The sequence below is a fragment of the Streptopelia decaocto genome, assembly GCF_964273445.1.
Source record: "Streptopelia decaocto genome assembly, chromosome: 2".
Lineage (NCBI taxonomy): Eukaryota > Metazoa > Chordata > Aves > Columbiformes > Columbidae > Streptopelia > Streptopelia decaocto.
The window spans coordinates 74,347,812-74,408,759 of NC_138655.1; the positions used below are offsets into that span (position 1 = coordinate 74,347,812).

General features: G+C 39.9%; 2 protein-coding genes across 3 annotated transcripts; one reads left to right on the forward strand and one right to left on the reverse strand.

The window, feature by feature from the left end:
• Positions 1 to 24,643: 24,643 nt before the first annotated feature.
• Positions 24,644 to 43,935, reverse strand: NSUN2 (NOP2/Sun RNA methyltransferase 2). Of its 2 annotated transcripts, XM_082046413.1 has the most exons (19): positions 43,738 to 43,935; positions 43,508 to 43,665; positions 43,251 to 43,355; positions 43,035 to 43,140; positions 42,331 to 42,402; positions 39,629 to 39,713; positions 38,610 to 38,802; positions 38,144 to 38,218; positions 36,929 to 37,059; positions 34,248 to 34,321; positions 31,356 to 31,486; positions 30,650 to 30,746; positions 29,389 to 29,564; positions 28,938 to 29,030; positions 28,409 to 28,544; positions 27,064 to 27,144; positions 26,699 to 26,837; positions 25,827 to 25,866; positions 24,644 to 25,199 (listed from the first exon to the last, which is right to left on the reverse strand). In XM_082046413.1, the coding sequence occupies exons 1-19, from the start codon at positions 43,813 to 43,815 to the stop codon at positions 24,797 to 24,799; spliced, it is 2,373 nt and encodes a 790-aa protein (XP_081902539.1). In that variant the 5' UTR covers positions 43,816 to 43,935; the 3' UTR covers positions 24,644 to 24,796. The 2 variants fall into 2 exon arrangements, with proteins under 2 accessions (XP_081902539.1, XP_081902538.1); XM_082046412.1 differs by having other exon boundaries at positions 43,508 to 43,935.
• A 199-nt stretch (positions 43,936 to 44,134) lies between these two features.
• Positions 44,135 to 60,742, forward strand: SRD5A1 (steroid 5 alpha-reductase 1). Its single transcript, XM_082045257.1, has 5 exons — positions 44,135 to 44,522; positions 46,652 to 46,818; positions 51,652 to 51,753; positions 53,890 to 54,040; positions 56,973 to 60,742. Exons 1-5 carry the CDS (start codon positions 44,146 to 44,148, stop codon positions 57,037 to 57,039), a joined length of 864 nt encoding a protein of 287 aa, XP_081901383.1. The 5' UTR covers positions 44,135 to 44,145; the 3' UTR covers positions 57,040 to 60,742.
• The last annotated feature ends 206 nt before the right edge of the window (positions 60,743 to 60,948 follow it).

A 60,948-nucleotide genomic window follows, 5' to 3' on the forward strand; every position in this document is an offset into this window, starting at 1 on the left:
GAGGATTTTTTGTTGTTGTTGTTCTGACAGTAAGCATTAATATTCCCCCTTTATCCAGTCAAAAATCTCCTTAGTCCTTCTTGTAAAATTAATAGTCAGCACAGGTCCTCTGGCTCTCATTAGACCAATTTTTTCAGGAATATTGTTTTCCATCTGCTGTCCCCAGAACAGATGATTAATTTGAAACTAGCATCTGAAGGGGTGTGAAGTTTTATGAGGAAGTTACTTCCTGGCTTTTTTAGAATATGTCCTTTAGGAGGAGCTTCTTTCAGTCTGAAAATGCTACTTTACTGAGTACAGGCATTGAATGAAGAAAGCTTATGACAAAGGAAGAATGCTGTCTTTGAATACATAAACACTGAAATATGTCTACAAAGAACATAGCTGATGATTTATATGGGAATATATTTATGTATAATTAGAAATAGGCCCTGAAAGTTCAACAATCAAAAACTTAGCAGCCAAAGACTTCTTGACCTTGCCTTGTTTTCTCTCCCGAAGGCAGCATGTCTCCTTCATTCCAGCCTAAAATTCAGTCCCAAGTACAAAAAAAGATAATTGGTATGGTCAGTTTATTTGGTGCTATGACACTGTATTATATAAAAAAAAGACTCAGTTCATTCTCCTTCTGCAAAGCAGTACATAAAATCCTAAAATGGAGCTTGTTGCATAAATAGCAGGGCTGGGACAAAGCCTTTCTAGTATAGCAAATACACGTGATATGGCTGTGTAATATATATACTTTTAGAAAACTCGTTTAGAAAGACATTCAGAGTCACAGCTGCCAAGCAGCGATCGCTGTGATGGGCAGTGCTCTGACGTGTATGTACTTTCCATTCCACAGGAACGTGCAATTGAGAGAAATCTATTCTTGATAGGCTGACTGTACAGAGAAAATACTGTAGAACTAACTGACATTTGGAATTTAAATCTCAGAGTTTTCTTCTCCACATTTCACTCTTTGTTTTTTTCCAGGATTTTCAGGCCCAGACAGGGAGTCATAGCATCTTCATTTTACGCTAACGTTATGGCCAGTGTGGTTATTTATTACTCCAACAAGGTGGTTGATTATGAGCACGCTTCTTGTTGATGAAGTTTTCAGAGGATAACTGTCTTCCAGCTGCTTGCCTTGGTGTGGAGCTCGGCTGATGTACTTTTTCATGTTACATGGGCAGGCATGATGCATGCTTAGGCATCTGAGACATTAGCTGAAATTACATGGGTAAGCACTGTATAACCTCATCTAGGTGTTCCTGCTCTGGCAGGGGGATTGGACTGGATGATCTTTTGAGGTCCCTTCCAATCCCTAACATTCTATGATTCTGTGGTTTGCACAGAGTCAGTGTGAAAGGTTTGTCTCTTTCATGCAGTAGGTAACTTCTGGTGAAGAAGTTCCTCTCAAACTGTATGATGAACTGTACAAACAGAATTAAGCAGGCCAACCTGCTGGTACAAGATAATTTTCCAGTTACATATCCCCTCCCTGACAAGCACCAGCCTATGTTAAATAGTCTGCTACAGTCACATTTCAGAAGATGACAGTCAGTAGAGATGTTGAAGAAAAACTCTTGGGTGCGTATCTCCTCCAGCCTTCCCAGTGCATTCCTGGGAAGAAGATGCTGCCCTGATCCAAGTGAAGGAGAGAGGCTGAGAGCTGAGCACGTGCACTAAGAGCGAAGTGCTGGCTGTGGGAAGCTGGGGACAACAAGCCTCAGACCTTACTTGAGCAAATACTTTACTAACGTGTATATTACTCAGATTGAGTCAAAGAGTCCAGTACATCTTTGACCTGAATTCAGATTTGCGGAGCAGATGGGTTACTAAATATGCACTGGGGGTTTTCGTGTAAGTTAGTGACACATTTAAAGTTTTGCTTTGCTCGCACTGAAGAATAAAGTGGTTATCAAACTAGGTCTGAGGACAAACAGGTTGAAAGTGAGTCACCTGCTATTATCAGCACAGTTGCACTGGAGACGTGGTTTCTTTTGTACATGAAAGGGTAGAGGTGAGGTACTGCAGCAAGAGCAACCAGTAGGACATTACAAAAAGTTACAAAGACAGAGCTTGCGTCTTTGCTCCCCCCTGCCCCCTCATATTATTGGCTGCTTTATTGCCTCCTCTTAAATGTACATTGCTCTGCTTTGTAAATTTGAGCCCACTTCCCCCCCCGCTTTATATCACATCAGAGTCTTACTAGTATGCTAAGGAAACCTTAAAACAAGTCACGTAAATTTACATTTAAAGCCCGCATTTCAATCCAGAAGCCTGCAAATGCCATGCTGACACCTGTCAAATTTCACCAACAGCTTCCTCACACTAGTAAGTCTTGGACAGATCAGTGATGACGGTAGTTAACACAAAAATAGAAACTGTGTGACTTGAATGTTTGACTTAGTCTTTTCCCTGATTGCTTTGTCTTTCAGTTTGATTGACTTCAGAAGAGAACGTCAAGCTAACAGCAGTGAAACTGTCATTGTGTTGTTTATTTAGAACAGTTCCGTTTGTTCATGCTACTAAATAAGGTGGCAATAAACATTCATTGCAGTTGTGTTTCACCAAATGGAAATTCAGAGAGAACTTCTCACCCTCTGAAAACTTCGCATTTTATACTTAGTGTTTGCCACCACACTTAGCATTCATTATCTTTTGCTGTTGTGTTTTCTTATTCAGTGACCTCGTGTTCTAAATTATTTGTGGTTCACTAAAAGAAGTAGTTCAAGTGTGCTGCAGGTCCTCTTGGCAAAATCAGTGAAATGTAACTGAACCAAATCTAATTGTCTATGTGATTTACAGGAGGAGTTCACTTGCCACTTGCAAGATTTGTAGACTTTTACTAAAGATTCCTTTTCTGAAGCTCCTCAACAAAACCAAGACTTCAAACTCTGCCCTGCTGAGGCCACATCTGGAGTACTGTGTCCTGTTCTGGGCTCCCCAGTTTAAGAAGGACAAGGAATTACTGGAGGGAGTCCAGTGGTGGGCTAGGAAAATGATTAGGGGCCTGGAGCATCTTTCTTACAAGGAAAGAATGAGAGAGCTGGGTCTGTTCAGCCTGGAGAAGGCTGAGAGGGGATCTTATCAATACTTACCAATATCTGAAGGCTGAGTGTCAAGAGGATGGGACCAGACTCCTTTCAGTGGTGCCCAATGATAGAATGAGGGACAACAGGCACAGACTGAAGCACAGGAGGTTCCATCTGAATATGAGGAGAAACTTCTTTACTTTGAGGGTGCCAGAGCCCTGAACAGGCTGCCCAGAGAGGTTGTGGAGTCTCCTTCTCTGGAGACATTCAAGACCCACCTGAACACATTCCTGTGCAGTCTACTCTAGCTGAACCTGCTTTAGCTGGTGGGTTTTATCACTATTTATCACTAGTGAGTTGACATCTAGAGTACTATGTCCAGTTTTGGCCCCCCAGAAAATAATACTTTTTGACAAACAAGGGAATCCAGCGGAGGGGCACCAAGATTGTCAGGAGTGTTTAGCCTGTGATGTGCACAAAGTGGCTGAGAGAGCAGGGTCTGCTCAGTCTGGAATGAGAAGGCTGAGAGGGAGCTAATTGCAGTCTTCCACTATCTACAAAGGCATTACAGAGACGATGGAGCCATACTGTTCTCCAAGATGAAGAGCCAAAGGGCAAGAGGCAGCAGCCACAGGTTGCAACAAGCCAGGGCCCAGCTTTATGGAGGGAAGAACCTCTTCACTGCATGACCAGGCAAGCACTAGAGTAAGTTTCCCAGAGGTAATGAATCTCCATCGCAGGAGATTTTGGGGACTCAGCTTGATAATGCCTTGAGTAATCTGATGCAGTTTTGAAGCTAGGCCTGCTCGAAGTAAGCATTTGTCCTGGAGATCTCCATAGGTCTCTTCTAAACTATGATTCTATTATATTATTTATATTATAAATTTTGCTATTCAGAGGTATTGGGAAAACAAATTTCGTGCCCAAAAATATGCCTGTGAAGCTCTACCTGATTCATAAAGCTGCTAACCTCCAGAAGGGCCAGCTGAGCATTACTCCTTACTTGAAGTATCCTCTCCTAAGCACTCTATGCTCCAGTTAACTGTATGGATGTAGATGTATAAAGTGCAAACACCTGTTGAAGGTGTCACTGATTAGCATATCCACACTAAAATTTTTGCATACATACACCAGTCCACCGTTATAAATATTTTCCATGTAAAAAGGTGTTTTTAGAGAACTTTTAATTCTGTTTTTCCTGAAGAACTTTACCTGTTTTTTCCTGTTGTCAGTTTCCCTGCAATGCACATTTGAAAATACTTCCCTCAGTAGAGAGAACAGGAAGGAAACCAAGTAAAGCAAGCCTGGAGCTTACAGATAGGATCTTCTGCACGAAAAGTCTCTACATTCTGGAAAGCAAGTTACTGTGATTAAAGTTGTCTCGCAAGGCTTTCATGCTTGCTAAGGAGAACTATTCTTGAATTTCTAGGGCCAAATCCCCTGTTCTCAATCTTGCCCTGGTTTTACCTGCACCCTCTAAACACTCTGCAAATAAAAGTCTGAGGCAAAAAGGATTTTGGTGGCGTTTCTGACAGGGACTTTCATCTGGAACGTGTCACAGCACAGTTCATTTGCTTGCTTTTGATGTCCCCATTCTGCTGCTGAACAGATCCCAATCTGGTTAATACACGTATTTCCCCTGTCTTAGGACAGCCAGTGTAAGGACCTGGGTTTGTCTTTCCTTCCCTGCTCCCTGGTATGCTTTGCATCAGCGTTCTGGGATAGAAAAGCCTTCTCTGATTGCACTTATTTTGACCCCATTTCTGAGATAAAGTTGTGTTGTCAAGTATCCCTCCCTCACAAGCTCAGTCAGAGCACTTGGAAAAACAAAGGGATGGAACAAAGGACTAATGTATTCAAAGTGACTCGCCCTAGAGCACAGCTGTTAATATTGCCACAGTGAGTAGTGTTGTGATGCAGCTCCTTTATCCTCTGCACCGCGCAAAATGGAGTAATACTGGATGTGCAGTCGGTTTGAATGTTAAGCATTGCAAGAGCAGTTTTACTGCTTTTCTTGGGTACAAGTGGAGCCCATCCTTTACAGGGTCTCTTGCAAACCAGGCGGATCTATGTTGAGTTGCCTGATTCTTGGCCCGACAGTTACTCTACAGCAGGGGTGTCAAACTCATTTTCAACGGGGACCACGTCAGCCTCCCGGTTGCCTTCAAACGGCTGAATGTAATTTTAGGACTGTTTAAATGTAGGAGTAGTTACATTCATACAGTCCTAAAATTACATTCGGCCTTTTGAAGGCAACCACGAGTCTGAAGTGGCCCCCCCGTGAAAATGAGTTTGACACCCCTGGTCTACAGGGACTCAGTTATCCCTGATGTATTTTAAAATTTTTATATGTATTTTTATTTTATATTTACATATAAATATATAATATAGGGTGTGTGTGCACATATATATATATATATATAAATATATAAAATATATACATATATATATATATCCAGGGGAAACTTGGACCAAAATCAAGACCAAAGCTGAAACAGACTGTTCTGTTATTCTTTCCACCATAACACCCATAGGGCTTTCAAACCTGGAGCATAACTACCTACACATCTTCTGCAGCACTTGGAGTATAAATGACAACTTCATTTCAAGGCCATTTCTGTTCTTCCTTCTGTACTGGCAGTAATAGATTCAGAGGTTCCTGGCCATTGGAAATGACCTGAATAGAGAACGTCTTTCTTGACATGAATTTCAGACAGATGACAGGATCCACTGGCTAGTTGGAGCTATCTACTCTACAATTCATGCAGTAGCTCTCAGAAAGACACAGCTGGACGCTGCCCATAATACCCACGATAATTTTTTAATGGAAGAAGCATAAATATAGCTGGGGGAACCAGGCTGTGATTGGTGAGGATCCACTCTAGTGAAGTTGGCAAAGGAGGAGTCAGAAACAGTCTCCATCAGTACACTTGGTGACCACAAATTATTTTAGGTAACCATGTTCCTGGAAGAACTTAAGCATTCTTTGGAAGGAAAAGAAGCAGAAGTTACTGCAGCCTCCTGAAGGAGAAGCTTCTGTTTATGCTATTGATTTCTCCTGAAGTCTTCTTTTGACAAAGAAGAACATAAATTCCTGTCGGTAAAGCAAGCCAAACTGGGAAGGATAAGAAGTCGTGGGGTGCCTATAAGTTCAAAAGAATACCAGAAAATTCTTATTTATGCCTTTTTCTCCTACATTACTTCACATTCTCAGAGCAACCATTCAGTTAAATACACCTTTCCACCTTCCCAGTATTTTCCCAAGAGATTTGGAGTACCTGTGGATCGTACCCAAGGCGCCTTGTCACTGACACCATTATAGCCCAGTGTGTTCTTATTTTAAATGAAAAGGTGCAAGTGGTAGCAGGGGGGAAAGCTCTCACAAGTGTTTGTGTATTTCCTCCATCCTCAGCTAGCAGATGTCTGTAACTTGCATTACTCATATCTACTTTGCAGAGCTATACCTGATTTGATATGTTTTAGGTAAGTTTTGTGCAACGTAACAGCTGGAAAGAAAGTGGGACATTTCCAGTGTAACAAGTAAATTGAAGTGTGTGCAGCACAAATAAACATTCCTGCTGCCTTTGTGTGGTTTTAAGTTATGTTCTGCTGGATCAGGGCAACAGTGACGGCTATCTCCTGTTAAAGCTAATGTATGAATCCAAAAGTAGACAGCCCTGGTTTATAGCATGGTCATGCCATCTCTGTCATTGAAATTAATTTCAATAAATATATTGTCTCTTCAGGAATGACCTGAAGGCCATTTAGTCCAACCCCCTGCAATGAGCAGGGACATCTTCAACTAGATCAGTTTGCTCAGAGCCCCATCCAGCCTGGCCTTGAATGTTTCCAGGGATGTGGCATCTACCACCTCTATGGGCAACCTGGGTCAGTGTTTCACCACCCTCATAATGAAATATTTCTTCCTTATACCTAGTCTAAATCTACCCTGTTTTGGTTTAACACTATTAGCCCTTGTCCTATCACAGCAGGCCATTCTAAAAAGTCAGTCCCCATCTTTCTTATAAGCCCATTTTAAGTACTGAAAGGCTGCAGTAAGGTCTCCCCAGAGCCTTCTTCTGGATGAACACCTGACCTCTCAGCCTGTCCTCACAGCAGAGCTGTTGCAGCCCTCTGATCATTTTCATGACCCCCCTCTGGCCCCTCTCCAACAGCTCCATGTCTCTCCTGTACTGAGGGCTCCACAGCTGGACACAGGACTCCAGGTGGGGTCTCACCAGAGCAGACCAGAGGGGCAGAATCACCTCCCTCGATCTGCTGGCCACGCTCCTTTTGATGCAGCCCAAGACACAACTGGCTTTCTAGGCTGTGAGTGCACATTGCTAGCTCATGTTGTTTTTCATCCACTAAATCTTCATGGTTTGCAGTGAGCTCTAATTTTATCTATTATTTCACCTGACCCCACTGGGAACTTCAACGTGCCTAAAGCTGGTGAAAAAGGAATCTTAGTTTTTGTATTGTTATGTGTGAGACAGCTTTGGCCAGTTGGTAACTTTATTGCCAGGGCATTTGAAGGTTGTGAACATGCTTTACAAACATACAAGCTTTTCTCAAAGAATGCCTTACAATATTTATATATAATATCTCATAATCTTTCAATATTACTTGCAAATTCCAGTCTGTGTCCGTGATGTGCAATAAAAACAACTAGTTTATCTCGTGGGTAGACAAGATTTGAAACAGGCATCTGGTTTGTATTTTTGATGTAATACAGAAATGCTGAAATGAGTACAAATGAATTGTCCAGCTGGATGAGACAGTCATCTAATTCTGTATCCTGATGGCTCAGAGGGCAGTGGCAGACTCTTGTCCTGAGGATCAGAATTATTCAAGTTGGAATGGAGATGACCTCATTCAGCCCTTTGCTTCAAAAAAGGCCAACCTCAAGGTTAGATCAGGTTGCTTAGCACATTGTCCACTTGAGTCCTGGATATCTCACAAGGTGGACATCCCACCACCTCTCTGGGCAGCCTGTTCCACTGCTTAGTCACCCTCTGGGAGATTTACCTTTTCCTCCTGTCCCACTAGTATTGTCTTTCATGAGCACCTCTGAGAGAAGCCTGCATTTGGGAGAAACTAATAAAACCAGTTCAAAAAGAAATAATTGTTACATTTTCCCAGTTTCGGTGTTTAACCCGCCTGGAGTCACCCATCAAGCAGGTCTCCCCTGAGCTGCGTACAGCGGCCCAGGTCTCACCACCATGTTGGTGTTCTCCATCTAAAATTCAAAAAAAGTGTTTGAAGAGTTTTGTCTCTTCCCTCCAGTGTTCTTTTGTATTCCTGGAGGGCTGTTTGTCATAGTATCCTCCACTTACTTGTCTTTCATTACATTCTGCTTCATTTGACTTGCCTTGTAATATTCTCAGGTTTTAACTAAAACAAATAGCCATGTGGCCTCCACAGGTTTTGCTAATTCACTGTTCACACCCTCCTTCCAAATTTCCAAGTATTTAATATGTTATGCAGATCTACTGCTGAAGCTTAATATTTTTAAACATTTTGATGTTTCTAATTTTTTGCCATCCTGAAAACTGATTTCTCAGTCCTACTCTGTTTTTTGTATCATGGCCAGACTTGTAGCCATAAGAAGATTCTGCATTTTCAGAGCTGCTACAAAAGGACTTCCTCAAAGGTTTTTGAATTATTAATTACATTATGTCATATATATATATATATATATGTATTTTAATTTCAAATCATCAATGAAACCTATTTGCCAGCTATAGGCATAAGGTTTACTGGCATTTGATTCTGTGGATCATCAAGAAGTTTTTTTCTAAATATAACAGAAAAAAAAACATAAAAAAACCCCAAACCCAAACGAACAAATCGGACAGTCAGTGTTTTTGTTTTGCACATCTTCAGCCCTCTAGCACAAAATCAGGCTTCAGTGAGAAATTATTTTGTTATATGTACTGTATTATTTTATACATTATGTAATACATACTTATATAGATAGAATGTGTAATGCAATATATGTAAATGTGTCTAGGAAAACTATTTACATTATATAATATATAAACCATAAAAGTAAATAATAGGTGATATGTTATAATGCAATTTAATAGTGATAATCTATGAATATATAATTATATGAACAAATGCATATATTATATGCTAAAAGTTATCCAAATATATAACAATATGCATATAGAGTATATAGGGTATGTAATATAATTTATAATATGTAGTGCATATAATTTATACATAATAATATAAGTATAAATATAATAGATTTAAATTAGAAATTAAACATTAGCATTTAACACAAATTTAAATCAATAACATTAATTTTAGTATATTTATTTAATAAATATTGCATATAGAGTATGCATTAGTATTTATGATGTGTTAGATACTATAATATAAACTCACTTGCAGCTCTTTAGTGTAAGTCTTACACGCTTTCAAAGCTCTCAAACACACATCAGCTGGGCCTGTTGGAACAGGCAACTCTTTTATGTGCCATTTGGGTTTGGTACCTACTGTTTTGCCCACCAGTTTGTTCTGGTACTTCCCGTCCTCACAAGGCTTCGTCGTTACTCCCAGGCACAGAACTGGCTGATCTTCAACACTGTCTGCAGAGGCAGTTGCCATTAAGAAATCATGCAGCTTGTTAGCAATGCCCTTAATTGCTCCCTTTAAGCACTCTAGAGATCCCTTCTGCAGGGACACATTTCCATCAGGAGTTGGAACCCGTAAGTGCCTCAGTGCTTAAATGTGCTGCTCCCTCCTGGAAAGCCACTGTTTCAGCACTATGCAATATACACAATGCCGCAGGTGTGTCTTTTCCTTCTAACATTAGATATTTGATCTTCAAAAGATCTTCTAACACGCCTCTCATCCACAGCCAGCTGCAATTTCTTCATTTGCATATTATTCCAAATGTTGCAGGTTTCCTGCTTCTCCCCACAACCTTTCCCAGCTTCCCAAGTTTCTCCTGGTGCTTCTCCTTTTCCCTCCCACCTTCCCTCCACTTCATCACTTCTCCCCAAAGCTTTCACAGAATCACAGAATGTCAGGGATTGGAAGGGATCTCGAAAGATCATCTAGTCCAATCCCCCTGCCAGAGCAGGAACCCCTAGATGAGGTTACACGGGAATGTGTGCAGGTGGGTTTTGAATGTCTCCAGAGAAGGAGACTCAACAACCCCCCTGGGTAGCCTGTTCCAGTGCTCTGGCACCCTCACCATGAAGAAGTTTCTTCTCATATTTAAGTGGAACCTCTTGTGTTCCGGTTTGTACCCATTGTTCCTTGTCCTATCATTGGTTGTCACCGAGAAGAGCCTGGCTCCATCCTCATGACATTCACCCTTTATATATTTGTAACCATTAATGAGGTCACCCCTCAGTCTTCTCTCCGCCAAGCTAAAGAAACCCAGCTCCCTCAGCCTTTCCTCATAAGGGAGATGCTCCACTCCCTTAATCATCTTTGTTGCCCTGCGCTGGACTCTCTCCAGCAGTTCCCTGTCCTTCTTGAACTGAGGGGCCCAGAACTGGACACAATATTCCAGATGTGGTCTCACCAGGGTGGAGTAGAGGGGAAGGAGAACCTCTCTCGACCTACTAACCACCCCCCTTCTAATACACCCCAGGATGCCATTGGCCTTCCTGGCCACAAGGGCACAGTGCTGGCTCATGGTCGTCCTGCTGTCCACCAGGACCTCCAGGTCCCTTTCCCCTACACTGCTCTCTGACAGGTCCTTCCCCAGTTTACACTGGAACCCGCGGTTGTTCCTGCCCAGATGCAAGACTATACGCTTGCTCTTGTTATATTTCATTAAATTTTTCCCTGCCCAACTCTCCAACCTGTCCAGGTCTTCCTTGCAGCCTCCCAGGTGACTCAGGTCATTCCGCTTTCCTCTGAGGATGCACAGAGTGGTTTGTGAACAGACACATCTGCAGGAGAAGAAGCAGGCACAGCATTTAAGACTGTATTCATAGTCAGGCCAAATGAGCTTTTCCTCTAAGGCAGGAAAGCACTGCAAGGGTTCCTGTTGGAGGAAGGGGCTTTTACTTGGTGTTTGCAAAGGTTCTGCCCACCCCCCTCCAAGGAGGGATCATTCACCCACACTGCTCCACTCCGCAGTGCTCCTTCAGCATCCTGGGCTCCTGCAGACCCAGCCTACATCCTTCAGGGGTGCAAGGAAACCGTATTTTTGAGCATTTGTCAGATAAGGTCACACCCCTCTAAAGAGCATTTATATAATGAGGGCTTGTGGAGCTGTTACCACGGCTTCAGCTTCTTTTGACAGGTTGTTTCTGGGCTGTCTCTTATATGTGCTGTGAGAGCAATTTGTTGCCGCTGCCACCCATCTTCCACGTGTAAGGGGGCGAGCAGCTCTAGAGCAGCCAGAGCCAGTCCTTCTGCCTGTGACCTTCAAGCTCAGCTGGGGGGTCTGGAGGCAAGTACAGTGGATTTCCAGTAATCATGATGCATTTGTTAGGCTCCTGTCCCCAGACCTTGCTTGGAAACAACAGCTGGCATCTTTGCTTGGTGCTACCAGCCACAAATTCAAGTAGTTGTCCTTACCAGCTGTTTGAAACTCTTAACTTTTTTTTATGATCAGCATCTGCTGTTAATTTTTGCAGAATAACGCCCCTCCATTGGCAATTATAGCAGTTACCCTGACAAGAGGCTTAATTTGTATAAATCTGTACATTCTCTCTGTAAAGCAATGGTTGTTTGTTGGTAATCACTCATTTCCTACTGAGACTTCTCTGTTCTCCCATGTACAGTCCTTTTTTTTTTGTGTGTTAGACATATATACTGCATTTCAGAAAAAAAAAATACATCATTTCAGTACAGCTGCGTAAAGGGCCAGCTGACTTTTGTTTAGCTACGTTTTCCCGAATACCAGTTCCCCGCAGGGGTGGGTGAGCACTGGAGCAGTTTCCCAGAGAGGACCATCCGGCCCTGGGTCATTCCAGAGCCCCACCTGGACCCTGAGCAACCAGCTCCAGCCTTGAAGCTGCCCCTTCACGGTCTGCACCGCGCAGCCCCACCACGTCCCTTCCAACACAACTTGTCCTGCTGTTTCCACAATCCTGCGTCCTCGTGGGCAGGGTCGATTTGAAACACAGCCTCATTTGCCTCAGAGCACAGCCCAGAGGATAATCTAGAGAGATGGAGAATTACATCAGCTTTTCGTAGCTGGTTGGCATGCTACAAAGTACATATCAGGGAAAAAGCCTTGTTTCATGGTGTTTACCGTTTCAGATCAAATCTAATTCTATGTGCTTTTCTATGAACTTCAGGAAAGAATTGGGTTGAGTTCGGCTCTTGTTTCAATGCAGTTCACAGAGGTTAACAGCATTACCCTGTTATCACAGCGCCGTGCCAAGACAGACTGGAGTACAAAATGTTAATGTTCTGCCCTGTGCTCAGACTCCTCAGAAAAAAAATATATTTTTCACCATTAGCGTTACATTATCCCTCCTATTTCTTCTCAGAGGGAACAGCACAGTCTTTGTAATAGCATGATCAGAGAATTCACATTATTTTAACCCTCCAAACCCTTTTGTATGACATCTGTTCTTAATAAAGCATGTCACTTATATGGCCTGTTAACATTTGTCAAAGGAAATCTTAGAGTTAGTTCTTATTTGAGGAGTTACAGTGAGGTTTTCCTATGTGAGTTTTCCTGAACACTGGATGTGGATTCAAATCCTATGTGAAATCCTATTGGATGTGAAATCCTATTGGATGTGAAAAGCAGAAAAACTGCATTCTCCATAGGAACCAAATAAATTATTTGGCAGTTCTGATGACTGCTTTTGTTGTTTGACACACTTTTTCTAGGTTTTTCTTTAGCTCACCTTTTCTTTCCACTGCAAGGCATACCAGTGTTGCTCGAAAAGATTTTGCTAAAAAAAAAAAAGAAAAACAAACCCACCAAATTACTTTATTTTTTGAAAGAAAACACAGGTTAACTGAATTGCTTTTGATATTAGCCAAACACTGAAGTCCCACCTACAGAGAAGTAAGATTCAGTTGCCTTAACAACATCTCTGACTGTCTTTAATATGTTCTAGAGCATCAGAACCACCTCCACGGGGCTGGCTGACATCAGATGGGACCTCCTGGAGGCCCATCAGCACTCACATGTGTTTACTTTTCCCCACAGACCATTCATTTTTGAGATGGTCTCATGAGCCACCTAGAACAAAGCAAACATTTACTATCAACACCTTCCACCAGTATTTCTGTCTTGGAGAGGAACTCCTTGAAACACACTGTAGTCCCACCAGGATTAGTGCCTCACCAGCTGTTGCCCCTTTAGTGCTGAGGCTTCCTTTCTAAAATGAGGTACCTGAGAAACTGAACCTCCTGCACCCCCTGATTTTACCAAATGCCAATTGGCAATGTCTTATATCACCTCTGGTCAAAACTTGGGCCTGGGCACAGCGCTGGGGTGGTGCTTGTTTGGGTGGGTGGCCACCTCTTGGCCAAAGTCAAAGGGAACATGGGCTTTCCTGTGCTGGCTAGTGACCAGATAATCCTGCACTCATTTCATTTTTTTTTTGCAGGAAATTAAAATGTCCTAAAATTGCTCAGATCTGCCCTTTCTATCTGGAATTCGTAGTCATTATGTACGACTCATCCTTTGCCTCTAGAGACAATGTAACATTTACAGCTGAACATATGACTTAATGAAAACAGGAACAATTCAGATCTGTAGATGCCTCGCATTACTCATGTACAACAGCCTCCTTCAGCTAGGAATGCAGCATTTTGAAACATAGGTCACAATTCACCAGCCTTCTACCTTCTGTAGTGTTATTGAAGTAACAGTATGGCACGGTGACGTACGAAAAAACAAGTTGGAGGCTCATTTCTACCATAGCAGTCTAACATTAACAGTTTATAAACAGTTTCAACTCAGTCCTCATTTTGACAAATTCCCCTGAATTATCTTGAATTACAGCAAATGAAAAGCACTAGCAATACTAAACATAGTACATGGTCAGCTGGGGACCCAGTGACTGTGGTGTTAAACCATCGCACTCTGGTTTAACTTGAGTTTGCTCAAGTTTCCCTAATTGCTAAATAAAATACTTGGATGTCTGAACAGCCAGAGGGTGCCTGACGGTGTAGTGAGCAGCAGCGTCTCAGCAGGCTGTGGCTGGCTGTGCATCGCTGAAGGCATTTGTTTGCCTGGGGAGCGATCCTAGAATCAGAAAAAGACCCAAGGTTTGCATCAGCTTTGGAGGTTAGCTGGTCCAACCCCCTGCTCAAAGCAGGGCTAGCTTCCCAGCTAGATCAGATTGCTCAGGGCCTCACTCAGCTGAGTTTTGAAGATCTCCAAGGATGGAGATCCACCACCTCCCTGGGCAACCTGCCTCAGTGCTCAGCTCCTCTTGCAGGGAGTTACCTGATGTCCAACTGGAGTCTCCCTTCCTGCATCTTGTGCCACAGAATCACAGAATGTCAGGGATTGGAAGGGACCTCGAAAGATCATCCAGTCCAATCCCCCTGCCGGAGCAGGAACACCTAGATGAGGCTACACGGGAAGGCATCCAGGCGGGTTTTGAATGTCTCCAGAGAAGGAGACCCCACAACCCCCCTGGGCAGCCTGTTCCAGTGCTCTGTCACCCTCACTGAGAAGAAGTTTCTTCTCATATTTAAGTGGAACCTCCTGTGTTCCAGTTTGCACCCATTGCCCCTTGTCATTGGTTGTCACTGAGAAGAGCCTGGCTCCGTCCTGATTTGCTGTGAGTCCTGTCACTTCACCTTAAGAAGTGGCTTTGTCTTTTCTGTAACCACCTGTTATTTACAGGAAAATAACAATTCTATCTCACCTACCATTTCTTCTCTAGGCTGAGCAGATACATTTCTGCCAGCCTCTCCTCACAGAGCATGGGCTCCAGCCTCCTAACCATGTTGGTGGTCCTTCACTAGCGGACTTTGAGGCAGAAAAAGGACTCATAAAAAGAGTGGAAACTTTTTCAGTTTGTTAAGGTGAATGTAAAAGAATACATGCATATAAGGAAGAAATATGCGCAAAATGAGATTCAATTTAGCAAGAGATTACAGGATAATAAGAAATCATTCTCTGCTGTTTATTTTTACCTTGTTGAATGGCCCAAAGAAAACACTGATAAGTATATTCAAGGGAAAGGAATCAGCAGATGATTTCAAACTGCATTGCCTATTACTTCTTTTGAATTTGTCCTCTCTAAACAGTAATTAATGTATCTAAAAAAGATGAACTAGCCCTTTAAAAATATGAGGGACATAATATTGATGAAAAGGTTTTGGGGACCAGAGCAAGAACAAGGCAGAGAATAATGAAATAAGGTAGACCTAATGAAATAAAATAGACATCTTCAAATTAGACAAGCCTGATAAACTTCTTCTAAGGATACCGAGAGAAATGGCTCTCACTGTCTCAGAAGCCTTAGCAGTCATCTGAAAAACTGAGTTATGGGACATAAGAAAAGAGCAGATATCTTTGAAAGGCTGAAAGAGAGGAGCTGGGAAATAATGGAACAATCAGTTTAACTCCAAGGTTGTCAATCTAGCACCTTTCACAAGCTCTAAATTATTTTTACCATAACAATAAAAAATATAAAAGCAGATAACCTAAGCTGATTTTGCAGCAATCAATTTAAACTTCCAGCCTCCCATGAAAATACATTACTAAGATGTAAAGGAACACGTATTTCTAAGGTGTAAACCACTTCACACCAGCCGAATGCACTTAATCCTTTACAGTTAAAAAAAACCTCCTCAAATTCAAAGCTAGGAAATGATAGGATATAGAGACATATATAAAAAATAAGTTGATTATGAACACCATAAGGCCTGTGCCTATGCAAGTGACAGATTTAAAAACAGAGAACAGACTGACTGAGACAGTGAAACTCAAGGTGGTGTTAAAATGTCCATGGGAGCAATTAAATTTGCGTAAGAGAAGTAGTGATGTTCAACCACTTTAAAAGTGGGAGATTGCTTTCTTTTTTGTCCTTGTAAATGGCCATTCAGGAAGAAGGTGCTGACTCATCATTTCTGTGGAAATTTCATGCTTAAGATCCTATAGGAACTAATAAATTACATTACAGAATATAGAGGGAGGTTTCTTCCAAAAAGATAGATATCTGATTATGGGCTACTAATACCCAGCTCCACCTGTGATCTGTGGAAAAAGATGAAAGTTCAAAGAAGTAGATCTCCAATTTCTCCGCAGTTTAGATTTCTTTCGTCAATGTGATAGGTAACCTGTTGCAAACAGAGAGACCTGTAGCATTGTAAGAGCCTTACATCAAGTGGTGCACATATTCTGCCACCCTGGCTATCTAGAGGCCTCTTTGCAAGAGACTGAACCTAAGAAAACACATTATATTCCTTCCATTCATCCATCCATCCATCCATCCATCCATCCATCCATCCATCCATCCTTCTATCATAGTTACCCTTTCAGTTGTTTTTTTTTCTAGGAGAGGGAAGAAGTTAGTTGGATTCAACTCTCCCTGGGATCAGAAATTCCATTATTTAAATTCCTAACCTGCAAGTGTAAGAGGATTTCAAGCTAAGGCGGAGAGCCCCCCTCAGAAATCCAGCCAGGACCTCAGATGAGTGGATGAGAAGCAGCTTGCATTGCGGTTTCACGAGTGCTTTGAGATTGTCCCCAAAAGCACATTGACCCAGACAGCAAGGCTCAAAGCACTCACACACTCTTTACCTGTAGGACATATCTGCGTAGGCAGTCAACAAATCTGGGATCTTCTGGCTGCTCCTTTTTTTTACCATGATGTACTCATGCCCTTTGGCTTCATTTTCTGCCTCCATAGCCCAGCTTTCCAGGATAATTTATTGGTCCACTGAGTGGAGATCGTGAGGTGCTCTCACAAGCTCCAGCCCCTTTCTGCCTTGAGATACATATTTAAGTCAAAAAAGAAGCTGTATATCTTCGCATTAAAGACGATCCACAGATGAAATATTATTTTTTTTTAATCCTCAATCAAAATAATTTACGTTCTTTATCATCATGAGTCTGTCACCACATAAAAAGCCGTTGGGCAATGATTACTGAAAAATCTTTGCTTTGTTTTTTCTTTTTGTTTTCAAGAGAACTTTGCACAAAGCTAGTAATGTCATCTTCTTGTCACCCAGCACATTTTGCACAGCTGCACAGATTTTTTTTCAGTCATCAAGATAAAAGCAATTTGAAAAATTACAATGTGAAAATGAAGTTACAAGGCACGAAAACCCCCCAAGAATATTCTAAAATAAATGCAGCAGCATAAACCTCTTGAAATTTAAAACAGTCATGAAGTAGCCAGTGTTTGAGGGTGGTGATTATTCCCGTCTAGTCGTTGCTTGTGAGGCTGTATCTGCAGTACTGTGTCCAGTGTAGGTCCATTCATAGAATCATAGAATTATTTCAGTTGGAAGAGACCCTCACGATCATCGAGCCCAACCATAACCTAACCTAACTCTAGCACTAAACCATGGCCCTAAGAACATGTCTCTAAACACCTTTTAAACAACTCCAGGGATGGTGACTCCACCACTTCCCTGGGCAGCCTGTTCCAATGCCTGACAACTCTTTCCAGGAAGAATTTTTTCCTAATATCCAATCTGAACCTCCCCTGGTGCAACTTAGAAGATTTGCCAACAAACTGGAAAGGCCCACCAGTGAAGGCTCACCAAAATATTTAGGAGGCTACAGTATATGACAAATGAGGAGGGGAGAGCTGGGTTTTTGTATCCTAGAGAAAAGATTGTTAAGAGGGTTTCAGCTGGTCTCTTCAACACCCCAACAGGTGGTTGCAGAGAAGATGGAGCCAAACTTCTCAGGAGTGTATAGTGACAGGACAAGAGGCAACAGGCAGAAGTTGCAGCAGGGAAAACTCCAACTGGACACATGGAAAAACTTCTTCCCCAGGAGAATGGTTAAGAATTAGAAGAGCTTGTCTGGAGAGGTGGTGCAAGTGCCATCTGAAAAATTTTCAAGAGTGATCTAGACAAGGCTTGGACCAACCTGGCCCAACCTCAAAGTTAGCCCTGCTTAGAGCAGGGCTTTGGACTAGGTGACCTCCAGAGCCTCCTTTCAACCTAAATCCTTCTGTGTTTCTATGATTTTATAATTGACTGGCTCCTGATGCTCTGTTCTCAGCTGCTGTCTGTAGCAGGTCTTCATCTGCAAGCTCAGGCTGCCTTACCTCTCCATGGCGAATATGTGGAACCTACAAGGCTGCCTAATTGAACATAAAATTTCTGTAGCATTTCAAAAACAGCTGCTGGGAACCATCCTTCAGCTAGCTCACCCTGAATCATCTAAGTTGCCCACCCCCTGGCTTGACATCCTACGCATCTGCATCCAGTGTCATGGGTGTTACCGAACAGTTTATGTTCTGTCCTCCCTCTGGGTGAAGAAACTAATCAAATGCTGGTATGTTTGCAAGTAGGTTTCAAAAAGCTTTTAAGAAGTTTGATTATCCTGGTTGTCATTACATTTATATTTCTTATTGGGAGATGCTACCATATTTAATCCAATGTTATAACGTAGTGTTAGGTTCATGAGTCTGTTTGCTACCATGTAGGACCTGGAATCTCATTCCCCAGGAGATTTTGCATTTGTATCAATTCAGATGATGGAGAATGAAGACTTGAAAATGCCAAGTATCCTAGAGGGTAAAATAGCTTTAAAAATCCATTTGGGACACCTGAAACAGACTTTTTTTTAGTATTTCAGACTGCTTCCTCAATTGCCTCTTCACTGCCCTAGAGTGTCAGCTGAAGATATGGGCAGACAGCTGGACAGCGTACCAGACTGACAGCTGGCCAGGGAGACATCCGGAACAACAAGGGCAAGAAATCCTGGAAACAAAATGTTCAGGTTATCACCTTGCTGCACAAGTTAGTGAATTGGAAGCCTGAGAAGCCACAGGAAATCAGAGTTTTAGGGGTGGTTCCTGAGAGTCTCCCAGAGAGGCTTCTAGGTTGAGGAGCCCTGGAAAAGATTCAGGGGAAGCTGCGAGAACTATTAATTTGTGGACAGATTTTTAAAAATTATTATTTTAGAAAGAAAATACTATGCACTCTTTGGTGCTTGGTCATCCTGCCCATCAACATTTTTTATATGAAATTCCTCTCCTTTGACCTTGTAATGGAACAACTATCTCAGGATCCCTTCAGAGCTGCCAAGGACATGCAGACTTCCAGAAAACTATTCTGTGTGGGACAATATTCAACCATTAGCTATTTGTTTAGGTCCAGCTACAAAGAATTGCAGAAGGACCTTATAAGACTGAGCAGCTGGGTGATAACACACCAAATGAAACTTAATACAGATAAAAGTGATTAATTGGGGAAAAACTATGCTAATATTACATGTAAAACAATAGGTTCTCAACTGCCGCTCATACCATGACAATGAGGTTATGATAGACAATTCCACTGAAACATCAGCTTGATGCTTAGTAGCATTAAAAAATGATAACTAGATGACTGGAGAACAGGACAGAAAGCACACACACAAATGCCACATCCTAAGCATCATGTGCAGCTCTGATTTCCCAACCTGGAATAGGATATAAAAACCCAGAGAAGTTCAGAAACATTTGATAAAGGTCATGAAGGTTTAGGAGTAGTCTCCGTACACAGGGAACAAACAAGTAAGCTAGAGCTCTTCAGCTTGGAAAAAAGACAATTGATAAGGGATATGACAAGAAGACAAGAAGCGCCCTGGAGAAACTAGTCAGCGATCAGTTGCTTATTGTCTCTTCCAACACAAGAAGTGGTGTTCATCAAACAAAACTATTAGGATCCAAAATAAACAAAAGGAGGTAACACTTCACACAACAGGTAGGATCTTGGGACTCCTTGACACAGGATGTTATGAGCGCTAGAAGTTCACATGGTCTCAGGGAGCAACTGGCAAACTAATGGAGGAAAAAATATACAAAGGACTGTTAAATCCAAAGACAACATCTCTAGTCCAAGACACCCCTGCAGTTTGGGAGAATATTCTAGGCAAGGATCACTGTATATTTTCTTCTTCTTATATACACTTTAAGAACTGCTTTGACCATTCTTCATACCGGTTTTCCCATTAGGAGCATGCAAAATCCATTGCTAACACACCTGACAGCCTTTGAGCTACACAAAGAGAAAACTGCAGAGGAGTCAATAATTTCAAATGGAAAATGGGTGGAAGACACAAGGCATCAGAAATACAAAGAGATATACAGGTGAGGCAGGAACGTACAGGCACATTCCCAAGGGATGGTTCAGTGAGTGAGTGCCTGGAGTTACCCATCCTGCCAAAGCCATGCATGGGTAACTCATTTAATGAGAAAAGCAGGATTATAGGCAAATACCTATGTATCCAATGGCCTGCTTAAATGCAACTGAATAAGAATACCAAGTGCGGAAGAGACAATTTAAATTTGTAACACAAGCAGCCACACTGTAAGAAGTAAACCAAATTTTAGTTAAAAATAAATACTCTGGTTTCTTTAAGAAACACGGAGCAACAAATTAAATAACTAAATACAACCATTTGTTTGCTACAAGGATCAGCAGTAGGTGTGGAAAACCCACCTGGAATGACAGAGGCGCGGACACCTTGCGAGCAACACGGCACCTTGAGGGTACATACAGCACTATGCTGCCCTTGGTCCCCCCAAAAACAGGCCCTCGCAGTGCTGGGTGCGGGCAGCAAGGTGCCTCGCACCCCTGTGGGGGCTGCGGGTCCCCCCACGCTGCGCCCCGACCGACTGTCCGGAACGCCAGCTGCAATGTGGAGAGGCAAAAACACGCGGTGCTACGAGCACGCCGGCCGACTTTCTTGGGACGTTTGTTGGGAAGAACAAAACTGCTGTTGTGTCCGTGAGGCTTCGCTGGGGTTGTTTACGAGGTTTGTCCTGGAGAGACGGCGGGGCAAGACGGGGTGCAGAGCTCAGCTGGGGCAGCAATGCCGCACAAGCACATCAGCACTTGTTTTCTGGGCTGGAGTTTCCCCGCTGGAAGAAAGACAAATACCGATTTCCCTTTGCTGCAGCCTCAGGTAGGGGTTGTTACTGGAGCTAAATTGCTTTCTTTTACTGTTAAGACTAAATTTGAAGTTTGTAAGCATGAATTTTTCAAGGGGTCTATATACTTTGAGAAGTTCCATTAACTTTTAATACGATTGATACATTTAAGAAAAAAAAAAGTCACCGCGGTGGCACTAGATTATGGTATCTTAATTTTTTGGCAAACTAAAATATCAAAATTCTTATGAACTTCCACAGCAATGACTAATGTTAGGTAAATATTGAAGAAAAAACTACAAACAAGTATCCCATGTGGTGTTTTTGCTCATTTTCTTTCTAGGTTTTTCAGGTAACAGATTATTTTCTGAAGGCTTCAGCAGCTTCTCCCAAGAACATCTCGAAGCAGAACATAATCAGATTATTCATTTAGATGTGGGAGTTGTTTTTGTTGTTTCCCCTCTATTGCACCTAAAACCCCCTGTCATCAGCGCAAACATCTACAGTCCCATGCTTCCCAAAAACAGCAATGTTAACTAAACTCACAATATTTACTAGGAATTATTTACAAGAATGAACTTAATAAATTGTGAACTTCAAACCTAGTAATTTTTAAGACTTCTACATTTTCAAACTTAACATGATTGTGTATCACTTGTCTTTCCTCTTCCTTTTAAATTATTTGCAGCAACCCACTTCAAAATCACACAAGTAGAGGTTCAGCCATCTGCCCATCAGAGCTGCAGCAGCACATAACTCAGAGACAAACCACACCCCATTTCATCAGGTCCCCACTCTAGGAAGCTGGGACAGTGTTTTCAGCCACTACCTCGTGTTTTGGGCATCTTCCTTTCTGGTAATCACAGCAAGAATAACTGGGACAGAGTAACTGGTATAAGCAAACTCACAGTATTAAAAAATATGGAGATATCGAGTAACTCTGCTGATCAGCACAAGAAAATTAGGGTCCTAGTTTCTTGGCTGGAATCTCCCATTTGCACTTGACAGGGGAAAAAAAACCAAACTAAACAACAAAACTTCCAAAAAGCAAAGCAAAATTTCATAGATAATGCAGGAAAATGGGATTACTCAAAGGAATTAAAAATATGATGCAGGCATGAAATCTTATTCTATTCCAAGTCTAAGTTATAACTTATTTCAGTCCATTTATGGGCCAAGAACCTACTTTTCTTTAGCTCACAGATAAAATCCTTCTACTCTCATTTTAGTCTGGGGTAAACTCTGTAAAAAAAAAAACAAAAAACAAAAAAACAAAAATCAGGAATATTCATTTTCCAGTTAGCTTTTTGCTGATTTGTCTGGATTGTTTGTATCAACAAGTATTCTTATCAGCTTATCATAAAATTGTATCCTTAGGAGAGTCACTGACCAAAAGGAAGCTTAAACTGCTGCTCAGGGACATCAGCAGATACAGTAACAGCAGGTATAATTAAAAATAAATTCTGGTTTCTTCACATAAGTTTTAACATTTGACCTTCCGATAATTTATGGAGATCGTTAGAGCATAAAAAGATTAGATGGATTAAAATTAGTCATCCTCAGGGCTAAGTGCTGCAGACTGTGACAGTGATGAGGACTTTAAAATGACACTGGTCTTCCACCCTTCTTCTATTTCAAATACCAAATATGTCAGAATAAATGCAAAGACATGAAAACCAATGTTAATTTTCATGCTTGAAGTTTCAGGTTGCTATAATTTTTTTCCTTGTGTACTTTAAGAATTAAAAATTGTACTTTGCATACACCTCCATTCAAAAGAAAATTCTGCTGTGCTGCTCTTCAGCCTGAAGAGCTGCTAAAAAATAACCCGTGCAATCGCAGCTCCTGATCCAAAGAACACACTCAAACCTTAGCAAAATACAAGGGCAAGAACTGATTTTTTTTATTAACCTATTTTACAGACTCTCAAGAGGAAAATGAGTCCTGTCAATGGTTCTTCACTGCATGAGACTTGCATCTTATCAGAGGACATGGCATTATTTCACTTTTACATCTCTCCCTCAAGAATACTCCCTTCGATGAAGTAGTTCAAGGGCAGGCATCAGAAAGACTGTTGTAGCAAGTACAGCAAATGGATCCAAGCCACATTAGGAATTCATCAGTAAAGTACACATGGTAAAGTTTGACATGCAACAGAAATATTTGCATCACCATGGTTCCTAGTGAAGGACGATACCTTGTACCACCAGTCACTTTCATAGAATTATAGAATGGTTTGGGTTGGAAGGGACCTTCAAAGGCCATATAGTCCAACCCCCTGCAATGAGCAGGGACATCTGCAACTAGATCAGGTTGCTCAGAGCCCCATCCAGCCTGGCCTGGAATATCTCCAGGGATGGGGCATCTACCACCTCTCTGGGCAACCTGTGACAGTGTTTTACCACCCTCATTGTAAAAAATTTCTTCCTCATGTCTAGCCTGAATCTCCCCTCCTTTAGTTTAAAACCATTACCCATTGTCTGGTCATAACAGGCCCTGCTAAAAAGTCTGTCCCCATCTTTCTTACAGGCCCTTTTTAAGCACTGAAAGGCAGCAATAAGGTCTCCCTGGAGACCTTCTCTTCTCCAGGCTGAACCTGCCCTTCCCCTGCTCCTCACTCCCATGAGCAGCAGGACATGTGAACCAGAAACCAGCACCCACCTTGCAGGCATCACCTCACCCCGCAGGCCCAAGACTGAGGGGCCCAGGTGAGGCAAGGGAAGAGAACCACCACGGTCCCTGGGCCCCGGTACCAGCCCAGCCCCCCTCCAGGGAACAGCAGGGCAGCTGGGAGCAGGCCCAGGGCCCGGGTGGGGGTTACACATCGCTGTCAGCTCAACTACATACAAATACATACAGTAATGCTGAAACCAAGTCACAAAGGATGGAATTTATAAGTTTCTGAGGTAGCTAACTGGTTTTTTTTTTCCCTTTTTGAAGTTAGATTAAGGAAATTACCCTTTTGGAACTCAATAACCTCTTTTAAACATCTACTATACAACAATATATACCACCACACTTTCTTTTTAACTGTTATTTCAGCTATGAACAAGTATCTTGCAAAAATCAGAGATGACTCCCACTTGAAAGAATGTCAGAGAAACAGATGACCACAGCAGGTTAACAGGCACATTTCAAGATAGGAGTTTGAGGCACGCTCAGCTTACCTGAAGATCTAGTTAATGACGTTTACTAGCTATGCCTGTCGAGCAATTAACTACCCTGAAGAAGACCCTCAGACAGTCTCTGGCAAAATGCATTCTGCATTTTTGTTTCCAGGATGCTATGCATGGTTTCATTTTAAACAAATGTTAACCATGTTGTTAGTTAGATATCCTAGAGGTGCATTTGTACGCATACTCACACCGATTGGGTGGTAGGTGGGTAAGCAATATTAAGAGAAAAAATACTTTCCTAAAACTTCTGTGCTTGGAATGATAACCTGTATTTTTTTTCTTCTGAAGGAATTCTTGACTAGCTACACAGGCAGTTCATTTGTATATACCATTACTCCCTTTCAAATATGGGCTTTACTGGTGCATGGTCCATTGCCAGCAACAGACACACAAACCCACCAGTAATACAGAGCTTAAAAAGGTAAAAAAGAAGACACACTTGAAATCTCTTTATAGTTTTCATTTTAAAAATAAAATAGGTGAAACTTTAGAAAAGAAACATCTCATTCACTCCAAACAAAATTTTAGAATATACTTGCATGCTAAAAGCAGAAGTCTGGATGTCAGCCTCGGGGAAGCTGACAAGTAATAAAGAAACTTAATCTTTCACATTATTCGCATCCGTGTCTTTGCTTTCCTGGCTTACATGACTGTTGGCATTTTTACTAGATTGATCTAAGTCCTCAGTTTTATTTTCTACTTCCATAGCACTGCTTTCCACAGGACTGTGGGAAGATTCTTCACCTATTTCTGCTTCCATTTTTGTGACTAAATCATGTTCTTTATCTTCCACATCCATTCCTTCCTCTGTTTGTGACAGCCTATGTTGAACTTCCGTCATTTTACTTTCCAATTCCTCCTCTTTCCTCTTCGCTTTAAACACTTCAACTCCCATCATCCTCAGGTAATGAAGTCTCTCATTCTTGGGCACAAAGGCACGGAGTGATGTCTTTCCTTGCCAACCACACAGCACTATAGGACACTGAAGATCATCAGGTTTTCTACAAACAAACAGTTATATTCAGTCAACGTTGAGAAAGTTAATCTTCAAAACTTAATTTTATAGCCGAACCCCGATAAATAAGTGCACAATCTGTAATAGTGAAAGCATTTTATAACTACTTGTAGAAGTGGTGTGTACACTGGTCTTAACTTCAAAATCTAAACAGGTACCTGCTTGTCTACAAGCAAACAAAAAAAAAATAAAGCTCAATGCAACAGCCAAAATAATTTTCTGGTTCTGGTTTCAAAACTAATATAAGCAACAGCAAGATGAAATTTTACATTTAAAAAGTTCTCAAGAGCTTCTGATACTGCTTTGTCAACAAAAATGAACAATGAAAAGGTTTAACTTTTTGTATTCCAAATGCTGGACTTCACAAACAAATCAATGGCATGCAGGGATACTGTGGACCTCTGGCAGAACTACTAGCTTTCCTTTACAAAGCTAAATCCAATTTTTTAAAGCATACACAGGCAATATAGCTTCTTTCTCTGTTATACTCCTGGTATCCTGTCAGGCTTCACTGTTGACCTCACTGCACCTCTATGCCTCCACTTCTGTTTTTGCTGACTGAAAATAAATTCTTGTCCAAGTTTTAAAAATGCAAAAATGCATAAATACTTACTCAGGATCTGGGTCGTACTTCAGAACTATACTTCCCATCGCTACAAGAAAGGGGGGCGGGGGGAACAAAACCAAAACAGATGTGTTACTTGGTACGTTAAAATTACTGTAATTTGAAAACTTTCAAGAAAATTGGTTTTTAGACAGCCACACAGCATGAGCTGGTTAACAGTTGCTAATATCAGTACAGTAAACTATAGACAATACCAGGGTGTTTTTTTTTTCCCCTCAAAGTATTTATATACCTACCAAGCAAATGCCAACCCTGCCCCCTCTCAAACTCCAAACAAACAAATTAAAATTAAAATCCATTAAATGGATTAATTTATTCAGTGAATCTAGCAAAGAACTTTTACTTAAGTAAAATGAACAAAGAGTATCTTGCCATTTTGTCTCATCAAACACTGAAGTACAAGGACTAGCAATAACTTGAAAATAAAACAACATAAACCAAAACACTGAAAATGAGTTTTCCATTTCTTCAAGCATGCAACATAGAGGAAATAAAAATTTAATATGAGTGGACATTGTTGCCCATATTTAAGAAAATCAAATCCGAATCACTATATTTGATACAGATGACAAACAGTTCCCGCTGGAACATTAAGAGGTGTGAAGATCAGTAATGTACATAAAATCACAGCACTGCTTCACAGCTGTCCTAAGTTTGGCAACTCTTCTATTGTCTGGAGTTCATGAACTATAAAGCTGTGATCAGAAAGGACTACAGTTTCTAGTAGCACAGTGGGTTTCAGTAATGCTTACTTGCCTAATTAACAATTTTAGCAAACACAGTTTATGTGACAGGATTTTCATCATCTTCTGTGTATGGTATAATAATCATTATGTCATAGCACAAATTAGAAGGCTTACCCATGTCTTTGACTTTCTTTTGCGTTTCACTGCTAAATTTACTTAAGAATGGATTTTCCTGGGTTAGCAGAATTTTAACATCTTCTATGCAGACATTTATAATCCTTGCATGAATGAATGGGTACAGAGTATAAATTCCCTGTTTAATAAATAAAATAATTATTTCAAAAGACAATCTCTGCTTTCTGAAGGAAAAATATTAAAAGCAGTATGTCCTCTAGCTAATATCAGAAAATAATTTTCACATTTTAAACATTAATTAAAATACAAATTGTCCTTAATCTGACAAAGTTAATGCCAGTTGTACTATAGGCTCTAGAGGAAACCAAAGTATCTCCTTTGAAAATACAATACTATGTAGTTACCTCTTGTGCTAATCTGAACGCACATCCAAATTGGTCACCATCACTGTTGCGAGACCAGACTTTTATCCCTGTGTTAATAACCTGCAAACAGCAAATCCAATAAGCATCATTAAGGAGTATAAATTCCTAATTACCACTCTGAACTTTGTTTTTACTCAACTCTTCGACTAAAAGGAGGAAGAAAGGATAATTCTGTGGTAACGTTCGCTCATTTGCAATGAACACTGAATTATATTCATGTGAAAATTCATTCAAGAGAAAAAGGAATTCCTGCTATCAAAACATAGTTCTCTCTCAACATAAATGCCTTTTACTCATTTCCAGGTTGAAAACTGAACACCGTGAGGAAGTGGCAAATGAGGGCAATGAACTATTAAGATCTAATTTTAATTTTAGTTCAAGCAAGAATTTTCTGAGTGATTCTGGGAAAGTTAAACAAGGACAGGATTTTAAAAATGCACAAGTGCTTAATATTAGGACACCATATCCTTTGTAGTGCTCAAAGTCTCACTGCCTAATATAATGCATGACTTTATTAAAAATTTGTCAATTATGTAGCCATTTCCTGTATGTGGGATGAAAGAATAATTATTTATCCATTTCAAAATCTGTTGCAAAGATGTAATAAATATCCTTGGAAATTTTCAATATTTGAGTGGACAAGGCCCCAAACTGTATCCGATCCAGCTTTGAAGTTAGCTCTGCTTGGGGCAGGAAGAAGCTGCACTAGATGACCTCACTCTGACTTAAATTATTCAACAACTTTTAAGGCATGTTTCATGAAGAGTCATATTAAAAACAAACAAACAAACTCTAATTCACAAAAAATTACTTCTTATTCCATTATCATTCAGCTTAACAACTTCTCAAAATGTTCAGTTTTTGAAATTACTTTGAAATAACGTCCCCATGTAACACATCCAGCTAATAATTTAGCTGAAGTTATCAGTTATTTTTGGTAGGCTTTTGAAGTTCTTAATACTTTTATAATTAAAGGGCTCATAATACAACAGTGTTAATGTACACTTGTGAAGGTACCTGAAGACCACATAACAATGTTGGTACACACAAAGCAGTTACCTGTTCCCATCCTCTACTTTTAAGTTCCCTTGCACCTGCCAAAAAGCATACCGATTTTCATCCTGGAGACTTATCTACCTCTCAGAGACAACTCTTCACGTTAACAGAGGAGGGATAGAGAGGAAAACATTCATTCAGACTAAAAGAAAAGGCCCATCAGAGGGCTCACCCTCTATATAAACAATAAGCTCAGCAACAAAGTTCAAGGAGACATCCACTGATGCTTATGATCTCCACTGTGAAAACCTGAAGGAATGAACCATACCTTCATCTTCTCACTGTTGTTCAGAAGCACATTCCTTAGCTCCTTAGAAACCATGTAGAGCTGTCTCTTCTTTCCTTCTTGAGTTCGAGTTAGTAAATTCATCTTGGGAAACGAGGGGTCCAATGCATAGAATTTCCTGTGGCCATAATACTTGTTTTGATTAACTGAACAATGAAATTACACACTCAAAATGCATGAGTTAGACCTCAAGCTATCTGTGCAAACACTTAACATTTTGGCTCCAGAAAAATAAGATTAGACTTTCTAAGATATATGACATCAGAAAGGACAAGCTGTCATAGACACTAAGATACACTCGAAAATTTCCAGTGCAAACTATAGTTGGCTATTTCATTTAAACGAGTTTAAGTGTTGAGGAGAGGGGAACCTGGTAAAAAGGTAGGGAAAAAGTTTTATGTATTACCAGCTAGACACATCTTTTGTGACTGAACTACTAATATTCCTGAACTAGTAGTATTCCTAAACTACTAGGAATCTTACTGCAGAAACAGAAACATTTTTTTCTTACTGGATAGGAAGGAACAATGGATCATCTTCAGGGAGAAACACAAAAGGGTCTTCTTTAAAACCAAACAACTTCATTTTTTTAGATGGTGGTGGTCTAAAAAGAAAATAGCATTGTGTTGTCAATTGCAGTAAAAGTACTTTGTTTTAAAACAGTATATTCAGTTCAATGAGTCAACACTTGCCTTATGGTAACAATAGCATGCCAAACAGAATACTGACATTTTCCTGTGCTTCACTAAGGCAACACTACAGAAACCAAAAAAACAAGTAAACTGAGGTTTCTGAGGGAGTAATTGTGAAAACAGTAAGGACCTTCCAAAGGTCAGCTTCTGAAAGTAAATTCATTAGTTCTTCTTGATAAACTTCTAAATGAGTCCAACAACAAAAGACCTATAGAATACTCAGCAATTACAAAGCTGTTACAGGACAAATACTCAGACATGGTCTCTTACCCACATACTCCTTCCTTTTTGCTTTGCTCAGTGTCTGAATTCTGCAATTCTTGCGTTTTCTTAGACTCTTCATTTTCAGCAAGTGTTGGTTCTTCAGTAATACATTCAGAACCATTATTTGAATTAGCTGCTGTCACTTCAGTATCTTCTGTTCTTTGTTGTAATTTCTGATGAATCTGTTTCAAATTACAGTATTTTCAATAAAGCAAAAGCAGCATCTTACTTGTAACAAAACAAATCTATGTTCTCTCTTAGCATGTGCTTAACTCGTATCAATTTGTATGTAAGAGCTCAAACATCCATTTAGGGAGCTAAACTGATTACTAAGTCAAGATACCATTATAAGTTGCATTCACCTCTAGTACTGATCCAGACGATTTCTCACCAACTGTCCAAGAAAGCTGTTTCTATACCATTTAGAAAAAAATGCTTGAGCACTCACAGAAAAGACTATTTTAAGTCAGTATTTGCTGCTTTCCTCCTAGCACTCAAAAGTGACACACACGAGTGCTACAATTAACTTAGAAGAGCACAAACGATTTGGATGACGCTTGTTTCTGAATGCTTTTTCCATACTGCCACATAAATTTCACTCATTAGGTGTTCTAATGAAGCAAATCACATAAATAGAAGCAGCTAAAAGGGATTCACACAAGAAGTTTCTCTTAAAGATATAAGCAATCTAAGAGATCAAATAAGTCATTTCAACTTAAAATCCTGTTGACAGGATTTTAAAGACAATTGACAACAAATGGATTAAAGTCAGATGGCTGAAGCTGCCGCTGCTCCTAACAGTTTTACATCCATTCCCCTGCTGCTGATCTGCCAGACTAATCTGCTAGTGAATCACTCCCAAGCAACCAGCCACAGAGTAAGATAAACCAAAATCAGAATTAGCTTACGATACAGCAAAAAAAAGCCTTCAGCAGAGGGACCACACACAACTGAAGGAAGTGGCAGCTTTAGCTGCCCAATCTAATCTGCTGCTGTAATTCTTTTAAAGCCTCAATTTTAGTTTCAGGTTTTATCTTGCTATTTTACTATGATTTCAAAATCCCTCCCTCCTTATTTTTTCTATTTTAAAAGGAGATTTTTTTCAAGTTCTTAAGGGATTTAGGAATTATTTTTAATTGACACATTGAACTATAACTGAAGGGTAGATATGAAACAGTTATAGTATGTTTTCTATTACGCAAGCTTTAAAAAAACTCAATAAACGTTATTAAAAGTTAACATTTTAGCTCTTCTTAAAAGAAGTTACCTTAGGCTGGCGTTTATTCCATGGCATTGGAGATTTTTTGATTAACACAGCTACAAAGAAACCTCCTGTGTTCTGATGATGTGGCAATATCCTAAGACTAGGAAGGAGTGGGATAAAAAAAAAAAGTTGCAGTGTATTCATCAGCAGCATTCAGGCCTTCACAAAGTACTAGAAGTGTCACATTTATATTTACTCTCAGGGTAAACTAAGTATTACTAGTAGGATTCGCAGATTTAATTTATCAAGCTAGAAACAGGATCTAAAATGGAGCATTCTGGCAAAATAACTTGCATCATTGCAATGCATTCATTTCACCATTCACATCTGTGCTTTAATGACTCATTTCTAAACACTGTTTTTAGAATAGCTATGGAAAGTCTTTCATAGAAAATAAGCCACACTGTTAAAATGTGTTTTACATACTTTTCCAGTAATTATGGATATGTATCTCTACTGGATGCAAAGAATTTCACCTGTTTTTTGAGTAATTATTCCTTGTGAACATTTTTCAATAATTTCTCTCAGTTCACTGGAATTTAAATATTGTGTACTGCTATTACATATTAAGCAATCAAAATATACTCAGACCTATACAAGCACAAGTCCATACTGCAACACATTCCTAATCTGACCTCATTATAATTTGCCCACCACCACAGAAGGTAACCATCAAAACCCCATAAAAATCTACTCTGGGAAAACTTACCAACGCTCTAGATTCATTGCCTTTAGCTTCTCTTCATCTTTTACTGGAAACATAGTGGGACGTATTTGTGTTTGTCTGTTTGAAGGCACATCTCCCCACTCTTCAAACCACTGCCCATCTTTCAGCATTACCTTCAAAGGAGTAAATATAAATACTGTGAGGAATACGTGTCACCATTTTACAGGTTTTAATTAGAATCATAGAATCATTTCAGTTGGTAGAGAACCTCAAGATCATCAAGTCCAACCATTAAAATACTTTCAAACCAAGTACTTTCAAAACAAAAACGTATTAAAATACTTTCAAGCCAAGGTCCAGATGGCAAAAAGAGAAGTTATTTTCTGCTATGGTAAATTAAAGTTCTTTGAAGTGTATTGTTCCTTTGTGCATTGTACGTATGCACTTGAGAGCAGGAGATTCTTTCCAGCTGTACCTCTTTGCTCCACTTCATATGCTTCAGGAAGTGTGTAGTCAAGTAAAGACTGGTGCAGAACCAACTACAGCGATCTGTTAACCTTCCAGAACACCAACTTTTAAAGGAAGGACAGTGGTGATTAGTAAGATTACTAAGCCATCAGATTTAGGACACATTACTTCTTTTTGTCCATGAGACTGGCTGTGGGACATTCTGCTATAGGCAGCTGTCAAGCAGTATACAAAGGAAAAGGGCTATTGCAGTCTAGCAGCAGAAACTAGAAATGAGGAACTCCAAATTCATAACACGGGAAAGATCCAAGAGTGCAACACAACAGCTCGGTAAGCAGAGTCCCATGACACAGGCATATATAGGTCACAGAAATGTTTCCAAGGAAAGTTACTGAAGAATCATGTCCCCATGAATTTTCTAGTGTCTGCATCTTTATCTAGGACTCAGAACACATCTATAAATCCACTCTTAAGATACTGTGTGGACATAACATCTCATTCTGTCTAAGGGTCAAAGCTTTTGACAGATGCTTAGGATACAAGCAGGAGGCTGGAGCCACAGCTCTTGTAACAAAGCATTTGGAATGCTCTTTAAGCAAGAGTACCAAAGTAGAAAAAAACCCACCATCACAAAAAACACCAAACCAACCAACCAAAAAAAAAAAACAACAAAAAAATGAAGCCAAACGGAAAATTTGACTTCAGAAGTCTAGATGCCTCAAATACTGGAGACTAGGGCTAGAATAAAGGTAACATCCAGGAATGTGTAGGGCAAATGCATAAAATTCCTATCTGAAATGAAGGCCTGTTTTTGTTGCTAAGACAACAAACTAGAGAAGTCACAGTGATAGTGACTTCAGGACTGGCAAGCATAATAAAATGTTTTCATATATCTCACTGTGATTGTCTTGAAGGTTTAATTAATTATTCTAGTGGAAACTGAAATGCAAGATTTATCTAGATTACAATTTCAATAATGATGTTAGAATACAGATTTCAGTGTCATGAAGTCTGGCATTTCTCAGCCACTGATCAGATCACACCTAAAATATTATACTTTTCCATTTCCCTGAAACAGAAATGACTGTACTTCCAGAATTAGTATTTGAAGTCCAATATGCTACATGTCATATTGCTAGATACAGACAAGATACACTGAGATTCTGAACTGCTCTTCTTTGGAAGCTATGAGTTCAGCTTGACAGAAACAAACAATGAGACTGTTAAATAACTGGAAGTACAAACAAGTCTAGAACTATTTTTGATGTACTAGAATAAATGCGTAACAGCCCTGCTCTGTTCAGTTTTAGTTTACCAGTCTAACCACACAATGTAACTGCTGGAATGGCAAAGCATCAAAGAACATGCTGAAGTCTTCTCTACTGCACATTTTGCCGCTGTTATTAGTGTAGAATGAAGACTAAAAGTGTTGTAACATATCTGAAGTTTAAAGGGCCTCTTCCTTCAAGATTCTGAAGCAACTCATTTGAGTTCACTCATCACCTGGCTTAAGGAGAGAGTTCTGAATGTTATTTCCAGGCATCTGAGTGTCCCTTGAAAAAAACCTTGTTTTTATTTTGCTGTTTCCAGAGATTTACAGTCAACTGGTGCTCAGGAATATTCAGTGTAAACCCTAAGTCACAGAACTCCCATTGGACAGACATTTCACCAGGAAACAAGACTACACCGAGTAAAAACAGCACCAAAGGAAGCAAATACATTTAATGATGAGCTAGACCACGAGGCCTGAACAAAATACAGTAGCAGCAAATAAAAGCTGAAGAAAGTCTTGCAAACTTTCAACAGATGTTATTAGGCACATGCTCATAACTAAAATTTAATCAGTGTTTCTTTCTCTACTACCAGGACAGCCTTCTACTCTTTCTGATTATACTCAGGAAGATAAAGAAGCTTTAGTGTTTTTTATCCCTCCCTACCAGTCTATTTCCAGAATTGAAATCACATAAGGCTTGGAACAGAATACAGGATTCTATTGATATTCTAGGATTACTCACACAACTGCAGATTTTATAGCTTACTTCCAGAAAGGGTTCAACAGCTTTTACTTCCAAATGATTCAAATGGACCAGCTAAAGAACAGTAAAATCTAACACTCATAGACTGTAAAGACAGAGAAGGGATAACTTAAAAAGCGGCTGAAATTATGTTGCCATCTACAGGCCACATGCTGCAGGCAATATAAAATGGAATTATATTAAGGCAGTAGAGGAGACAGAGCAAAGAAATGTAGATAAAAAAGAGGAGAGCAGATGACGAGACAAGAACTTAGCATCAGAAAGATTTTTAATGCTGTCCCCTACAATGCAATATTGTCTAAAAGTCTAAACAGAAAAATCACTACCATTACTTCAGCTCTGTCTAATGTTTTGCAATTTTACTTCAAAACTTCCATAATTTAACATTCTACCATAGACAAAGAACTTCACAGGAACATCAGATAAGTACCTTCCATTTTGTAATTCCTGGCATCCTCTTCAAACCTGGTAACTCAGAAGAGACATCAGCAAGTTCTAAGGCACCTGAAACCCAAGAATACAAATATTATTGAAAACAGAAATTGAGAGTTGTGCTCCTAATTAACTTTTATAAAAATAGTTTTAGGATCATTTTAAGACCATTGCGTTTTAAACCTTTCAAGGAACAAAATGTTATACAACTACTATCATGAAAGTTAACAAAAAATGTGGTAAGAACTATTCATAGTAAGTACAGAATTTTGCAACCTATAAACTAATCAAAATATAATGGCTAGATACTTTCTGCAGCAACTGCATAGAGTAATACTCTACAACCTGTATCATTAAACATCAGTGTTTGAGGCAATGCACTCAGAAGTTTTTAGTCTCACTTAGTATGTGCATTTACTATGCTGATAAAGCACTTTTCAGAAAAGTACTCTTTGGGGATGACTAAGCCTTTAAAATGTTTGATATATTCTGATTTTATGGTGTTACAAACGTAACATATTTCAGTGCGAGAGGAAAAAAGAATTTATTATTTTTTAATGGAACGGAAAATTCCAAACTCTTTAACAGAAGGTAAGAACTATCAAACTAACAGGATAAAAAGCTATGTGTCTAAAATATGTCAGATTACTACAAAAACATCAACAGAGTATAACTTAATCTACTGAATAAAAACTTTACGATGCCCCAAGTCCAGAAAGAACAATACAAAAACCTTACTGTTTAAATAGGTTATCTCTCTACAGAAAAATAACCTTAAAATTTCTTTTTTTTGCGATTCTCGTTACCTAGTTTCTTAACAATTAGGTAGGCTTTTCCTCATGTTGTACACAATTTATCAACCTGTTCTACAAGACTAACCTTTTACTCTTACAGTGACAGTTTAAGCAAGTCTTTTAAATAAATGAAAAAGTGACACATGAATTCATAGACAAAAATGACATTTCAAATCTGATTAAACTTGATGTTTGCATCCTTCCTTCGAATATTCCTGCCTACCTACAGCATGACTTCAACTGATGGCTCAAAACTACATCAGACTCATCAGTCATTAAATGGTCTGTCAGAAAAACTACAGTTCCCAGCAGAGAAACATGGTACAAAAATGCATTTTCTTTACCCCTTCAGCCCCAAGGGGATAGCAATCTCTGATCTGCCCCACAAGTAGCAGTATAACACAGTGCCAGGAACTTAAGACTGAAGAACCAACAAACTTTCTGGACTGACCTAGCAAATCCTTGAGATCCAATACCCCTTGCAGACCACTACCTAATCCTTCTTGAGCTGCACCATGTTCAAGCCCCAAGGATAACATTCACTCACTGAGACACATTAGAGCCTCCCAGTAAGCCTCAGAATATCTCCACTGGGCAGAAACAAGATCCACACGCCACAGCCACTCAAGACCCTTGCTTCTAAGTACTGAATTTGCCCTAGATGCTGCCATTATTGGCTTCCATCAACATCCCTACTGCTTCATGCTCCTATCCAAACTAGTCCTTACTGCTTTCCAATCTTGTCATCGCTAAACTTAACTGGCATACTACAGCCTTCAGTAAGCCAAGCATACAATAATTTACCAGAAACGTGTCTATGCTGTTTTCACTCAGTCTGACAAAGAGACCACCTCTAAATAAAAACGTCCTTTGAGTGGAAACTAAATAGTCAGTTCCTAATTATCTGCAGGCACCACAGCTAAACTGCTGTTTCTGAGACAATGAAATTTCCTGCATAATTTGAGGTCAGAATAGTGACTGGCACAAAGAAAACACTGCACAAAACAGGCTATTCTACTTCCAGAACCAGCTCAGCTCCAGGAGCAATACAGCTGTTTCTGCTCTGTACAAGGCTCAACAAAGTCAGTCAAACTTTTCATGCAAAATCCAATTAGATGTCTCCAAACTTCAGGCTTCTGACACAGAAAAAACAGTGTCCATCAGCTCAAGACCAGAAATTTGGGCTACTAAACCCTGCCATCAGAAACTGATTCAGTGCAATTTCCCAGCTCATCTCAATGTTTCCACCTCGTTACTTCAGATGATGAAGACTTGACAGCAACTTAAGCAAGGTTTCATATGCAAGGCAAAAGTGTAAAAACCCTCAGGACCCTGAAGGCATTAAAATTCCCAGCATGTAAAAATGTGGGTCAAAGGATGATAAAGGCATCAGTGAATCCCACCTACTGGTGCACAATAACATTCCTCTAACTGCTTACGTACACTCTGGGCTTTTCACTACATTTTTCACTTTTCTTTACAGCAGTAATGTCCTATGCCATGTTTTCCAAAGGAAATACGACATGGACTCCAACGAGTGGAATGGCTTAGCAGTAGCCAGATAACATAGCCTGAACTCCATTAATCTGTAGAAGTCTTCTGTATATTATTAACATGACTTCTTCAGGTTTTATATTTGCACCTGATTTACATCTATTCAAGAAGACTGCTCATATGAACACCAGTTAAATACTACTGGTACCAAAAATTGCTGAAGTTTTGCATACTAGGAGCACATTATCTAGTCTAAGCTTATTAAAGTACTATTACTAGTACTATTATTACTAGTACTATTATTACTAGTACTATTATTACTATCACACGCATATCCTTTATTGGGCTGAGAAAAAAGATGTACTCACTCTGCCCAAACTCGCATTCTCACCTTGACTCTTTTCTAGCAGAGATGCAATCACAGCTTCATTTTCAATAGGATTCAATGAACATGTAGAATATACCATTCTTCCGCCTTCTGCCAGCTGTTCAACACCACGGGTTGCAATTCTTAACTGCAATCTAACAGAACACTCTTGGTCTATCATTCAGGAACCAGAAAGATTTGCCATCAAATTTCTTACAGGTGAAGCTATATTGCAGACACATAACTTTCCATGGACTAAGCCAGCACATACCAAATTCTACAGCTGTCACCAGTACACAAACTGAAGTCAAACTAAGTCAGCTTAGTGCAGTCTATACTGCAGACACACAATCACACCTATTAAAACAATTAGGTCAAACATTAACACCACTGCTTGATAACTTTTAACCTAACTTTCTGTATTTTGTTATTTCTAGTGCCTCATCAAGTTTATTTTAAAGTACTCAACACTAGAAAAATAACACCCTAAAAATCTGAGTCTTCTCAGAAATCTGGAGTCAAAATGAGGAGCAATCTGACTGTTACAAATATTACAGACAACAGGTCTTAGCTAGCATTTGACTTCTAACAAAAGTATCATTCAGCTGAATCACCAGCTTATATCCTACCTGCATACTTAAAACGAAACCTGTAATTATGAATTAACTATCAAGCAGTAACAAGTCACCATAACTCAGATGAGTCACAGTAACTGACCACATTCCCAGCTTGTTACAACTGCACAGTAAAATGTTCTAAGCTTTTTCATCTATGTTTAAATTACTGCTTATTACCATGTACCTGCACTAGGCTAAGTACTCATTCACCATCAGTTAGCATAAATCAATCTCAGGTAACTGAAACCATTTATGTATGATCTTCTAATATTCTAAAGACATTAAAACATTACTAGTACATTTTAGAAGCCTAAACACTAAGAATTCCAATCAAATTATTTGTTCCCTGTTTTTGTTAGCTACCTTGTCTAAATTAATTCAATGAATATTAATGTCAGATATTCATAAGAATGCAAACAATTTTGATTCACACACTCCACTTCTCACATCTGAAATACTACATTTTCTCTGAATAGCACATAAGATCTTGACTTGACAGAAAAGCAACTCCTAGTCTCTGCTTTGTCATATATTAACATGCAAATGCACGCAGATGTTAAAGATAGGGTAAAAGGAGGAGAGAGAAATGAAAGAAGTGCAGATGTGTAACAAGCATTTTTACCCATGGAGCTGCAAACTGTTTTGTGTTGTCCACTTCTTCCACACGTCGATGTTTTTCCTCATGGTTCCATCTCCGCTGTAACAGGTTGAACAGATTCGTATTATTTGTGGGTAAAATTAATGTCATAACAAAGTCATTTTATAGCAGAAAAAAAATTTAACAGTCCCTCTCCCATGTTACCTAGTTTTCTATGCTGTACTGTTTGTTTCTACATGATCTTTGTATTTCAATATTTTGAGTGAGAGCTCAAAATTTGTAGCCCTTCAACTGGCCAAATTTAAGTACCACTTGTAATGAAAAAAAGTTCACTCTCACCTATGACAGTTTAAGGCATTCACCTGTTTGGGAAGTTAGCATAAACTATATCTCATTAAGTAACACAAAAAGTGTAACTCAGTAACACAAAAATTTTAGCACTGCACTTAGTCCAATAAAATCTGCGTATTGAAGATTACATGCAAGATACCTGCAGGGGACATCACATAAAATCCTGTCGTAGAAGAGGACCTCTTTTCTTCCATCAACATCTATTTGTAGATTAGGAATGCTGGAGGCATCATGGTTTACCACCATGATGCATGGACTGTTTAATCTCTTAGCCTGATGAACCAGCAAATAGCAGCGCTTGTTGTCAACATCATTAGCAATTACAAAACCCTCTGTGAACATAAAATAGTGGGAAGATGCTTTACTGTCCAACAGCTGAATAATTTTATATTGTTTATTGCCTTATCTTTAAAGCTGTGTAAATCTTTCACTGGAGACTTTTACTTAAAAGACTGCTTATGGCATAGAGGACCCCTTACTGAACATAAAATAACATACAAGTATATTGAGGTTTAACTGATGTGTCAATTATGGTCTCAAGAGTTCTAGCTTCCACGCAGCGGAAATAAGACACAAACAAGGGCCCCTGAACTTTTTTGCTCTCAAAGTTAAACCCTTGTAACAGAGAAAACCTCCACTGCCTCCAAAGAATCTCTGTACATCAACAGATTTTCAGTGAACACAGAAAGAATCCACTCCCCCAACTTCACAATTTCTATGGGCAGTATTTTCTGTGAACATCCGACTGAAAATAAAGATTCTGAAGCTTTAAAAAAAAAAAAAAAAAAGATAACTATCATGACCATTTTAAGGCTAAAGCAGCTTAATCCAGTGTTTGCAGGATACCACTAAAACATGAGGGCTCATAGGCCACCATCTACTAAATAAACCTGATTTATATATAAAATTTAACCTCTGACCACACCTACTGTAGTCTGAAGTGTGAAGATATATGTCTGATCCATCTTTCTCCTTCAAGGCAAGGAAGCCTACAAGTTTCAAGGAAGCAGTGCAGTACTTTCCATCTAAGTCAACTACTTTGGGTATTCAATATATAGTTAAATGCAGTTACTTATCTGTGATATTAAAAGTAATCTTCTTCAAGAAAAAGCAGAAAGTCAAAGTCACAAAAGTTTTTGGTAATTTTTCCAGACTTACTGGGAAAAGGAACATTCATGTCTGCATGCAACATTTCAATGAGCTGTGCAGTCTTAGATCCAGGTGCAGCACACATATCTAGAATCTACAAACACCAGAAAGTTAAAAAAAAGTTCTACCTCGTATTTTTTAAGTACTTCAGAAATTTAGTATGTGTTCTTGTCTAAATACTTTTGCATTCCATTGTAGAATTATGATTGTTCTGAATACCAGTTTGCAAAAACACAAAGTACAGTTCCATTCTTTGCATCATGGAATGCAGCTTTATCTCTGAGGGTCTAAAATATAACAAGGACTTTAGTTTGTAGGGAAGAAATACAGTAGCTGGAAAAAAAATAAAAGAGAAATCTGACTACACATACAGGATATGATCCTTTAATCAGCTCACAAGCAATTCCAACTGAAGTTAACCGGAGCTTTACAAATACCAACAAACAATAAGGGCAAAGGTACATCCAAGAGGAAGCTGAACTTTTATTTAACTATCAACAAATTAATCAGAGACTATCTGCCATGGTTGATCATGTAGATTTCATAAAAACGAACTGTTACCCCTCCTCACTCATTTCCATCTTAATGCAAAAAATCAGGGCAGTATAAGCTGCCTGCTTCTGGATCCTGGAAGAAGTTCTTGGGAAATATTCAAACTGTCATTGGGCAGCAGAACAGAACTGCATAGGCACCAACATCTGATTTCTAGCATATTTCTCCCTCCTGCTTCATCACAAACTTGGCCCCTGATCAAGTCATTCATAGAATCACTTTCACAGCAAATCATTTGACAGCTAACACTGTTAAGAAAGGAAGCCTAGAGACTTTCCTCTTGCCTAGTTACAGATTTTCAGAAACATATGACTCCCGTCTATCTTCTGGACCTTGAGCTCCAGTAAAAGTTAGCTAAAATCATGCAACAGGATAAAAGATGGGGACAGATCTGCTCAGATCCTCATGCAAGCCCCTGGCATGAATAAGACTAAACTGCAAGACAAGACCACAGAGAAACGCAAAGAGCATTTACAGACAGTTCCAGAGAGCACGTGGTAAGTGCTGCCATGCAGCAGTGTTAACACACCATGAGACATACTCAGTAAGAGAGCATCATATCTGCTGTTCAAAACAACTGTTATAATGCTACTGACTTCTACTTACTTTTGTAGATAATGCAGAAGACAATGAAAAATAAGCAAGCCTAAACATGCTCTAAAATTGGTCCAGCAAATTGATGGTGAGGGAAAACCGAATCATGAAAATTAGATTAAAAATGAACACAACTACAGAGAGGTTTGACAGTCATCAAGCTGATCCTTGTGCAAGATAGAAATCAGCATGTAGGACATGCTGGTTAAGCATTAAAAGTAACCTGTGATTCTGGGCATAACAAGCAGCTCAGAAACTAAGGCACTAAGAACGATAAAAGGTCCCAAACAACAAGAGCACCATAAGCAGCTATTTCCTGTCTTGTCACAAGAGGGGATAAAGAACCTATTCTGAGTCTGATTTATGAGGAAAATTGTCAAACGTTACAGGCACTTCTGGAAAGCACTTGCTGAAATACAGTCACCAAAGTTAAAAATTCAATACAAAACCCAAATACTGCTACCTTTGTATATACAATATAAATAAGGTGTGTGCAAAAATATTCTCACAATTTGTGTTTTACATCAAGTTGAACACATTCGGTACCTGTTCAGCTCCAGACAAAACTCAAAATGCACCCATGACACATTAGGACTGAAGATACCACTCATTTAATTATTTATTTAAGAGAGATGAGAAGACCTTTCCTCACAAAACACAGCCATCAGCCCTGTGTTATACAGGACTGGGGTAAGAGGATGAGAAAATAAACTGAAAAGTTATGTATGCTAAGTAATGTTAATAAAGAAACAGTATGTATGAATGAGTCTCTAAAACATATATGTCAGTTTTTATGTTTATATATGTTAAGTTTGAAAACTTAACATTTTAAGACATGGTGTAAAAATTTTAAGAAGTACACAACACGGTTGCTTGAGATAGCAAGGCATATCTCCTTAATTTACCAGTTTAAGAGAATAAGGCCACTGACAGATTCATTCTGCAAACAAATACAGCATATTAAAACATCACTAAGGTTAGAACTGGGAGTTTACTATCAGATATCCCCACTCCTACAATCTGCCATTAGAAAATACCATGGGCATTTCTTTGACAACTCAGCTAAAGTTAACCATCTATGCTCTTTAGGCACCATCAACAGCACATGTCAAATCACCCAAATTAATTTAACCAACAGATTTACAGAGCAGAAGTATGCAACTTCTTCAAAAGGCACAGAAGGGTGAAAACTACCTGGCAAAGAACTGTTTAAAAAAAGGCAGGAAGTTAAAACCAGTCATCTTACGTCAAAAGGAGGTTGAAACAAGAATACATAACTTAGATCCAGCTAAATACATTTAGACTTTGAAAGTAAGATTATGCAACTACTTTAAAACAAAGTGATTTTTATGAGTATTACATCTAGCTGAAAAAGCACATGTTGCAGTGACTGTATTAGTGAGCTGAACACTAGTTGATTGTGGTTGTTTACATGCAGAAAACATAAACCACATCAACCCAAGCCAGAATTCTGTATCAGCATTGATACTGCTGTTCTAATTTGTAGTTTATATCAAACTATCTTTTAGGGAAAAACTCTACTACACAGTATATTTCAGAGTTACCTTATGATGAGGGTTAACATCAAGCAGCAGAGGTGGGATCATACTAACAGCTTCCTGACGACTGATATTTCCCTTGAAAAGAGGAAAAGAAAACCAAACTAAATGAACTCCTTTTTATTCTACAAAAGAATGCATTTCTTTTGTGATACGTTTTTAAACCTCTATATAGTACAATAATAAAGAAATCAAAACCACACTATTATAAACTCAGGGTTAGATTCGGTTAGCCTTTAACAACTGAAATCACAGTATTTCACCCAGTTGAAATTTCTGATAATTTCATATTTACTCTAATGGGATTAATTCTGTGGGTGTAGTTTCTGCTTAAAAGAGATGAGAAACTGGATTCAATCAGGTGAGAAACATCTCTCACTAAAGGTAAGTCTTGGTATGTATACATGTGCACTTCTTAGCAAACTCAAACAACTGTTTTCCAACAGCAACTAATTATTTGTCAGGGACTCATTTTCCCATTCTCAAAAAAAAAAAGGCAATTAGTTCAGCAGAAATATTTCTAACTGCAGTTATGTGCCAGAATCACGGGATGAATCACTGTTAACAGTGACGTAAAATCCAGATTCTTCTGAGTTAACCAACTTCTGAAAGAAAAGGTACAGTCTCAATTTCTCATAATGCACTTAAATAAAACACTGCTTAGGATATGAAATTAAAAAAAAAAAAATCAAGATCTACCCAAAACTTACACATTCTGTCTCGCTAACCAGAAATTGATGAAACTTTTCCAGCTGTGGCGACTTGCGTAAGATTTTTCTACTCAAGTTAGTGTGCCACGCCAGCTCTTCCGGATACCTGGTGAAAAACAGGCGGAAAAAAGGCCAGAAGCAAAAGAAAGAAAACAACTTGTCAGGCTCAAGATTGGGAATACGCAAAGCTCCTTATTTCACACCCAGCTCACTTACCAGCTCAGCGCCTGCGGCATTTCGACTTTCTGGCCGTCTACCTCCAGGTCCTGCAGCTCTTTAAAGTACTTTTCCTTCAAGCAGTGGAGAATCTCTTTGGCGTGACTGCAGAAGGGACAGGGAGAAACCCGCGCAGGATGACCGGGTGTTTCAGCCCTTCTGCAGCCAGCAGGTCGTCCCCAAGGGAGAACCGGCGGGCGCCCGGTACCGGGGGAGCGGGCAGCCCCGAGTCGCCCCGCCCGTCCCGCCGTCCCTACCTGCGGTAGCCGGTGATGCGCAGCGTGGCGGGCAGCGGCTCCCTCAGCGCCGCCATGAAGGCGTCCCACTCGCCGCGGGGCACGATGCCCAGTTCCCGGTAGTACCGCTCGAACAGCTCGTTCTCCTTCACGATCTCTGGGTAGCCGCCGGCCCAGCCCTGAAACACGCCGCCACCCGTCAAGTCCGGCGGCCCGGCCACTTCCCCGCCCCGGCCCGGCCCGGCTCTCACCGCTTGGTCCCCGCCGGCCCCGTCCCGCTCCGGCCGCCGCTGCTGCTGCCGCCTGCGGTCACGCGCCCGGCGGCCCATGGCGGCCAGGCCCCGCCCGAGCCTCAGCACGCGCCCCGCCACCGGTGCTGCCGCTCCCGGCCCGCGGGCAGCGCGGGGCCCAACCGCTGCGGCACCGCGTGCTCCCGCCGCCGCGCGCCTGCGCCAGCCCTCCCCTTCGCGCTCTCTTCCGGGGGGGGGCGGCACGTCGCGCCACTACCGCTCACCGCACAGGCAGAACTTCCATTGCCAAGCGCCGCTCACGCCCGCGACGGCCCCACCAACCGGCGGGCGGGGAGGGGGCGGTGCAGGTACGTTCCCGGCGCCGATTGGTTCGCTGCGGCGGTGGGCGTGCCGCCGGCCAGCCGATGAATGGAGACGGCGGGGCGCGTGCGGGTGTGCGTGCGTTGCGGGTGCCGGCGGCGCAGGATGGGGCCGAGTGGTGGCGTGTGCGAGTTCTGGCGGCGGGTGTCGGGCCCGGAGGAGCGGCGGCTGCTGGAGCTCCTCTCCTACGGGTTGGTGGTGCTGGGCGCCGCCTCCGCCCTCCTGCTCTGCTTCATCCACATGCCCTACGGCCGCTACTCGTCGCGGCGCTTCGGCTGCCTGCTGCCCGCCCGCCTTGCCTGGGCGCTGCAGGAGCTGCCCTCCCTCCTTGTCCCGCTCGGGCTCGCCGCCTGCGGAGGGGCGGTCTCCGCGGCCTGGCCCAATCGTCTCCTGCTGGGCTGCTTCGTCGTGCACTACACGCACAGGTGCGGCCCTTCGGCCGAGGCGGAGGGGTCGCTGCCGGCGGGCACCGGCGCTGGAGCGGTTGGCCGGGGGTGGCCCCTCGGGTGCTCCCGCTCGGGTTTGCGCGAACGGCGGGAGGGCGGCTGATGAGGCGGGAGGACGGGCCTGTGGCAGTTCGGGGTTCATCTTGATAGAAACGCCTGACTACTGTTTCCTGACTGCAGGGATTGAAATTCTGATGTTAATTAATGCTCACTGTTTAACATAATGATCACTAAAGTAGTTTTTCTGCTTCGTTCTATTAAGGTATTCTGTGTTTCGACATAAGCCGAGCAAGTAATTGCAGTGTTGCTGTGCTTCCTTGCTTTGTTTTGCTGTTGTGTGGTGTATGGCACCTTTCAGAAATGGCATAAAAACTGAGTGTTTGGTGTTCTGTCAGTGTCTGTATGTGTGTATGCTATAGCTGTAGCTCTCGTGATGACCCCTGTTTCAGCAGTGACTTAACCAGGGTAGTCTGAAGGACACTGTGTTCCAACAAGGAAAATTCAGCTGTGGATGCTAATACGATGCCATTTTAATTGTGTGAAACAGTTATTTTCCAATTATGTCTTTCAGTGTAGTGTTTATTTCAGGGTTTTAGCTTGATGATCCTTATGGGACCCTTCCAGCTCAGGATATTCAATCATTATATTAATATATAATAAAATACTGGCAGGGCTGAGGCTGAGTGCCCTATGTTGCTGTGTAGTCAATGGTGTCTGGGTATTTTATAGGATTACTCAAGAGCAGGCAGCTTAGCTGGAGCTCAGGTAAGATTTCACTCTTCCCTTCAAGTCATTGACAATAGTTACTGCTAATACTCCATGAGTAATTTTGCTACTATATTAACACAGGAGAGAGAGATTTGTCAGGCTAATTTTAAGCTGAATGTGTGGCTTGATATGCAGTTGTTTCCCAGTGCTTATTGAGAGAGGCTTTTGCTTTTGACTAACAGTATTCCACATCCCTGTAGTCAAGAGGGATGCAATGTACAGTTGGCCTGGTGGCTGACTGGTTTTGTAAACCCAGGAGTGTCTCTTTACTCCTTTTTCCATTCATAAGAGTGAAGAGATTAGTTTTGGCCTGGGGTGTTAACTCATCCTCACTGTCTGGAAAAAGCTAGAAACACAAGGGCAAAGGTTTGTACAGAAAGCTGAACTGTACTGTAGTTTCTTTTTTCCAGTTGTTTGTTGCTATTGCCTGCCCAAGGGACTATTCTGTAAGTGAATATAAACTGGAAGAGACCTCTGTTATCCAGTTCCATTTATTGTAATGTAGTAGGCTTTAGATAACCATATTAATGAGTTTGTTATGCTTTCTTGAAAGATGTTATGGTTTTGCTTCTGCTAGAAAGGCTCCTTTGAAGCAGTAAGGTAGCTGGAAAACACCTTAGGTAGCTGGAAAACACCTGAAGAATGCTCAGGCTTCAATAATCCTGCTTCCATGTCATAGATTGTAATTAAATTGATAGGAGATGGGGAGTTAGCTAGTTACGTGGGGCAGAGCACAAAAGCATTCACCTGCTTTTCTTGTTTGGAGCTTGTTTGTTTGCTTGTGTAATTCTCCATGGAAAGCAATCAAGGTTCCTTTCCCAAATAGGATGGCAGCTGTGGATTTGTCATGTCTTTATCAGGTGTTGCAGGGTAGACCAAGAATGTCAAGGCAAAGCAATGATGTTTTTAAGTGACCTTTAGGGGCAAGGAGGAACTGAGCTCAGGTTAATTTCAATAGGATTGACTTACACTCATGGATGTGCTGGTGGATTTCGTGTAGGGGTTGTGAGGCCTGACTTGTTTCAGAAAGCTTGGTGATACTACTGAGGATTTAGGAACACAGGAGGACAAAAATAAACTGTGCTTACATCAGTTGCCTTTACTGCTTTGGTCAAAGTAATTGCCTTGGACACAAGATTGTAAATTTCTGTCATTCCCATTAAGCAACAAAATTAATGTTTAGGCGTTAAAGCAAGTGTAACTATCCTCCCAAACTGGAATCGGACTCCGCTGAGAATTTGAAAAGCAGGATATTATGGACTATAGATTACAGTTTTGGACATTGAAAGTGTCTTTTCTGTTTGTTAATGCAACTGTTTTTCTTCTGTTATTCATTGTAGGGCACTCATATTTCCTCTTCTGATACGGCAAGGAAAACCAACACCATTTTTCACTTTTGTGCTAGCACTTCTGTTCTGTGTTTACAATGGATACTTGCAAGGCCGAAGCTTAACCAACTATGCAAAGTACCATTCAGACTGGTTAAAAGATCCACGTTTCATTACAGGTGAGTTAAAACACTGGGAACATTAGATCCAGTTTTCCTTTATATTCAGAGGTTTTTTTTATAATTTTATAGTAGTTTCAATCCCTCTTTATAACTTTTGTAATAGTTAATTTTATTGTTTGCTGTAGCTGTAAACTAGGAGATTCCTGGTATACATCTGTTTTAATAGCGTCACTCACTAACTTTTTTGAGACTATTACAATAAATCTTTATCTAAAGTTTGACATGGCCATGAAACAGCTAAAACTAAGACTTCTTGTTTCTTTTAGTCCTGTAACTAGAACATCTCTTGGGCTTGTTTGTTTTTTGGTGCGTGTCTATGTAATGGGAATATAGTGGATATTTATAATTGCTATTTCATATTCGTCCTAGCTAAGTACCTCCACATGACCATAGTTTATGCCTGTAGCTTCAGTCACTCAAATGCAGAAATGCTGTATTTTACACCGGATACTCCCTGAACAACTGGACTATTATGTTCTAGTTAATCAAAAACATTGTCAATATCTTTAGGCCTCTGTTTAAAATGACTGAAAAAAGGAGCAGAAGACTAGAAAATAACAATAGCAAGAAAGCATATTTGCTGAGGGCTAACAAGAAATTGTTTCAGTCTATATGAAGTTACATGAGGAAGAGAAATGGGATAATCTTTATAAGTAGCAGCCAAACAAGTTCTGTAGTTGAAAGCTGAAATTAGATAAATGTGCATGGAAGGCAGAAATTTGGGAAAGTCATACTGATTAACCATCATGGGAGTGAATTTCAAACAACTCATTTTCTCTGTCTGTGGAACCTTAGTATAGACTGACTGTTTTCAGATATTTAGGAGTTAATTCTGGAAAAGCAATAGCTTGTATCTATGCTAGCAATTCATTTGGAGCAGCAATACGGTTTTGTTGTCATTCCCTCATGCTTTCTCTGGACTGTGTGTTAGTGCAGTGAACTAGTCTGATTTTCAGAGGAAGTGGAAATGTTCTGCTTCAGATGCAGTACAACAGTTGATAAAACTGTGAGCTTGCAAACCACTGTGGGAATAACATCATGATATCTCAGCATGAGCTTCACGTATGTGTGCCAATAAGAAGTTTGTGAACTTACCATGAGTACTCATGATACCCTGAAGTGCTTAATGCTACAAACAAGGGCATATGCACTGGCCTGTTTCACCCTTGTGTTTTTCACTGATCTGTCTGCACATCTAATTGAAAACTCATTACTTCCTTTGCTTGCTTTAGCTTCATCAAACCCTTTGCAGTATGCTGTATCTCTTTTCTTCTTTAAATCCCACTCAACTATTTCCTTCTAATGTTGTTAACCCTTCTGTGCATCAAAACACTTTTCTTCACAGCAGCTCTGTGAAACAGAGCAAAACCTACAGCTCAGAAAGTGCAGGTGACGGAACATCAGCACCTAGTCTATTGCCTGAGGCCTTTTATCTGTCAGTCAGGCAACCAAGCACACATGTCACTTCTGCTCCCTACACAGAACAGACCTGAAGAGAGCACGGGCAATGTCCATATCTGGATGTGGTCTCATGACCGAGGGACATGGGTTAGTCAGTATCTCTCTGAATAGAGGCATCGAGATGCTCCAAATTATCTTGTCTTCTTGGAGAGACTAACTGCACAATCTGAGATGAAGCACTGGTTCAGCTGAAGTGTCTACCAAGCACTTTCCATGCAGCTGTATAAACTGTCTTCCTGCTGTTTCCGTACAGCATCTTGCACTTCATATTCTTGAAACCTGAGTGGAGAGGTGAACCAGACAGCAGTTGCCATGCTGTCACGCTGAAATAGCCTGCGGAACAAGAGTAGATTTTTATGCGTAATATTCTGTATGGGAGAGGGTGCAGAGGGCACTGATGCAACAACACACACGTGCTCTTCCATTGCACCAGGTTATTTGGTAGTACCGACCTAGTCATGGTCCTTCTTAGGATGTGAGGTCATCTGTGTTTTGTGGTGCATCATGTGGATCTGAGAATCTACTGGAGTGCACTGTGGCTTCCTTCCTGTTTACATACCCACATTTCCCTGTGGTGGAAGCCAAGGTCATGGTGCATAACCAGCTCTTGGCTTTGTAGAGTGCAGTCCTAGGGCTGAGCCATGGTGAGGATCAGAGGATGAGGACAGTGAAGTACAATGCCCACAGAGTACAGGCACAGGGGATGTGGGTATGCAGTACTTCAGGGGAAAGTGGATCTTCAAGCTGAAGAGGGGTGCTATGAAAATAGCCTGCGTTCATTGGCTTGTTGTCTGTGATGAGAGATTTCATAGTTTCCTTCTGACATGTGGTTGGTTTCAAGTAGGAGGGGTAAAAATGCACAGAATCAAACTATCTTTTATAGTAATTGGACACTTAAAGCAACCTCCAGTCTTTTTACATTATCTGAGAAGTTCTTAGTAGTTCATATGCTAATTTACAGATACCAACACAGAACACACAGGTAACTTTCTCCAAACTTATGGTGGCATTTCAGAGAAATCAAAAGGCCTCTAATTTCCTCTTCTGAGAAAGAAATTTAATATTCTTTCTATAACTAATACTAACTTTAGGTGTAGTTTTTTTTTTCTTCATGCTAATACTGAAGTAAATTAGTATTGTTTACATTTAAGTAGAATTGACCTCAGTGCTTGTTGAGAAATTTCCTTTCAAATTATTGTATGGATAGAGATAATGACTTGTTTATTTATCTGTATGAGTAACATACCTTATCTGGCAATTAGCAAATTGATGCATAATTACTAAGCGCTAAGAGAAGCAAGCTATTTTTGTTGGGACCTTTGCTGTTTAACATCTTCATCAATGACATAAACAGTGGGATCAAGTGCACCCTCAGCAAGTTTGCGGATGACACCAAACTGACTCGTGCAGTTGACATGCCTGAGGGATGTGATGCCATCCAAAGGGACATGGACAAGCTTGAGAAGTGGGCCTGTGAAACCTCACGAGGTTCAACAAGGCCAAATGCAAGGTCCTGAACCTGAGTTGGGGCAACCCCCAGAATCAATACAATGGTTTTAAACTAAAGGAGGGGAGATTCAAGCTAGACATGAGGAAGAAATTTTTTTCCAATAAGGGTGCTGAAACACTGTCACAGGTTGCCCAGAGAGGTGGTAGATTCCCCATCTCTGGAGACATTCAAGGCCGGGCTGGATGGGGCTCTGAGCAACCTGATCTAGTTGAAGATGTCCCTGCTCATTGCAGGGGGGTTGGACTAGATGGCCTTTGAAGGTCACTTCCAACCAAAACTATTCTGTGATTTTATGACTCTATGATTCTAGACTATAATTCCATGAATTATAGAATTGCTATGAATTGCTTTGCTTTTTGGTCTGTAAATTCCTCATTGCATTGATCTAATCTATCTCATGATGATGTAATTAGATTAAATATATAGTTGAAAGGATTAAGATAAAATTTTACTACAAAAGATAACTTTATATATGGTGTCTACACACCTTGATTGCTAATGGAAACTTAGTGCACTGTGCTGTATGAATAAAAGTTTAAGAAATATGCTTGTTTGCAGGACTAAATTCTGCTTCTAGTTTTGTAATGTAAGTGGATTGTAGTGAGCTAATCAACACTTTAAGTTTATATAGGTAAATATGGAGAGGGGTCTCATGCAGAAACCTCAGTTTCTCTGCACAGCAGTCATTTCCTTCTAATCCGCATGCAAACAGACAGCTAGGTCCTTTTGGTAAACACAGTTCATAAGGGATTGAGAGAAGAAAGCTGCCTATCAAACAAGTTGTTTGAGAGACGAAGTCCACTTAGAGCTGTAGCTTCACTTTGAAGTGTATCTTAAGTCTTGGTAAAGTGTGCTCTGACAAGTTACTAGTCTCACAACCCAGCCTTATACATCTGGATGTCCACTTAATGTCTTTGCCAAGATTGTCATATTACTGCATTTCTCTGTATTGAAAGAGAACCATCTGAAATATTCAACTTATGGGTGCAAAAAGGCAAAGAAACCTTTCCCTATCTGATGTTTGAAGTGACTTTTTTTCTAGAAGCACATCACTGGCATTTTCTTGGTAATTTAAATAAAAATAAGCTTGGAGGTGGATTCACAACACCACAATGGATCTACCCTCAAAACCCAAAACTTGTCTGTTCCCAGTAACAAGGGATGTTGCCTTCAAAGGAAAATAACATAGGTAACATGTAGCCAAAGACTCAGAATGGAAGGGTGAAAATACAGAATTTCAGTCCTAAATTCCTTTTGATTTATCCTATGCAATTATGGCAATAAGACATAAGAATGCAGAATGTGACAATAATCTCAGTTTCTGTGAAAGCCTGGTGTAAATTGCGTCATTAACACAAGTAAATGGGGCGTGAATTAATTCACAATTTTAGTATTCCTTTTATAGCACAGAAGTCTGCTGTGGACACACTGATATATTGTCACTAACAAAAAAAAGGGGGACTAAAATGTGTTCCTCTGTCAGGAAGGAGAATGGCTGTTTCTTTCAGTGTTTGAAGTTTTAGTGTGTGTGTTTTTTCTATGTGGAAGTTAAGGAAATATACACATTACATATCTATATATGCACATGCATATTTATATAAGTCTTGCACATAAGAATAAACTATATACTTACAGTACTATTCCTGTCTAGAGATCTGTTGATTACTATGAGCTCTGTTGATTGAAGAGCTTAATGTGGGATTGGGGTTGTGCAGGATGTCACCAGAATTGCTTATACTGCTTACATTCGTACTACTTTGACACAGTACACCTAATATGAGATATGACTGTAGTTTGTTTTCTGAAAAAGTTCCTTGGCTCAGTGTATTAAATATAGTATTTTTAATATTTTTCTTCAGGTTTAATAGGGTGGTTGGTCGGCATGGCAATCAATATTCATTCTGATCACATTCTCAGGAATCTGAGAAAACCTGGGGAAACTGGTTACAAGATACCAAGAGGTGAGTAAAAATGTTAGAAATGTATATAGCAAAAGAAACATCTCACATGAGGAGAAGCAGAGAGAGTTGGGAGTGTTCAGCTTGAAGAAAAGTCTCAGGGGAGGTATTATGGATGTGTATAAATACATGATGGGAGGGAATGAAGAAGAGAGAGACAGGCTGTCCTTGGTGGTGCCCAGTGACAGGACCAGAGACACTGGGCACAAAATTCAAACATGTGAAATTACATCTGAATGCATTGTTTGCCATGAGGGTGGTCACTGGAACTGGTTGCTCAGAAAGTTTGTGGAGTCTTCACTTGTAGAGGTACTGCAAACTGGACTGGATGTGGCCCTGGGAATCCTGCTTTAGCTGACCCTGTTCAAGCCAGGGTGAGATGGACTAGATGATCTCAAGGGGTCCCTTCCAACCTAACAAGATGACCTTTTAAAGCTTGATGTGTTTAGGGGAGATAGTCACTTATGATATAAGAAGAAAGTGGAAATAGCAGTTTGCCTACTTCAAGAAGTGATTTCATAGTGTGAGAAACATATTTTTTTCCTCCTAAGCCAAGTATTCTGAGGGATCTGTTTCATGATATTATGTGACTTGTGCGAGTCTTTAAATTTTTGACCAACTTTGGCTGTGTTTTTGAAACGTAAAAATGTAATGCAGCATTCCATGACTTTTATGCGAATCAGCAGGTGGGTGGAGAAAGAAGACCTAAATCTCTATCCCAGCATGGGGGCAATACAGGAAGGCAGAAAGAACGCAGCAGCTGTGTGTTGCTGACACATTGTGTGTTGTCCCACATATTAAAAGGGATGATCAGAGAGCAACAACTACTGCAGTAGGGAGATACAAGGAAAAGAGGACAGAAAACCAAAGGAAGTTATGCATTATAAATTCTGGCCATCATGGGAAAATAGAGAATATGAAAGGACTTCTTATGGACCCTACTGAAGTGTTAAGGTTTCTTGACACTTTTGGAAACATTAGACTCTTCCAGGTATATTACACTCAGTGAGAGCAGAAAAAGAATTCTGCTGTTTCTGAGTTTTTCCTTCAGTTGTTGCTCTCTCCTGGTTTTTAGGGAGAGTGTTTTAATAAAACTTGAATAACCAGACATACAAGGTAATAGACTGTTATTTTTCACCGAGAAAGGTGACTTTATGATTTGAATAGATGTGAAGCCAAGCTTATGTAAAAAATGAATATGAGCATACTGTACTATGTTCAGTGCACAAAAAAAGTTCTGAAAGAAAGATGTTGTTTGCTGCACAATCAGGAGGAGTTGGTCTTTTTGATATTACTTATCCAGTTTAAGTGTTAGAATTCTTCTTCTCTTTTGCCACAAAAGTGAAGTCATTAAAGCAAGGTTAAAATGTCCTTTATTACACTTGGCAAATACTTGTTTGTTTAGTCTCACTGGTAAAGCACGTACTGAGATGTTATCAATTTGTACACTATCTTTGGAATTAGGGTGAAAGTTCTTATTTTATAAAATTTCTAGCAGGTGAGTACTGATTGCTTATGCATAATTGGCTTTAAAACATATTTAATGTAGACTGCCAATTACTTCTTTTGCTGAGTGTCGGGGCTGAAGCAGTGGACCTGATGGGAGTTGGGAACAAAAGGGGCAACACATTTTAAGCTACAGAATAAATTTGGAACTTTAATTTGTAATAATATTCTTCATAATTACACTTAATTTCTGAAGTACTTAAAATAAATATTGTATGCTAAGTAAGCCTATGAGTATTTTCTGTGTCTCTTAAAAGGAAGCATATTTTACATTTTTGCATGTTTTACATTTTTACATATTTTAAAGTAAGGCTTGGTTTATGATCAAAGAGCCAGTTTAATATCATTGTTAGGTAATTATTTACAGGAACATGAGCTTGCTTCTGCTACTGATAAATCTGCTTTTGTTTCGTGACTTAAAGAGGAAAAATGGAGCTGGAGAAGGTCTGTCTTTGAAGGATGACTTCAGACCTCATTCTTAGTACCGCTTGAACTGAGAAACTCTGATTCCACTTTCTTTAAAAATTACATGGAGACATTTGTCATATAGCTCTTATTTGACTTACAGTGGAAGATAGCATTGGAGATATCCTTGATTAAGGTGCTTTTAAAATAACTCTGTCCTGCTTTCAGGAGGAATGTTTGAGTATGTCAGCGGAGCCAACTTTTTTGGAGAGATCCTGGAATGGTTTGGGTTTGCCCTTGCCTGCTGCACCATTGGAAGCCTTGCATTTGCGTTGTGTACGCTTTTCATCTTGGGTTCAAGGGCAAAACAACATCACCAGTAAGTGTTTGTGTCTTATTTCTATTGTCTCTATGCCACACTTTATCTTCATTTCACAAATTATGCCTCATCCCGCAGGGATGTTACAGAGCAAGTCTCGTAAAAGACTCTGCTGCTGCAGTGGAGAATATGGTAGAGAATATTCTGAATAGTGTTAAGCACTGATGAATTTCAGTGGGATAGTACTAAGCATAAACATAATGTACAATAGGGTGGTCAAAATCATGTTTAAATGAACATAGTTCATCCTGGATCCATAAAGAAGATAGAGAAGTTTTGGAAAGTTGTCATTATTGATTATGAACTTAATTGAACATGTACTATACCTTGCAGCTCAAACTTGTTTCAATATTAAAATTTTGAAAGTCACTCTAAATTATTTCATAACAGGCATATTTTATAGTCCAGTCTATATCACATTGTCTATAGTCAAGTGTATAGATAGTATGAAAATGGTTCTGGTAGATTATATTTAATAAAGTCTCTGCTCTGTACTTAAACTGACTACTAATGTACTGTATTGACAGTGTGGCTCTCCTGCTAACAGAGGGATCATAGTTTGATAAGACTTGTTTCTTGAAAGGATTATCTTTAAGGAATAGCATGTTTAAAAGAATTTGAACACCAACTTATTTTGGTTATTTTCATCTTCCTGCTTTGGTTCTCATGCTGAAACTTAGCAGCATAAAAGGAAATAAACATGAATTTATGGAGGGAATAGGTCAAAAATGCCATTGCATTGTCTGCCAGGGCAGCCATGGCTATGTCTAGTGGAGTCTTGAAAACCTCCAGAAACAGAGGTTTTCCTGCACCTTGTTTGTATTACCCTTTCAGTGAACAAGTTTTTCCTGCTATCCAACCTGAACCTTTCAAAGCTTGTTACCTGTGTCCATCTCTCCTTGTTTTACCAGCTGCAATTACTTAGAGTTGCAGATTATCTTAGGTTGGGAGGAGCATCTGAAGATGGCCCAGTCACCTGGTGTGACCTGCTCCAACCAGGGCCAACCACAAGGTTATACTCAGTTTCCCAAGGCCTCAACCAGTTGAGTTTTGAGCGTCTCCAAGGGTGGAGACTTCAGCACATCTCTGGCAAAGCACAGAAACAGGATTTTCCTCATTCTCATGGGGAAAGAAGGATTTTTCCCTTATGTCCAGCTGGAATTTTCTGTGATGCAACTCTTATCCCCTGCCACTTGTCCCCTTGCTGTGTGCCTCCAGGAGTGGTGTGGCTCTGCCTTCTCTCTAATATCACTGCAGGTAGTAGAAGACTGCAATTAAATCTGCTTCTTGATGGTTTTCCAGGCAGAACAAGCCTAGCTCCTTCAGCCTCTCCTCATGTTCCAGCTATACAGTCATCTTAATGATGGATTCTTCTCTAGTTTGGGGACATTTCTGTTGCACAGGAAGCTGAACACTGGAAGACATAATGCAGACACAGGCTTTCAACTGCTGAGTAATCACTTCCTTTGACTTGGTGGCTCTATACTTTTTGAAGCAGGCCAGTATGTAGTTAGCCTTCATCACTGCAGGGATCCTTTACTGACTCACATTCAATTTGTCCCGCAGGATGTCCATGTCCTTTTGTGCAGAGCTACTGTCTGACCATTCAGTCTCTGGCCTGCACTTTTGCATGGGGACATTGCATTCCAGCTGCAAGAGTTTGCATTTCATTCATAGTTTTGCTCCACTGTCTTAAATAACTCCCTATCCAGTACCTGTAGACAGCAATAACAGGGTCCCTTAGTCTCTTCCTCACCAGGCTAAACAATGCCAGGTTCCTCAGCTTCACCTTATATATTGTGTTCTTCAGGCTTAAACTCCATGTTTGGTTTCTGTCTGTCTTAAGCCTTGACTGCACTCTTTCAGAGCTCTTGACTTACAGAGCATTCTGAAAAGCTAAATTTTGTTAAATGAAGCAATTTGCACTAAAGGAAAAATGCATAAAAATGAAAGAAGTGTACAGAAAACAAACAAAACAGAAGCCTCCCAAAACAAAACAAAAACCCACCACCTGAAACCAACCAACCAAACACAAACAAAAAGACAAACAATAAAAAAAAGGCAAAAAACAAACAAAAAAACCCCTAGAAATAGTGAATCCATGTGAAGTGAAGAAAGATTTTGGTGTGGTCTGTAAGTATAAAAAACTTAGAATAAATGACTGAAAAGGATAAATAGTGTAATGCTGGTATTGCACAGCTGCAGGTTATCATGTACTGCATGTATTATTCTGTTTATTACAGCTTTGACCTTCTAGTTAGCCATTGATCATATGAATACCTGTGCCTTTGAGGAGCACAGATGAAGTTAATTATATGTTTTAATATTTTAGAGAAGCTGAAAAATATATAACACATATTTACTCCCATTTTCAAATATTTAAGGTGACCAGACAAATAATAGCATTTTGTAGTGCTATGCATTCTCTTAAAGTTGTCTGGATTTGAAAATAGGGATGGTCTTTGAAGGGGATTAGCAGTAAGGTTGGTGGAATGTTTGTCACATTGATTTTGATCATCTGAAGTTCCAGTCAGGATTTAGATGTTTCTATGCAGAAAAGGACTGTTGTTCCAGTATGTGAAGCATCCCTTGCCTCTGCATGAAGTCACTATACAATTTGACATGTTATACCCTCGAAAGTTTTTGTGTCATTGGTTGGCTGGGCTTTGTTTTCCTTTGAAAATGCAAATACTCAGGATGCATAACACATTTTGCAACAACAGGTTTTTTCTTTCCTGGTTGCTCTCACCACATCTGTTGGTCTAAATTCCCATTGCTGGCAGCAGAAACTTTGTTTCATTGTAGTTGGTAATTAGATGTCATTAGGACGAGTGTGGTAAATGGCAGTTATTGAACACATTGTACAATAACTTAATTTCCTTAATAGCAACTTGAAGACTCAGTACTCATCAGATTTGTCTTTGTTTTTCAGATGGTACCTTGAGAAATTTGAAGACTACCCAAAAAACAGAAAAATTGTGATCCCATTTGTGTACTGAGCTGTGCTTTTAACACAGTTTTTTAAACTGATGCTTTTTGTAACAGCTAATACTACAGGTGTTGACAGGTTAACAACATACCCTGATCATCAGTGTGACAGAGCCTTGGCATCAGTGCTGCTACTACTTACTGCTTTTCCTCTAATGAAAACCCAGAATCTGAGGGACATGGTGAGCAGGAACAGAAATGGTTTTCCAACAGCAGAGCACCATCATAAATACATTAAGCAATGTGTCTTAATTCACATCATGGGAAGTACTGCACAGGAATTCTGATGCTTCCTTTTCTGCAAGTGCAGCTTCTGCTGTTTCCACTCGCTCTACCCACACTGTCCTGAGGATTGTGCCGTGGGCCCAGTCACCCTCACTGCAACCTGGATGCTGTGTTCTGCCTGTTATTTGCCTGCATACACAAATGGGGTTATGTGTTTGGTTTTTTCTCCTTGCCTTTCTAATCCTTTCTTTCCCCTGCCAGCTTTTCCAGAACTGATGATGCAGACCAAAGACATTAAATATACCAGCTCTTAGGTGGGAGTCAGTGTTCTGCTTTCTCTTTGCACTATTACATGGGTATGGACACTATATAGATAATACTATTTACAGAAACAGTTGTACTGCTACCTTTCCCAAATAGTACACTAAGATTGTCATCTACCTCTCAAATTTGATAACTATCTCAATATTCAGTGTGTTTTCTCACTCTTCTTTTTTCAGAAGGCATTCTTTATTTGCGATACTTAAGCCAGTCTAGCACTGTTAACAATTGTGTAGTGTCTTCTAACTTTATACTTTTTTACAAAATTATTTTACTATGCTGTGTTTTTTAAAATATCAAGTGTCTTCCTTCTCCTGTTGATAGCATTTGAGATGATTTTGTATTCCAAAAATCTGGAATATTTTAGTACTACTTGTTTTATTAATGTCAGTTCTTAGACCCCTGCATTTTCCTCCTGAAATACTTCAGAAGGGTTTCAAAGACATGAAAGCATACAGATTTGAGTTTTGGGCACATTTGTGCATGCTTGTGATATTAAAGATTTTTTTAGAATTGCTAAAAAAAAAAAAAAACACACAAAAAAACTACAGTTCTACAAAATTAAAAAAACTAACAAACAAAACACTAAACACAAACAAGAAACCAAGCCAACCCAACAACCAAACAGTAATAATTAAAAACAAAGACACAAAAAACTTCCCACAAAACCCAGAAACTCTGCTGCTAATATACTTTGGAAATCACTGGAAATAAAACTTGCCAAGTGTCTTTTGATCTGTTTACACCATTTATGTTGGGTTATATTCTTCAAAACAAATTGGTAATATAGTTTTTCCAGATGCTGAGTTTGCCAGTATGGTATTTGAGTAAGTTTTGTCTAAAGCTCAAAATTCTGTATTTGCTGTTATGTTATTCTGGTTACTACACTAGTGTATCTCATGAATTTTACCTTTAGTATTTTAGTTACTAGTTTAAAAAAAAGTGCATTCAGAAAATGAGCAGTGAAGAAAGGACTTTGTGACCCAAGTTTCTGCTTAACAGTTGTTTCTTCCTCTTCCTGCCATGTTTATCTGGTACTTACTGCACTATAGTATTGGCTATCATTAAGAATTTATTCAGTGGTGTAAATAATTGTAACAAAAAATTATGGTGTTATTGACTCAAATAGTCAAAGGAAGGAGAGGAGAGACATTAGCAGTCCTGCAGTAGTGATAACTTAATACAGCTAAACCCTTGGACTACCAGTTGCTGCTCATAAAGTTGACTGGAGTGACCCATCCTGCTCTCAGCCAATATCCAAAAAGTCCAGCTTTGGGAGAACATAGGAATACCCTTTTTTTTTTTTTTTTTTTTGCCAGTGTCATTACTTGGGTCTCAAGTTGTTTAATAATTTCTCTAGTGTTTGCATCTTTCCATAGTGTTTTAGAAGAAGTCTGAGGCTTCCCCTGTTGTTTTTGTTGTCACACCCTGATTTGACATTGGATCCTAGCTTGCTTCATGAACAGTCAGGTTCCCTGATGCAGAGGATGGTGAGGAGGAGGAGGATTCACCCCTCAATGCTGAAGTGGACTTAGTGGACAATAAAAGTTCAATAGGATCACTTAAAGCACATTATGAAGATAATTTTTAGAAGCCTAGTCTTATATATCTAGATATTTCTAAGCCCTACCACATCCCTGTGGCAGTTTGTCTTGGTATCTAAATCATTCAGCCATCAAAATCTGTTTTAGGGGAAAAAATACTTTACAGGATTCAAATAACACTACTTACTCTAGATATTTAAATGTTTGCATAGTTTATGGTGAATTTGCATCTTACTAATATCTTATCTTTATATCTGTTTAAAAAAAAGTCGCTAATGGGACAACCAACTAGTAAAAAAGGTCTGGCTGCAGCACTTTAGTCTCTAATCCACCAAGTTAGTTTGTGGTTGGTGGTGGTTGTTGTTTTGGTTTGTTTTTTTGGCCTTTTATAAAAAGGTAAAGATTCTTTTAATAGTAAAGAGTGAGAAAAATTGTTTGGCATTCAGTATGTCTCATTATCAAAAGCTGTAACTCTCTGTACTCAGTAGTTTTTACCATTGTTTATGGAAAATTTTTACTGATGCCTCAGTTTTGTTTTGGTACTATGTTGCTAAATAATTATCTTGACTAAAAGTTCAGCTGGTTTGCTCACGTAATGTTAATTTATGGTTTACCTATAGGAGGATAGGGATCTGAAAGGGGATGCTCTGATTGCTTATCCATGTTCTTTCATCACAAAAAAGGAAAAGCTAAGGTCTATGGGATATGAATGTCAGTGTGTATAGAAATTCTAGTTAATTTATGTATTAATAAAAAAAAAACAAAAGCAGAAGATGGTTTTATTTGTTCTATGTTTCTATTTTATATGCTCACTATACTGCTGCAACCTTCCTTAAGTAAAGTACGGAACTCATTTGAGGCAGTTCATTAGAGAACAAATGTTATGAGGAGCAGCTGAGGGAACTGGGGCTGTTTAGCCTGTAGAAAAGGAGGCTGAGGGGAGACCTTATCACTGTCTACAACTACCTGAAAGGAGGTTGTGGCATGGAGGGTGTTGGTCACTTCTCCAAAGTAACAAGTGATACGACAAGAGGAAATGGCCTCAAGTTGTACCAGGGGAGGTTTAGATTAGTTATTAAGAAAAATGTCTTCACAGAAAGGGTTATCAAGCACTGGAACAGGCTGCCCAGGGAAGTGGTAGAGTCCTCATCCCTGGAGGTGTTTAAAAGACATGTAGATGTGGTGTTTAGGGACATGGTTTAGTCATGGACTTGGCAGTCCTACCTTAATGGTTGGACTCAATCTTAAAGGTTTTTTCCAAAATAAATAATTCTGTGATTCTTGTGTTTCAAGGCCAGGGTACATCAGTGAAAACTAAGATCAACTTGGTCAAATGCTAGAACTGCCTTTTTTTTTTTTAAAAAAAAAAAAAATCCTATTTATTTTTCATATTTTACCTGTGTTTCCTTACTCTTTCAGCAGCATTGACAGAATTTTTCTGTTAGAAAATATCTGATACTGAGAAATTTTTCTTGAAAATATATGGTGTGAAAATAAACTCTGTTCTGCCCATTCCAGAAGCTGAAAATATGTATGCTTGCTATTGGGTATAATATGTGTAGCAATTTTTAAGAGACACTTCTATACAGACTGTATACATCTTTCCTGAAAATCCCCTACTAATAAAATATGGTTTGCGGTGTCTTGCTGAATCCTTTTTTTCTGTTAGTAATACTTGATGTAATTTGTGGAGGTTGACAAAGGCTTTTGTTCCAGTGATTTCATTATCCCAAATGAGGTCTTGAGGACTGTAAAAGGTTGTATTAGAATAACCTAGATGCATATGTGAACTTAATGAGTTCCACATGATAAATGTCTAGTGTGCATTCT

Bases quoted from the DNA above. Each gene is read 5' to 3' on its own strand.
- NSUN2 (XM_082046412.1), bottom strand. From the start codon at position 43,815: ATGGGCCGCCGGGCGCGTGACCGCAGGCGGCAGCAGCAGCGGCGGCCG. The intron at 42,403-43,034 runs GTAAGTTTTGGG...CCTCTTTTCAAG, and splicing joins TGGTTAGCGAGACAGAATGT to GGAAATATCAGTCGTCAGGA. The intron at 38,803-39,628 runs GTAAGTCTGGAA...TTATGTTCACAG, and splicing joins CATGAATGTTCCTTTTCCCA to AGGGTTTTGTAATTGCTAAT.
- SRD5A1 (XM_082045257.1), top strand. From the start codon at position 44,146: ATGGAGACGGCGGGGCGCGTGCGGGTGTGCGTGCGTTGCGGGTGCCGG. The intron at 46,819-51,651 runs GTGAGTTAAAAC...ATTTTTCTTCAG, and splicing joins AGATCCACGTTTCATTACAG to GTTTAATAGGGTGGTTGGTC. The intron at 54,041-56,972 runs GTAAGTGTTTGT...TTTGTTTTTCAG, and splicing joins AGGGCAAAACAACATCACCA to ATGGTACCTTGAGAAATTTG.